Source organism: Humulus lupulus, chromosome 9 (genome assembly GCF_963169125.1).
Source record: "Humulus lupulus chromosome 9, drHumLupu1.1, whole genome shotgun sequence".
NCBI lineage: Eukaryota > Viridiplantae > Streptophyta > Magnoliopsida > Rosales > Cannabaceae > Humulus > Humulus lupulus.
The window spans coordinates 29,420,483-29,492,571 of NC_084801.1; the positions used below are offsets into that span (position 1 = coordinate 29,420,483).

The 72,089-nt window shown below is 36.2% G+C and overlaps 1 protein-coding gene across 1 annotated transcript; it reads right to left on the reverse strand.

The window, feature by feature from the left end:
* Window positions 1-19,037: 19,037 nt before the first annotated feature.
* On the reverse strand, window positions 19,038-31,328 carry LOC133799563 (berberine bridge enzyme-like 16). The gene is made up of 4 exons (XM_062237566.1): window positions 30,840-31,328; window positions 19,510-19,634; window positions 19,239-19,308; window positions 19,038-19,157 (listed from the first exon to the last, which is right to left on the reverse strand). The coding sequence occupies exons 1-4, from the start codon at window positions 31,326-31,328 to the stop codon at window positions 19,038-19,040; spliced, it is 804 nt and encodes a 267-aa protein (XP_062093550.1).
* Window positions 31,329-72,089: the final 40,761 nt, after the last annotated feature.

The window sequence follows — 72,089 nt, forward strand, 5'->3', positions numbered from 1 at the left end:
TTCATTTAAACTATCGTTCATGATTTTATTTGGATGATTTCTAACTTATTAATTTAAATATTTTCTAATTAGTTTACGAATATGAGTCCATATTCGGTTGACGAAATCAACGAGATACGAGATGAGTGGACTGAATCAATTAGGGCATATCTCAGTTAGCAAATGAGCAAGTTGGTGAGGAAATTTTAGTTTAAGTAGGTTTAATACTTAGAAATTTAGAACACAAGAGTACATATATTAACTTTGATATCTTAATTACTTTTATAGTTTTGATCACAAATGTTAACTCTAGATAAATGTTTAAAAAAATTTATACTGTTTTTTTTTTCTGTTCATACTGCTGTTTTTCTGTTTCTGGTGCTGATTTTTTTTTATGAAAATAGGCCAGGGAAATTGGCATAAACATTTACAATTTCCCTGGTTAATATTTTATGTGACAGTGCCCAACTGACGCAAAAAATACTCATTTTTAACATTTGTGGCAGTGTCCCACTGACACAAACCAGAGAGGTATTTGCGCCAGTGGGGCACTGTCGCAAACTCAAGATTTGTAGTGCCCCACTGACGTAAATGCCACTCTGGTTTGCGTCATGGGCAATTGCGTCACAAATAAAACTAACGCAAAAACTCAATTGGGGCAGTTATAAACTGACGCAAATGACCTTTTTTGTTGTAGTGGGTTTTCAGTATGTTCTTGACTTGATGGTTTAGATCTTCTATTCATCTTCTTTTCTTTAGAAACTTATGGCTTCTTTATGTTTGGTTTTAGGAGTTTCAATTTAGCTCTTGTCTCCAATATTCCAATTTTTGGTAAGGAAAATTAGATAGTTTAGTTTATGATTTAGGCTATGTTTTTGTATGACCTAACATTTCAGGTACAATAAAAAGGGTAAGTGTGTCTGGACCTAAGGTGTCCAGTGATGTACGACGGACTTATGTCCGGTAGGCTCGGTTGCCAAAATTTTATGACGGACCTAAGTTGACGTCCGGTGTATGACGGACTTATGTCCGGGGCTTAATTGCCACCCTTGTATAAACACTTATCTTTTTATTATATCTTACTTGTCATTATGACCTATATTTATGATAATGACTTATGACTTATGACCTATGATTTATGATCTATGATTTATGATTTATGGCTACGACTTAGATTATGATTTATTATATGATTTAGGTTATGATATGACCTAGGTTTTATTGTGGTATGATTAGTACAAATAAGTTTTGGTATGACTAGTGAAATTTATGATATGTTTGATTATATGACTAACTTTGGTTTGTATTTTCCTTACTGGGCTTAGAAGCTCACTCCTTATGATGTTATTATTTCAGGAAATTAAGGATAGAAAGGCCGGTGACTAGTGGGGATCTAAGAGATTCGTGATGTACTCGTGGTGACCATATAGTTGAGGAAGATCAAGCGGGCCTATTTATTTATTTTTATAAAAAAAATGTATTCTTTTAAAGTTTTATTTAAATGTTGCTCATTTTAATATGTTAAAGACAATTATTTTATTTTTGTAAAATCATGGATCCATATATTTATTTTCATGTTTTTATTCAATAAAAGAGCAATATTTATGATTATGATCCAAGACTATGTTCTCGATAACTTATGAGAAATTAGGGTGTTAAATAAGAATATGCCAGAACAAAAACTTATTTTGTAATTAAGTAACACAAAAGAAAAACTACTTAATTGACTAGAAAAAAGTAGAAATAAGTGAACAAAAGTTATTTCATTATAACACAACTACACAAGTGAAAAATCAATAGGTATTTTCTATAGAATGATGGGGAACAATTAACCATCAAAACAAGAACTTGTAGCTCTATACAAGTCAAGCCTTATCATCAAAACTATATACAGAGAAATAGCAGAGAACATTATAGCTATAACTATTATAAAACAGATGTTCAATAAGAAATTGCAAATTAGATTCACCAGACCATTGTTGATCTCATCCTATCAAATCCTATTCAGAGCTATAAATTTTAATCAAAGACATTCAGAATATGAAACAACCATAAATATCAAGGAGTTACTCAATCTGGGGCAGCAAAGAAGATTTCTCAATCAATACCCCCCAATCAAATTCGAAACCACAAAACAACCAGTAAAATTCTAACCTAAATACTATTATTATCAATTATAAATCTTTAAAATAAATTATATTAATCCGTTACCATTTAATATAATTTTAACAAATCAATAATTAATATATTTGCATTATTGTCTATAAAAACCAATCAAATATATTGTTATATACTCGTGTCCATAAATTTTCTATAAATCCAGCAACATAACTATTGTAAACTTTATATACCCTTCGCCTGAGATGATGTCAGACAAGGCTGGAATTTGGCCTTGAATCCACAATGGCGGTGTACGGACTTATAGGCTTCTGCTCGCGGCGGAGAACGACAACGAAAGGCTTGTTGGCTGGAGTTTCAGTGGTGTCTGTTCAGCCTGGTCTGGTGCTTGCACGGCAGTGACCATTAAAGGGTAGCCATTCGGGGCTAGCAGAGAGCATACGAGAGAGAGAGAAAGGCAAGGATAGATCAGGTAGGGTGTGAGAGGGAAAGGGATTTTGGCCTTATATGTTTTTTATTTACTTATTTTTTAATAAAATGTGATTATATTCAGATAAAAAAATTTGATTATAAAACTCCCAATTTTATACAACTAATACTACAAAAAATAATTTTATAGATCACAACTTTACAAATTCTCTTAAAATTTATAATAATTTTTATTTGAAAACTTAAACTCCTTTTTAATTTAAATACTAGGTAAAAGTAATGCATGTTTAGTTAATTTTATTTAGTAAACGTATTAATTTATTTTTATTACATTTTTTTAATTATCATATAAATTTTTAATAAATAAACAATATCATATATTATAAAAGAATGACATAAACATATTAAAAAAAATTAAACCAACAAATTATCTATAATTTAAAATAAATAAGAAAATAAGATAATTTAAAAAAAAAAAAAAGTTAAAACCGTTAATCCAAGAATCATTTAGGTACACACTTTTTATATATAAATATATAGTGCATTCTAGTTTTAAAATTAAGTATTTTTTTCTAATTTTCTTTAAAAAAAATACCTATAAATTTCAATATATTAAAATATTAAAAAGTTTAAAATTGACACTAGGAATTTAAAAATTTTATTTGATCAAATTTTCATCATTTAATTTAAAAAAAATTCAAAGCCAACAAAAAATTATATATTAATATATATTATTTAATTAATGGCTAGAACAATTAAAATAAGTAATTTCCCATTTTTTTAAAAAGATAAAAAAGATATTCATATGTATGTCTAATTTCACTATTATACATATGTTTGGATAAACAAAATAGGTTAAATGACAAAATCATTAATTTATAAAAGAAATGAATAAATTGAGCACATAATAATACTCCTAGGTTATAGTTTAGAAAACATAGATGATAGAGTAATTTACATACTTTAATATGAAAATTAAAAATATTTTATGAGAAATTATTATAGCTCACTTATTATTATTATTATTATTATTATTTATTTATTTATCTTATTTAGATGACTTTATTACTTTAATTTATTTAATATTATTTACCTTATTTATATGACTTTAAAACTAATGTTGTTAAAAAATAATAAAAAAAAGTGTTTAATCTAACTAAAAATAACAATTTTGTTAAACTAACATTTATAATATATAAAGATTTTTATCCTTAAATTTTTCAAAGATATTTAAGCATATTTATTAAATTATATTAAAACTTACAAATTTATAATACTAAAAAATAATTATGTGGCATTATACAAAATATAGGTAGAAATTGCATCCCATGTTAAAAGAAGACACGTAACAAAAGTCTCACTCGAACTGTCTTCTCATATAAGTTTTAATTCGCATGGTACGACAGCTTGAGAGCTACTGTCATGTAATATCTATTTTTAACACTAGACAACAGTTCTACGAAAACTGTGGTCTCATGTGTATCGTCCAAGTACAATTTTGTAGTAGCGAAATTTACAATCATTAAGTATGAATAATAAAAGCTAGATACTTATTTGATACCCTATGTTTTGTCAAAATACAAACTTGGTACCATAGATTTTAAATAATGCTTTTCTGGTACCCTGTAATTTAAAATCGTACATATTTGGTACCTTGAACCCTAATTTGATGGATGTAATTTTTTCAATATAACCAAACTGTCTTTAGTTATATGTAATTAAGTAATTAAATTTTAATTTTAAACCCATATAATTGATGGCAGTTTGATCATATTGACAAAATTTTATCAATCAAATATTTGTCTAGGGTACCAAATATGTATGATTTCAAATTACAGGGTAATAGATGAGCATTATTGAAAATATAGGGTACCAAGTCTTTATCTTGATAAAATACAAGGTACCAAATAAGTATTTATCCAATAATAAACAAATTATTATATTACACACATTAGTACAACTATCTATACTCAAGTGACCTTAGAGCACTCCCAATGGATGCTCTACTCCATCCTTTAAAATACCTCTCCAAAACACACTTTTTTTCTAATTTACTTTTAAGTTTTACATTATACCGCCATCAACTTCTCTATATATTTCTCTACATCATTTAAAAATTATATCTTTAAACATATTTTATTAAATAATTGAAAAATAAATAATAAATATATATACTAAACGGGAGAGAGAAAGCTTATAAAGAAAAATAATAATATTAAAATATTTGTACACCCTGAATATCAGCACATATTTTGTCTAGCTGGCAAAGAGCCATAACCGATGTGCCACGTGTTCACCATTCATCCGGAGAAATCTGGTACGATCCCCTAAACAAATAGCTCGAGCTGATGGATCGTTTAGCTGCTTATCACTTGGAACCATTGTGTAAACATGGCACCAAAAGGCACGAGCTAGCACTACATTAAGCTCGTGGTGCATCAGAGGCGTGACATACCCCAGGATCAATATAAAGTCAACCAGGCAATATAAATGTGCATATAACAGACGTCACGTGTCTGTTTTATTCCCGAATTCCCGGATACGCAATATAAACGTGCATGATCAGACATCCCACACCTGGTTTAGGCCATGCGGCCCATTATCCATTTTTACCTATTGATTAGACCACACTTCAATGTAAGGTTTAGATATTAATCATCAGTGTAAGGATGAAGAGATCATGGGATAACCCGAATACCTACTCAGAGATCATTCTCCTATAAATACCAAAACCCTGGGCAGTGCAAAGGGTTGGATTCTTCTTGTAAGGAAATTACTCTGTAGAAATAGCAAGCGAGAAGAACAGTAATAATATTGACTCGTGGACTAGGGGATTTTAACCTCTGAACCACGTAAAAAGGAGTGATCATTTTTCTTCTCTTGATAGTTGATTGCCAACATCATTGAGTATTATCATTTTCTTATTACAGTTGGCGAAAAAACACGTAAACAGTTTGGTGCTTTCATTGAGAGGATTTAGATTAGTGCTATCACAAAAACTTGATCATGGTGGTCACTCGTTTGAGACATGGTAACGAGGCGGATCAACATGGTGGGCAGGAGGATCACCCTACAGCTGTATCCAACAAATAGGACCCGGAGATCCAGTAACGATCGGGGAAAAAGCCGATGGGCCATGACGACACTGGGAGTTCAGCACCCCTACCTCCAAATCCGAACCCAGGTTACCTGACGGTGGTGGAAATGGAAAACATGCAGTTGAGGAGCCATCTAGCCAAAGAAAATAAGCAAATTGAGGAAGTCTTGGCCCGGCTACCCCCTCTTGCAACCGACGTTAACGTCGAAAAGAGGCAAAGCAGGACTCACAAGTCCGGCTGGGATAGTCGGCCCAGGCCCAGTCGATCGGTTAGAATCTTAACCCCGAGTTCTGCGCCCATATCGCACCATCACCAGGAAACTATGTTTGATGATTTTCCCAGGGCCCATCAGCGAGTCAACCGGTCAGTTAGAACTTCAACTCCAAGTTCAGCTCCACCATTGAATGCGCCCAAGAGAGCTCATGATGGTTCCAGGAGGAGATCCGGGGGGAACTTGCACCGCCAACCTGCTCCGATTAGCCCCCCCACGCAGCGATTGGATCGCCAGACGCAGAGGGCTGGAGGTGCTGGAGCTGAGAGACCGCGGGCTAGTTTTGTCCGATCTGACGGAACTAAAATTGCATCACCGATCAGGCATCCTCCTTCGCTGATAAGATATCCATCTCCTCCTCATCTTGCTCGAGATATTCCTGCATACAGGAATAGCAGGAGAAATCCTCCTCCCACCGTTCCTGCTCATCACCCGCGAGCGCACGGAAATGTCCCAAATCCTCACCCTCGAAAGTAGGCCCCGAGCTATTCCAATGGGAGCTATTGGACCGAATGCCACCGAAGCGGCAGATCTGGTGGAGACCTGAAAAATCATCTATGTTCGGTACAAAGCCCTCGGGCCGCCTCACGGACTGACCTTCGAGATCGCCTCAACTCGCATAAGGGAGAGCCGACCAGAAAAGAAAGTCGTGCTCGCCGAGAGGATGGTCCTTCCGAAATACGTGACAACAGGAATGTCCCACTAAACCAAGCTCAAGCTTGGAGGGACAATAACCCACCTAATGCGTACAACAGGACGGGAGTTGTTGAACAACCCCAGAACAACCCAGGGATCAAAGACCAAACCCTCGAAAGGTTAGCTCAGATGGAGGAACTGATGAAGAGGCTCCTGTTAGAGAAGGGAAAAGACAAATACGACTCGTGGGACGAGCTCAAGCTTTTCGCCCCCAACATCGCAACAACGGCATACCCACCAGGTTTCAGGATGCCTCACCTATTCAAATTCGATGGAGACGGAGATCCGTCAGATCACTTGGGGATGTTCAACACCCTGATGATGGCCCATAATATCGGGCCCAAGCTGAGATGCCTAATATTCCCTTCAACTCTGATCAGGCCAGCTAGGCAGTGGTTCAAGCAATGTAAGAAACAATCGATTAACTCGTGGAAGAATTTCTCTGCCGATTTCAAGAGGGCATTCCGAGCCTCTCAAGCGGTTCGTGTCAAAGCGGATACCCTGGAGAATGTGAAGCAACAACCCGTGGAACCCTTAAAATCTTATTTAAGCAGGTTCGCAAACGTTGCGGCCTAAGCTAGGGACACGGACGAAAGTTCCAGACTCATGGCTATGAGAATTGGAATCCTTGTTCGGGGCGAGCTATGGAAAGAAATCCAGAGGAAAGGTGTCCGCACTGTGGATGAATTCTTGAACAAGGCACAGAAATGGATAAACTTGGAAGAAGCGTGAGCATCGGTTGCGGGAACCGGCCAAGTCTCTGACCAACCCGTTGGAGCGGAAACAGACGTCGTAACAATGACTCAGACCGTTCCTCAGAATAACAAGGGGGGGGGGGGGGGGGAAGAAAGAGAAAGGGAAGTGGTGAGGGCGGCCAGCACGGTCCAAAGAAGAACAAGCCCATGGAGAAGTTAAAACCGGTCTACACAGTTTATACCGACCTCACAGACACTAGGGAGCACATTTTCCTAGCGAATTCTGCCTGCCTTCCCTGGAAAAAGCCAGAGCCCTTGAAAAATCAGAAGGCTAAAGAGAGACCCTTCCAAATTCTATCGATTCCACAACGACATCGGTCACAACACCGATGATTGCAGGCATCTGAAGGATGAGATCGAGACACTCATCCGGGTCGGGCCCCTGCCTCAGTATGCCCGGAATCAGGTCACTCCTAATCAACCCGCCAGGAAAAACATTCAATCAGTTCCGGAAGTCCCCGCAAATCCGACCGGAGCCCAAGTGAGTTAGGACATCCCTCCTCCAATAATAGGAGGATAGATAACCACCATTTCTGGAGGCCCCATTTGGTAGGATCGAGCAGAGGTGCTCAGAAAAGAGACATCAACGAATTGAAGTCTCGTAATGGAATCAAATTTGTCCCAGAGCAGCCCATACCCAAACAACAGCAATTGGAGAGACAACCAATCAGTTTAACTGAAGAAGATGCTAGTCATGTCCAGTTCCCACATAACGATCCTCTAGTCATAACCGCCCAGCTCGCCAATCGGAGAGTTAGGAGGATACTAGTTGATAATGGGAGTTTCGTGAACTTGCTGTTTCGGTCCACGCTAGAAAAAATGGGGTTGTCGGTGACTGAACTGAAGGCCACCTCCATCATGCTGTATGGGTTCTCTAGCGAAGGGTCGGCAGCGATAGGTACAATTGAGTTAGTAATAACCTTGGGAGAGGGACCCCAAACTGTCTCCAAGCTCCTCGAGTTTGTGGTCATCGACTGTCCCACCGCATACAACGCAATTTTGGGTCGGCCTACGTTGATGGCATTTGAAGCCATAACTTCTATCCGCCACCTCACAGTCAAATTCCCCTCCTCTACGGGGATATGTACGGTCCGAGGCGATCAGCTAGCTGCCAGGGAATGCTATTGCATTTCCATCAAGGGAAAATCACAACCCAGGCAGCACACAATGCCCATTGAGGGCCGAAGCGAGGAACCCCAAGAAGTGAGAGCTAGCCCTGGAATAAAGGAATCTCGGCCAACCGACAGCGTAGGTACCACCCTAAGTGACGATATCGACCCTAGAATTGGCGAAGATAGGTCCGATATCCAGGCTATCAAAGAGCTCGAAGAGGTAAGTATCGATCCTAAAGACCCTTCGAGGGTGGTTAGGCTCGGGAAAAACCTTGGTGATGAGAGAAAGGCGGAGCTGCTAAAATTCCTGCAAGGAAATCTAGACGTTTTCACCTGGTCTCATGAAGACATGGTGGGGATCAGCCCGAGCATCATCATGCATACCCTCAACTTGGACAAAAGCATGCGTGCGAAGTCGTAGAAACAGAGGCGTCTAAGCACGACCCGAGCTGTGACCTTGGAAGAGGAAGTTGCTCGATTTTTAAAATGCGGTTTTATCCGCGAGGAAAAATACCCGATCTGGGTCACCAATCCTGTTTTGGTCCCAAAACCTAACGGAAAATGGTGGATCTGCATCGACTTTTTTGACCTATATAAAGCATCTCTCAAGGATTGCTTCCCCTTACAAAGAATTGACCTGTTGGTGGACGCCACAGAAGGGCATGAGCTCATGTCCTTCATTGATGCGTACTCTGGTTACAACCAGATCGCTATGAATCCTGCAGATCAGGAGCATACCAGCTTCATGACTCCAACCAATGTTTCTTGTTACAAAGTCATGCCCTTCGGGCTGAAGAACGCCGGACCTACATATCAGAGATTGGTCAACAGAATGTTCGTTGATCAGATCGGGAAAAACATGGAAGTGTATGTTGAGGACATGTTGGTCAAGTCAAATACTACCGATGACCATTTTCCCGATCTAAGGGAATGTTTTGAGATCCTAAGGAAGTATGGTATGAGATTGAATCCCCAAAAATGTACCTTCGGGGTGGCGTCAGGAAAATTTCTGGGTTTCATAGTCAACACTAGGGGGATAGAAGTGAACCCAGACAAAATCAGATCGCTACTCGAAATGCCATCGCCCCAGTCGTGAAAAGACGTCCAGAGTCTGACAGGAAGGGTGGCAGCCCTTAATCGGTTCATTTCCAAATCTACCGACAAGTGTTTGCCATTCTATAACCTTCTCCAGGGGAATAAAAAGTTTGAGTGGACTGAAGAGTTTGAGCGGGCCTTCCTCGACCTAAAAGCACATTTAGCCGAGTCGCCCGTGTTGTCTAAGCCAGTGGTAGGAGAACCTCTTTTTCTTTATTTAGCTATTATGGAAGATGCGGCTAGTGTCGTGCTGGTCCAGGAAGAGGACCACACTCAAAAGCCAGTCTATTACATTAGCAAAAGCTCCTCGGAGCAGAATCCCGATATCCGTTGATGGAATAAATGGCTTTCTGCCTTATCACGGCCTCCAGAAAGCTTAGGCCGTATTTCCACTCTCATTCAATCCATGTCATAACCGATCAACCTTTAAGGCCAGTACTACAAAAACCTGAGGCATCGGGACATCTTTTGAAATGGGCCATCGAGCTCAGCCAATTCAAAATTCTGTACGTACCACGGACTGCAATCAAAATCCAAGCCCTAGCTGATTTCATGGCAGAATGCATTGGACTCCAAGAGAAACCGGGGGAAAAGCCAGTGCATCCGTTGTGGAGGATCTTTGTGGATGGTTCGTCTAACGAGAACGGGTCCGGAGCTTGAATCATTTTTATATCCTCGGAGGGACATCGTTTCCACTCCGCGTTATGATTTGGATTCGAGGCGTCCAACAACGAGGCTGAGTACGAAGCTCTATTGGCTGGGCTTAGAGTGGCCAAGGAACTGAAGGCCAGGGCCATCCAGTGCTACAGCGATTCCCATCTTGTGGTAAACCAAGTATTAGGGGAATACCAAGCGTGGGGAGCCAAGATGGCGGCCTACCTGGCCAAGGTAAAGGAGCTATCTTAATTTGAGTACAGCCTAATCGGGCAGATCCCACGTGGGCAGAATGCCAATGCTGATGCTCTGGCAAAACTTGTCACCTCAAGGGAAGTCGAGACCTTGAGCCTGATACCGATGGAATTCTTGGAAAGACCAAAAGTGGTAGAGGATATAAGGGAGATCGAGATGATCGATGCCAAGCCAACCTGGATGACACCCATAGTCGAGTTGCTTTCGACAAGGAAGTTACCCGACAAGCGAAATAATGCAAGGAAGATACTCTATCAAGCTCCAAGGTATACAATCATAGACTAAACGTTGTATCGGCGTGGCCTGTCTCTGCCTCTTCTTTGATGTGTTCTGTCGGAGGAGGCTAAAACTATTTTGCAGGAGGTGCATGAAGGCTTTTGTGGAGATCACGCTGGGGGGCAAAGCCTGGCCTTCAAGATATTGAGGCAAGGATATTATTGGCCCACTCTATCGAAGGACTCAATTTCCTATGTCTGAAAATGTGACAAGTGCCAACGGTTTGCCGCAATCGCCCGGGCTCCACCAGTCGAGCTAAAGATGATCTCGTCCCCATGGCCATTCGCAGTCTGGGGAATCAACTTAATTAGAGCCCTGCCCACGGGAAAAGGAGGAGTTCGCTATGATGTAGTGGCCATTAACTATTTCACGAAGTAGGCAGAAGCAAAGCCCTTGGCAACTATAACATCAAAGAGAGTCCTCGATTTTGTGGTTAAAAATATCATCTGCCGATTCAGACTACCAAGGAAGATTGTGTCAGACAATGGAACCCAGTTCGATAGGGACTTCTTCACCGAATTTTGTGGAAGACACGGCATAATTAAGAGTTTCTCTTCAGTAGCCTACCCCCAGGCTAATGGACATGTCGAGGTTGTGAACAAGACGCTCAAAGCAAGCCTTAAGAAGAGGCTAGACGAGGCCAAGGGAGTTTGGCCTGAGTAGCTCCCGCAGGTGCTATGGGCGTACCAGACCTCACACCGAACTTTGACGGGGCACACCCCTTTCTCCCTGACTTTCAGAAGTGAGGTCGTCCTTCTTGTCGAAACAAAGATAGCCTCGCACAGGGTCCAAGCCTTCAGCCAGGAGCAAAATGACAAATTGCTCAGCGCGTCCCTCGACCTGATTGATGAAAAGTGAGAAGATTCACAGCTACGGCTTGTGCATTATCAGCAAAAAATCACTCGTTATTTTAATTCAAAGGTTAAGAGGCGTGTCTTTGGATTAGGAGTCCTGGTACTCTGAAGGGTGTTTCTGGCAGGCAAGGACCCCAAAGATGCTACCGTAGGCCCCAGCTGGGAAGGGCCCTATCAGATCATCGAAATTGTACAGGAAGGTACTTTCAAATTGGCCCGGCTTATTGGAGAAATGGTACCACAGACCTGGAATGTTGTGCATTTGATAAAGTATTATCAGTGATCAAATGACGAGTGTATGTAAGGCTTGCATATAAAAGACAATTAACTATAAAAAAATTGGTTTATGGTTTCATTCGTGTCTATGTACGATTTTGTTTGTTTGATTAGTTCAAAGTAACCAAGCAAGTCCACTTCCTGAATACTTGGAGGTTAGATCACCCGACCAGGTTCCAAAACTAAGAAGTTGGTTAAATTGATTAACCAGTGTTTTTTCTAAAAACACGAGGTGTAAATAAAACTAACACGAACTAAGTTTTTAAAATTAAGTATCCTAGACACGACCAGGTTCCAAAACTTAGAAGTTGGTAAAATTGATTAACCAGTGTTTTTTCTAAAAAAGACGGGGTTTCAATAAAACTAACACGGACTAAGATTTTAAAATTAAGTATCCTGGACATGACCAAGTTCCAAAACTTAGAAGTTGGTTAAATTGATTGAACAATGTTTTTTCTAAGGAAAAAGCGGAGTATTCGATAAAACTAACACGAACTAAGTTTTTAAAATTAAGTATCCTGAACACGACCAGGTTCCAAAACTTAGAAGTTGGTTAAATTGATTAACCAATGTTTTTTATAAAAAAAACACGAGATGCCAATAAAACTAACACGAACTAAGTTTTTAAAATTAAGTATCCTGGACACGATCAGGTTCCAAAACTTAGAAGTTGGTTATATTGATGGAACAATGTTTTTTCTAAGGAAAAAGCGGAGTATTCGATAAAACACACGAACTATGTTTTTAAAATTAAGTATCCTGGACACAACCAGGTTTCAAAACTTAAAAGTTGGTTAAATAGATTAATCATTGTTTTTTCTAAAAGACACGAGGTGTCAATAAAACTAACACTAACTAAGTTTTTAAAATTAAGTATCCTGGACACGACCAGGTTCCAAAACTTAGAAGTTGGTTAAATTGATTGAACAATGTTTTTTCTAAGGAAAAAGCAGAGTATTCGATAAAACTAACACGAACTAAGTGTTTAAAATTAAGTATCCTGCTTACGACCAGGTTCCAAAACTTAGAAGTTGATTAAATAGATTAACCATTGTTTTTTCTAAAAAACACGAGGTGTCAATAAAACTAACACGAACTAAGTTTTTAAAATTAAGTATCTTGGACACGACTAGGTTCCAAAACTTAGAAGTTGGTTAAATTGATTGAACAATGTTTTTTCTAAGGAAAAATCAGAGTATTCGATAAAACTAACACGAACTAAGTTTTTAAAATTAAGTATCATGCACACGACCAGGTTCCAAAACTTAGAAGTTGGTTAAATTGATTAACCAGTGTTTTTTCTAAAAACACGAGGTGTCAATAAAACTAACACAAACTAAGTTTTTAAAATTAAGTATCCTGGACACGACCAGGTTCCAAAACTTAGAAGTTGGTTAAATTGATTGAACAATGTTTTTTCTAAGGAAAAAGCGGAGTATTCGATAAAACTAACACGAACTAAGTTTTTAAAATTAAGTATCCTAGACACGACCAAGTTCCAAAACTTAGAAGTTGATTAAATTGATTGAACATTGTTTTTTCTAAGAAAAAAGCAGAGTATTCGATAAAACTAACACGAACTAAGTTTTAAAATTAAGTATCCTAGACACGACCAGGTTCCAAAACTTAGAAGTTAGTTAAATCGATTAACGATGTTTTTTCTCTTAAGGAAAAAGCGAATGATTCGATAAAGCTAATGCGAACTAAGATTCTGTCTAGCACATAATAAAGAACGAGGGATTGGAAACCAACAAGTAAAACTTAAATCAGTTGAAGGTACAAATTGTCTCGAGGAGAATAACCTCAAGTAAAAATACAAAAAATTCTAAGCTCCCCTAGCCCGCTCTGAGGATGTCACCTCCTCAATCTCCTACTCGCAAGCAGCAGAGGTCTCCCTGGTCTTAGTCGGCGCCAGCAGCTCCTGTTGCAGACGAACTTTGAACTTCTCGAGGTAGTGCCCCCACGCGACGGAGACCATGAATGAGAAGTTTCCGTCTTGGTTGAAGGCCTAGCAGTGGTAAAGAATACTCTCCATGGAGGAGTTCGATGCCTTTTCCTCCTCCAGAAGGGCCGCCTCGACCTCAAGCCATTTGGCCTTAGCCCCCTCGATCTCGGCCTGAAGGGCTACCGAGACCGCCTTCGCTGCCTACTCGCCTTCTTGAGCAGTGGTTAAGGTAGCCTTCGCCGCCTATTCACTCACATAGGCCGCCACCAAGGCAGCTTTGGCATTCTGCTCGCTCTGTTGAGAAGTGGCGAGGGCAGCTTGGGCCGCAGTCAGCTTGGCCTGAGGTTTAGCATTCCTAGCCCTCGCCCGAGATATGCTATGATGCTGAGCCAAGACCGCCTGAAAGGAAGCAAAGAAACAGTGAGGCGCATACTAAGAAGAATAATAAAAGTCAAGTTAGGAAAAGTGCTTACAGTGAGGTTCATTCCCATGGCCGACTCCATGACGTTCTCCGAGCTCCTCTCCTCGATCGCCCTTAGGTCGGTGGGCTTGGCCTTGTAAAAATGGTCCACCGCGTAGTTCTCTGTCCCATAGACCGTCCCCCGAAAAGTGTCTAGGATTAGCTCCAAGTCCTAGGGGGTTGACGGGAATGCAGACGGAGGTAGAAAGGACCAATGGAGCCGATGGACCAGGTGGTGCTACCTGGTCCCGAGCAGGAACTAGGGGAAGGCGAGGAGGGGGTGCGACCGGACCCCTCTTCTTTGCAGTGGCGACAGGCCCAGCTTCGGAGGTCGTGCCCGTCCCTTTGGTTGGGGATTTGGAGGTGGCCGCAGCCAGAGGGTTCTTCTTCGACGTGGGTCGAAGTTTCTTGACCAGAGGGCCACCACTGGATCTCCCCTCCTAGTACATCAACCGGATGTTAGGTTTCCCTCTTTGTGCCATCTCCTCAACTGAAAAAGAAAGGAAAAATTTGATAGATTTACGTGCATACTCACCAGTTTGCACAGAAAATACATAAAGTATCAAAAAAAAAATCCTACCCTCTGAGCTAGAGGAGTCTAATTCCACGACCTCCAGTCTCGGAGCTAATATGGGGGAATGAGAGTCTAAGTCAAACACTTCTTGGATTAAGGGAGGCTCCGAGTCAGACTCTACCTCGGGGCTGGACTCCTCTACATATTGCCTAAGTCCTAGGGCTACAACACCTTAGAGAAGGGATGGCCACGACCTAAGTTTGGTTCCATACTCTTCAAAGAAAGTCGACCTAAAGGACAAGGTATTGTCCACCACTACAGTCCCCCTAGGATGACCCATATCATGCCGAAGAACCAAGTGGTCCACACACTGGAGCTGGGTGATGCTGCGATCTGGGTCATCAGGGTTACGGTGTATGAGCTGGTTGGGGTAGAACCTAACTAGTCTAAGGTTGGCCACAGCCCTATCTAAATCCCTAAATGGATATGGGTTACCTTGGCTGAAGGGGCTGAATGCTGCCCCCGACTCAGCTCACTCAGCAATGGGGCCCTCGGCAGCCTCAGGATCTCGCCTCTTTCGCACGAGGGGAACCTCGTCCTCCTTCGATGCCTCGTCGTCAGCCTCAGCATTCCTCTCAAGGCCAAGGTCTGACCTTCGACGATCAGTTTACACGCCAGCATCATGTCATTAGACACGAGTTGGCGGTAGTCCTTCTCATTGGGCGGAAGCCCCGCCAAAGTCTCGTACTGACCCCCAAGGGTCACTGACTTGGCCATCCTCGCGAAAATGACTGCACGAACATATTCCAATAAATATACGCACAAAACAAAGTATGAAAGGAATTCTACGCGAGCTGAGCAAAGAAAACTTACGGGGGCGGTTGAAGTACCGGTGTTCGCAGTTGCGGAATCCGTTTGACATGAAGAACTGGTCCTTGAAGTCATTGGGGTGGCTGGGTAGATCAATGACTGTAGGTGAATTAGGGAACCGGGTCAAGTAATAGAACCCATCCCCTCATCCCTTCTGGTCCGGGCTGACTTTGAGGTAGAAAAAGTAAAGGATGTCTGCCGGAGTGGGGACCTCCCACTCATGATTTAGGAACATGTATTTCAACCCCGCCAGCAGGCAGTACGAGTTGGGGGGGAGCTGGAATGGCGCCAACCTCACATAGTTGAGGAAGTCCGCAAAGTATTGGTCGAGGGGGAGAAAGGCCCCAGCCTTCAAATGTTCATCACTCTAGGCCGCGAAGTCGTCCTGGAGTGGTGAGTAGCTCCGCTCCCCCTCGTAGGGAGGTCGAGCGATTAAGGACCCTTTCCCAGCCTCAATGTTGTGGGATAAGAGGATTTTGTTGACCCTTCCTTAGGTCGTAATCCTAGAGATGATCCTCTCGGCCTCGAAGAAGGCGTCAGGAGCAACCGCGACCTCCGCCTCCACCACGGGACCAAACTCTAGAAGGGGGGGGTCGGGGATGACCTCTTTCCTCTTGCGAGGCTGCTGGGACGACGAGCCAGTCGCGTTCTTCATAGGTGCTCCTTTCTTTGGTGCCATCAGCTCGCCCATCGAATAAAAACGACGGAGTTTTTTAGTAGGCGATGTGGAATTTTTGAACAAAAGATATAGCAAAGACAAGTGTACTAACACGCGAGTTGATGCGATATCAACCTGCGTGATGCCACGTGTTGCCTGTGCCACGCGCCTAAGTTTTCCAACAGACCCCTGATATTCAGGGATCCGCGTGTCAGGCGAGTCAGGAAAGTCAGGCCACTACTCGCCTTGGGAGGAGGGTTTTAAAGAAAAACCACCCAGGAAATGTGACACTTAAGCTACCCGGTTTTATACCCTAAAAACCTCTCGCCTTCCACACCCTGAGTGGGTATTTCCTAAATTTACCCAAAAATTTACCCAGAAATTGCCTAGTTATGAACTTCTCAATCCTAGACATGCTTTAGGACCTACTCAATACGCCTAAAATCAAAACCTATGCACCAAAGTTATTCAGAAACAACCTATGGTTCATGACTATGAAATATAGATTTGCATGTCAAAGAAAAAGGAAATCGAAACACACGAAAAGCAGAAAACTTACAGTATATTTTCCAGACGAAAGGTGCGAGCAGTGTAGAGGTGTAAGCCTTGGATAAATCCTCAAGACTGGGGCATCCAAAGGGTTTTTGTGGCAAGAATATGGGGACTTCTGGGGTGTTAAGGAGAAGAAGAGTTCTTGAGACTCGAAAGAGAGAAAATGAAGAAATTTTTCGAATAAAAGGTAAAGAGTACTGAAATGGCCAGCCCTATTTATACGTAAAATACATTAGGGAACGAGGACCATCCGATCAAACAAATGCAAGATACAAGAGCCATAATTCGGAAGATGAGATGGCAGCAAAAAGGTGGCCAGACCATTTAATGCAATCCTCGAAGCCCGAGCAGGCGCCAATCACAGCGTTCCACGTGTCTAGTACGCAAGTGGTGGGCAGGACATGGATAGTTGAAAAGGAAGTTTAAAACCCCCCACCGTGAAGGTCAAAAATGACGTCATAGATCACGAGCAGGGGCTTGGGGGGAAAATGTACTCCCTGAATATCAGCACGTATTTTGTCGAGCTGGCAAAGAGCCATAACCGATGTGCCACGTGTTCACCGTTCATTCGGAGAAATCTGGTACGATCCCCTAAGCAAATAGCTCGAGCTGATGGATCGTTTAGCTGCTTCTCACTTGGAACCATTGTGTAAACATGGCACCAAAAGGCACGAGCTAGCACTACATTAAGCTCGTGGTGCATCAGAGGCGTGACATACCCCAGGATCTTTATAAAGTCAACCACGCAATATAAACGTGCATATAACAGACATCACGTGTGTGTTTTATTCCTGAATTCCCGGATACGCAATATAAATGTGCGTGATCAGACATCCCACACCTGATTTAGGCCATGCGGCCCATTATCCATTTTTACCTATTGATTAGACCACACTTCAATGTAAGGTTTAGATATTAATCATCAGTGTCACAGAGATGACGTGACGGATGAAGAGATCACAGGATGACCCCAATACCTACTCAGAGATCATTCTCTTATAAATACCAAAACCCTGGGCAATGCAAAGGGTTGGATTCTTCTTGTAAGGCAAATACTCTGTAAAAATAGCAAGCGAAAGAAACAGTAATAATATTGGCTCGTGGACTAGGGGGATTTTAACCTCCGAACCACGTAAAAAGGAGTGATCATTTTTCTTCTCTTGATAGTTGATCGCCAACATCCTTGAGTATTATCATTTTCTTATTACGGTTTACCATTAAGCACTAATCCATCCTAGTTATTCATATAATTCACTGTTGGCGAAAAACCGCATCAACAATATTATATAAAGGATATGTAAATGTTATGTAAATGTATATATGAATTAATTGGTGTTTATGCATAGCTATTATAAATATATGTATAAATGAGCTGGTGGAAGATGTTTTTGTGAGTTTGAGCTAAATATTATAGAGAAAGTGTATTACAAAATACACCACCAAAACATATTTTTTTTATAATTTACTTTAAACTTTTACATTATACCATACATCAGCTTCTCTACTTTTTCTCTACATCATTTAAATAATATATTTTAAAAATATATAATTTATTTTAAGAAATAAAATAATTAAATATAATAGTATCACACTCATATATATATACAAAAGTTTATAAAAAAATAATAAAATATTTATAGCTTGATGAATAGTGTTTCACTACATATAGAGAAATACTATTCATTTAGGTAAAAAAATATAACTTTAAATCACCCATTGGAAGACTATTTAACAATTTTTTCTTTATTTTATAAAAAATTTGACATTTTACCTCCTCCATTGGGAGTGCTCTTAGTACATTAATTAAATGGTGCATAATACTAATTCAAATTGGCTTCGTTATCATTTTTTCTTTCTCATCTTCCCTTTCAAATAAAAAAATATATCATAAGACTTATTATCATATCGATCATGATCATTAGCTATTTAAACACAAATAAGTATTAAAGTTTGATTACATATCAGTTAATGTTGAACAAGTATATATATAATCAAATAACCAAATAAATACCTATTGGAATAACCTATTGAGAAAGTCATGCAACTGTTGAACCAACAACTTCTCATACAGTAAGAATCGCATAGTTAGGATGAAATAAATAAGCACCAGGCACAATATCAACATCAACCATACATGCATAAATTCTAGTCCAAGGGGAATTTTGTGCACCTATAAGTCAAGATCACTAGAAGCCCAACGACCTTCAGTAACAATTGCATCTGACCAATCAAGCAAGTAGCAAGCATTCCTTGCTTCTGTAAAATTATAGCTCTTTTTAACTCCAACACTCTGTAAAATTAATTTTGAAGGTAGTATATTATTTTTTGTATTTGTTTCTTTAAAAAGAAAGAAATCAATTTGAATATTTACCTTAGGAAAAGGAATATTGTTGGATTGTGGAATATTGTGGATGCCCCTCACTTGGTGTTTCTCTACCACCCTAAATATAAACAACAAGATAATCTTCATTTCAAAATTACCAATTTTTAGTTGTACAAGTGCAAGAAAGAATTATTACCAAGTGTTCTTTAAGCAGATTCAACATTTTAGCCATTTGAATCTTCATATTATGCTTCTCTTCTTTCAACAATGTCATGTTATCTTTACACATATTAACAACATTTAATTTTGACCTTATTACCCCCTTCCTTTTCCGATTAAGCGCCAAGAATTTGGATTACCAAATAATTTTGTTAATACATCCTCATCCTTATTGTTTGTAATTCCAGATTTTGGGTCTTTGCATATAATTTCATCCAATTCTTCCTACATATAAATTAGTATAGGTAATGTACAATAATAGAAAACAAGTATAAACATCCAAGATTAAATAATAAATTCTCAAAAAACTTCAGAGGATATTAGGTTGATTGGTTCACCATTCTTCTTGGCATGGGTTCTCCAAAAAGCATTGATCCTTGTTACTTTTCCCCCTTAAGTTTGTTTTGTCTACACAATAGAACAATGTAGAATATAAAATAAAGACTAATAATAATAACCAAAATACATTCAGTAAAAATATTAATTGTAACCATATCATTGATTGTTCGAGCGTATCCTCTTCGACTTAAGGTGTGTGCAACACTTTCTTTCTCCTCTCTTGAAATTTTTCCCTTATAGCCTATTTAATAAGAAACAACCATTAGGAAAAAAAATAACTTGATCTCTACTTAAATATTCAATCACTTATTTTAAATCTTACCATATGTTCTTTTTTACATCACTTTTTTATGCAATCTAGCTTTAATGCTAGTCATTCACCCTCAGTTTCAGCATCAATAATATCCTTGACTAGTCTAGATTTTGCAAATCTCCATAGGTGTAGCACACCAATTAATTTGTGTTCTTTATTTTAATATTAAAATTGTTCAATGTTAGGAATTTATTTTTATTTGTTTGAATTGTTTGGTAGAAGTTATGTGAATTAAAAATTGTTAATTATTTAATTATTTTAATTTGTGAATCCTTGAGTTTTGGTTGTGTGCACCAATGTGCATGGTTAGTAGAGATGTACCCTAGCACTTGTGTGTGTGCATGTGCATGGTATGCATGGTGAGCATGCAATAGACTTGTAAAGCGCCCTAATCTATTACTTTATAAAAACATCACTCAACTCATAGACACATATATAGATATGAAGATATTACCTTACAAAAAGAACAATAAGACTCATTATGAAGACAACGTCGAGTTCTACTTTCGAACATTGAAGATGATGACTCCAAACTTTTCGTAGGAGATCTATACCGACAAGCGCGAACTAAAAACAATTTGGACATGATTCGATTAGGAGACAATGAGTTCTCATAAAAAATGTGTCTCTTCTTTCCAACCCTTCCTCCTAAATCCTTAGATCTACTTCTTTTGTTCTTCATCTCCTTCCCCTCTACTCCCATGTGTTTTCTCTCTCCCCCTCTATTTTTTTCCCACACAATTTTTTTTTCTTCTTCTTTCTCTCCTTCACATGCTCACAAAATCAAGGGTGCAATTCTGATTTTTTATGTTTATTTTTTTTGCTTTGAATGAAGAAGAAGAAGAAGAAGAAGAAGAATAGAGAGTTTAAAAAATTAATGTGCATTTATTATGAAACGCTTATTTTAAATTTTTTAAATTAATTCAAAACTTGAAAAAAGAGCTTACATCTTATTGGTTGGAATCACCATTTCTAATGACAAAAGAAAAAAAAGCAATTTCGAAATTAATGCCAAAAAAAAAAGAATCTATGCAAAAAAAAAAAAAAAATCTTTACTTGATGTACCAAGTCACCTACATGCCATATCAGCATATTTGCACATTTACCTAGGTACCCATTTGTGGGTAATACCCATTGAGAACTTTTCCATATATATATATATATTATATTTGTGGAGTTCCAGAATATTTACTTAACTAGCTAGAAAGTAGTAGTAGTAGTAGTTAGTATTAGTTTGTAGTATGTTAGATTCCGTGGATTTTGGTTTAAGTCGGGACTTAGTTGGAAACTCATAGCAATAGTTATGAATTTTATAAGTTTAACCTATAGTTTAAGAATATTAATTATAACATAAGGTTTGATTAATATTGCTGGTCCTATGTGTATTATTTATTATAACCTAAGATTTAGATAGAGCCAATAAGAATATGACACTTGTCATAAGCATGATTATTAGGGAATTAGAGTTTGTTATTTTATGGTTAGTTAAAAAATTTGTGGATTAGGTTGTTATTTAGATAATTAAATAGATTTTCCCGTAACTTTAGGATACTGTAACTTCCGACCTATTTTTGACCCAGTTATATTATGAATTTCGAAAAATAGTATTTCTAGAAAGTTGTAGATAATTGAATTAGCTTTCTAAAAATATAAAGATGGTGTAAATTGGAGTCGTATAGCTCCAGTTATAATTATTTTACTACAGGTGAGTTTAGAGTTACGAGATTTAGGAAGTTAGAAGTTAGGATTCTTTTTTTTTTCTTTTTAAAACAAGCTTTGACTCCTTAGACTTACCTTTGAAGGATTTGACTGAGTCCTAAGCCTTTCAATGAAGAATATTCAAATATTTTCAATTGAATTAATTATTTTTATTCAAAGCCAAAAAGAAGATTTTTACTCCTAAAACTCTATAAGTAGGACTTAGAACCCAGCCCTTCTCCGCACTCTTCAGTTGTGATCAGACTCCAAGGTGCTAGTACTACCATAGAGTGTTAAACACTTGGGTTGGGAAAAAGCTTTGCCATTCTTAAGCTTTATAAAATACTTGGGAAGTGAGGTTTAGTGTATTTCGGTATTGGAGTTAGACCAATCCATAAAGTCAACTTAGGTACTCCTATTCTTTAAGTCCAATTCTTTAAAACTCTTTATTTTTCTTTAGTTCCTTTTATTCAGATCCTAACTTTCGTTATTGGTTCTTGATTAGGTTCTTGAAACTTAAGTTCTTTCTTGGTAAGTTTCTTCTTGATGGTTTAGTATCCACATTCATTCTTTATTCTTTAGAAATACTCACCATCTGTATTGTTGTTTTTAGGAGTGTTCCAAATCCCGTCCTTGTTCTCATATCTCGGTGTTGGTAAGGAAAATAGGATAGTTTCTATATGCTTATACGTTATGTTATGTATAATATGTTATGATAAGTTTATGTTATCTAGGGCTCATAGTTGCTTAGCTACCAAGCCCTAGTGTTTATCATTTTCATGGTTAAGAGTTATTGTTTACCCTACCTCAGATATTAGACAGGGGACCTAGATGGGTTATCATATACTACCATGTGATCTAACCTACCTCGGATATTAGACAAGGGACCTAGATGGTTTATCGCATGCCATGTTAATGAGTTAATGGCCATTAATATTGTAGTTCTATATGATATACATTTTTATAGTCATATATTTTGTAGTATATGTTTATGATATAGTCTCATGCTTATGATTTATGTTGTATGCTGTTAGTAGATTTTCCTTGCTGTGCATTAGGCTCATTCCTTCATTTTTAGTGTGATGCAGTAAACTAGATACAGAGGCGGAAGGATTCTTGGAAGCTTGGCATGTGTGTTGAGGTTGAATGGAATGGATGGGCTGCGTGTCGATTCGAGGACGACGTTATTTTTAGTCTTTTAAATTATGTTTTTATGTATTTTCCGCATTTAATTTAGTAAAAAATTCATTTAATTTAAAGTTATGTTTTATTTTCAAACAATGGGGTCCCATACCCCGATTTATGTATTTCAACATTTACTTAGAGTTTTTAATAAAATTATGACTGTTTCGTATGTATGTTTTCTTAAGAATATTGTCTATGTATAGTAGTTTTAACAGTCCAAAGTCTTAGAATTAGTTGGGTCATTAGAGTTGGTATCAGAGCCAGGTTCATTTACATGAAGTTCTCCTTGATACACACGTTCAAGCTCCGAATCTAACTGCCAATGTAAGTGTTTATGTTATAGTTGTTATGATTATGTGTATTAGCCCTTATGTTTTCAGTTAATTAGTTTATTTTTATTTTCTTTATTTATTTTATTTATTATCTTTCCATTTATGATTGTATATAGTGAAAACCTTTTTCCAAATTAATACCATTGTTATTTTTGAATGAAATGTATGAGTTTGATTTTCTTTTACAATCATAATAAATAATAAATTTAATAAATAATGACCAAGTTTGGTGAGGGTGGATACAAATCAATGGATCGGGTTCCATATTGAGAGTTTAGGGGGCCATAGTAGTGTGAACGATTTTACTGATCCCAGCCCTCCCTCAATATTGTTAACTTTGGAACAACAACGAGTTTCGAGCCTCAGAATTAAGTCATATAGGATGATTAGAAACAGACTTAGTAAATAATAAAGATGGCTTATTTTTCTATGTTTAGAAACACACCCTAATCATAAAGAAGGATTACATATTTTTTTATAAAAAATCATAATTAATAGGTCCGAGTTATGTTTGCTTAGATTAAGTTTTGTCTTAGATCCTATTAGGGTAAGCTCTAACATGTTCTCGACTGTTAGAACTTTTCCTAAAGATGTCACTCAGAAGGTCTGCACCACGAATGTCAATGCCTCCAATGTCGCTCCTGAGACTAATGAAGCCCCTCTAGTTCGAAGAAGGGGAAGGCGTGCAACCACTGTTGGTGCTAACTGAAGTGCACCATCGCGCCGGTCGACAACATCGCAGAAATTGCAAGACTACGACAACAAGTGGAGGAATTACTACAGCAACAGCGACAACAGACTCAGCCTTCGCCTCTGCCGCAACCACAGCCTCAGCAAATGGCTCAAGTACCCCATCAAGTAGGTCCTTATGGGTGATGACCAATGGCGAACCATGTGCCATACCCAGCTCAGCACATGGAGCCAATCTATGAGCAGTTTCCTAAGCAACACGCTCCAAACTTTTAAGGGACAACAGACCCCTTTGAGGCAGAAGAATGACTCAGAAATGTAGAGCCGATCCTAACGCATATGAATCTCGGCAACGCGAACCGCATATCCTGCGTTTCGTCTTTGCTTAAGAAGGATGCTAGAATATGGTGGGACTTAGGTTAGTAGACTAACGATATTGCCACCATGACATGGAAAAAATTTGTGGAGCTGTTCCACAAGAAGTATTACAACTCGGCAGTCATTGCTACAAGAGTCGAGGAGTTCGCTAGTTTGAAGCAGGGCAACTTGACGATAGTAGAATATGCTCGGCAGTCCGACAGATTAGCCAAGCTTGCACTAGAGATGGTTCCAACTAACTTTTTGAGGGTGACCAAGTTCGTTAGAGGACTTATACCAAAGATTGAGCTAGGAGTTAAGCTAGCAAACCTGGGAAATACTACCTATGTCGATGTTCTAGAAACGGCAATAGAAGTAGAAAGGCTTCAGGCGAATGTTAGTAAGGAGAAGGCTAGTAAGCCTGAGCCTAAACAGCAGGGTCAACCTCAGAATGGTCGGAACAACCACAACAACAGCCGTCAGCATAGCAATAGTAATAGTAATGGTCAAAAGAGAAGGCATCTAGATGATAAGCAGGCCAATGGTGATAAAAGAGCACGGACAAACAATGGAGGCAGTAAGTCGGGTTATGTAGAATACCCGCAATGCTCTAAGTGCCAAAAGAAAAATCTTGGGGAATGTCATGCAAACATCAAGGGATACTTCAACTGTGGTCAGAAGGGTCACCGAATGAGGCAGTGTCCCCAGCTCAAGCAAGAGGAGAAATTAGACAAACCTTGTAGAACTAAGTTTGTGACATAGTTGCCTTCGGATAAAATAGTCCTATCATTACAGATAGTACGAGGCGTACCAATCAAAATTGAGGACGTAGAACTAGAAGGAGACCCGATAGAGCTAGAAATCAAAGACTTCGACATGATATTGGGCATGGACGGACTAGCAAGGCATGGCACAACCATCGATAGCAGACATAAGCAAGTGATGTTCGAGACTCCTGACAGTCAGAAATGATGCTATATGGGAAAAGTTTTAGGACTACATATGCTGCTTATTTCATCTCTCAAAGCTCAGAGGATGATAGAAAAAGGATGTCACACATTCTTAGCCAATGTTATGGATGTTGTAAAGGAAACACCACTAAAAGTTGGAGACATCCACATTGTAAAGGAATTCCCAGAGGTATTTCCTAGCAACTAGTAGGATTGCCGTCGACACGGGAGATAGACTTCACAATCGAACTAGTACCGGGAACCGAGTCATTCGCTATGGGGAGCACCGGTTCTATTTGTGAAGAAGAAGGACGGAAGTATGCATATGAGTATAGATTATCGCGAGCTGAATAAGGTGACAATTAAAAATAGGTACTCGCTACCCCGACTTGACAACTTGTTTGATCAACTCCGAGGGGCAACCATGTTTTCAAAGATTGATCTACGGACCGGGTATCACAGCTCAAAGTACGGGAAGAGGATAATCCCAAGACAGCATTTAGAACTCGTTATGGACATTACGAGTTTCTAGTTATTTCTTTTGGTCTTACCAACACTCCAGCCGCGTTTATGGAATTAATGAATAGGGTCTTTATGGATTATTTGGACAAATTCGTCGTAGTGTTCATCGACAATATCTTGGTGTACTCAAAGGATGAAGTCGAATATGAGGAACATTTAAGGTTGATCTTGTTACGACTAAAGGAGCATCAACTTTACGCCAAGTTCAAAAAGTACGAAATTTGGCTTTCGCAAGTGATGTTCCTTGGGCACATAGTATCCAAGGAAGGAGTTGCAGTAGACCCATCTAAGGTAGAGGTTGTAAAGATTGGCCAATACCAAAGAATGCGTCTAAGGTAAGAAGTTTTCTGGGACTACCAGGTTATTATTGGAGGTTCGTAGAAGGCTTTTCTAAGATAGCCACTCCGTTTACCAACCTAACCCGGAAACAACAAAGGTTCAATTGGACTGATAAGTGTGAAGAAAGTTTCCAGTTGCTTAAGGATATGCTCAACACCAGTACTTTATGTACCGACACCCAATGATAAGTTTGTAGTCTATTGTGATGCATCGAAGCAAGGATTGGGTTGTGTGTTGATGTAGAATGATAAGGCGATAGCCTACGCCTCAAGGCAAACGTAGTTGCTGATGCGCTAAGGAGGAATAATTACGGAAGTCTACCATCATTAGCTGGAATAGAAAAGCCGCTACAGTAGGAGCTGATCAATGCTGGAATAGAAGTAGTCATTGGTAACTTGACTAACTTGTCCATCCAGTCAAGCCAGTTAGAAGATATACGAATTGGGCAAGGACATGATGACACATTAGTAGCACATATGGATGCAGTTAGAGAAAGGAAGGCCACATATTTCCCAATATCTAGTTAGGGTTTATTAAGATACAAGGATCGGGTATGCGTTCCAAATGATCAAGGGATTAAGATGAAGACTTTAGAAGAAGCGCACAATACCCCATACTTAGTTCACCCAGGGTCGCCAAGATGACTCACGACCTTAAAGTGTTATATTGGTGGCCAGGAATGAAGAAAGATATAGCGGAGTATATGTCTAAATGCTTGGTATGCGAGCAAGTGAAAGAAAAACATCAACGACCTGCAGGCTGATTGCAACCACTTAGCATTCCAAAATGGAAATGGGGTGATATATCCATAGATTTCGTGACGGGTTTGCCACAAACAAGTAAGCATCATGATTCGGCTTGGATAGTAATAGATAGATTAACCAAGTCAGTTCATTTATTGTCTATTAAGACTTCGTACACAGCAGATCAATATGCAGATGTTTATGTTTATGTCCAAGAAATAGTACGACTGCATAGAATCTCTATGACAATAGTATTCGATAGAGGATCGGTGTTTACATCGAGATCTTGGAGTAAGTATTTGCCGCTGATAGAATTCTCCTACAACAATAGCTACCAGTCAACAATCGGGATGGCACCCTACAAGCTACTTTATGGAAGAAGGGTCGATCACCATTGCATTAGGACGAGGTAGGAGAAATGCAACTACTTGGACCTGAAGCTGTTAGAAAAGCTCAGGATGTAGTAGCGCTGATTAGAAAGCGTATGCTCGCTGCTCAAAGCCGTTAGAAAAGTTATGTGGATGCCAAGCGACGTGATGTGGAATTCAAAGTCGGAGATCAAGTCTTCTTAAGGATATCTCCTATGAAAGGTGTGAAGTGGTTTGGGAAGAAATGCAATCTTTGTTCCAGGTTTATAGGTCCTTTTGAGATATTGGACAAAGTGGGAGTAGTTGCATATAAATTAGCCCTACCGCCAGCTCTAGCAGATAGTCACAATGTGTTCCACATCTTGATGCTGCGTAGATATGTGTTAGACCCATCTCATGTCCTCAAATATGATATGATAGCACTCCAAAAAGACTTCAGTTACGAGGAACGACCAGCTAGCATCCTAGATAGAATGATGAAAGAATTACGGTCTAAGAGTTTTCTAATAGTCAAGATCCTATGTGGTAATAGTTCTGAATGGGAGGCAACGTGGGAGTTGGAGGAAGACATGTTAACCCGGTATTCAGAATTGTTTGATAAGTAAATTTCGGGGACGAAATTCTTTTTAGTGGGGGAGAATTGTAGAGTCCCAGAATATTTACTTAACTAGCTAGATAGTAGTAGTAGTAGTAGTAGTAGTAGTAGTAGTAGTTAGTATTAGTTTGTAGTATGTTAGATTCCGTGGTTTTTGGTTCAAGTCGGGACTTAGTTGGAAACTCATATCAATAGTTATGAATTTTATAAGTTTAACCTATTGTTTAAGAATATTAATTATAACATAAGATTTGATTAATATTGTTGGTCCTAGGTGTATTATTTATTATAACCTAAGATTTAGATAGAGCCAATAAGAATATGACACTTGTCATAAGTATGATTATTAGGGAATTAGAGTTTGTTATTTTATCGTTAGTTAAGAAATTTGTGGATTAGGTTGTTATTTAAATAATTAAATAGATTTTCCCGTAACTTTAGCGTACTGTAACTTCCGACCTAGTTATATTGTGAATTTCGAAAAATAGTATTTCCAGAAAGTTGTAGATAATTGAATTAGCTTTCTAACGGTATAAATATGGTGTAAATCAGAGTCCTACAGCTCCAGTTAAGTTGATTTTACTACAGGTGAGTTTTGAGTTATGAGATTTAGGAAGTTAAAAGTTAGGATTCTATTTTTTTTTTATTTATAATTTTTAAAACAAGTTTTGACTCCTTAGACCTACCTCTGAATGATTTGACCGAGTCCTAAGCCTTTGACTGAAGAATATTCAAATATTTTAAATTAAATTCATTATTTTTACTCAAAGCCAAAAAGAAGATTTTTATTCCTAGAACTCTATAAATTAGACTTAGAACCCAGCCCTTCTCCTCACTCTTCAGCTGTGATCAGACTCCTAGGTGCTAGTACTACCATAGAGTGTTAAACACTTGGGTTGGGAAAAAGCTTTGCCATTCTTAAGCTTTATAAAATACTTGGGAAGTGAGGTTTAGTGTATTTCGGTATTGGAGTTAGACCAATCCATAAAGTCAACTTAGGTACTCCTATTCTTTAAGTCCAATTCTTTAAAACTCTTTAGTTCCTTTTATTCAGATCCTAACTTTCGTTATTTGTTCTTGATTAGGTTCTTGAAACTTAAGTTCTTTCTTGGTAAGTTTCTTCTTGATGGTTTAGTTTCCACATTCATTCTTTACTCTTTAGAAATACTCACCATTTGTATTGTCGGTTTTAGGAGTGTTCCAAATCCCGTCCTTGTTCTCATATCCCGATGTTGGTAAGGAAAATAGGATAGTTTTTATATGCTTATACGTTATGTTATGATAAGTTTATGTTATAATATGTTATGTTTTTTTATGTTATCTAGGGCTCATAGTTGCTTAGCTACCAAGCCCTAGTGTTTATCATTTTCATGGTTTAGAGTTATGGTTTATCCTACCTCAGATATTAGACAGGGGACCTAGATGGGTTATCATATACTACCATGTGATCTAACCTATCTCAGATATTAGACAGGGGACCTAGATGGTTTATCGCATGCCATGTTAATGAGTTAATGGCCATTATTATTGTAGTTCTATATGATATACGTTTTTATAGTCATACTTTTTGTAATATATGTTTATGATATAGTCTCATGTTTATGATTTATGTTGTATGTTGTTAGTAGATTTTCCTTGCTGGACATTAGGCTCATTCTTTTATTTTTAGTGTGATGTAGGAAACTAGATACGGGGGCGGAATGATTCTTGGAAGCTTGGCATGTGTGTTGAGGCTAAATGGAATGGATGGGCTGCGTGTCGATTCGAGGACGACGTTATTTTTAGTCTTTTAAAATATGTTTTTATGTATTTTCCGCATTTAATTTTGTAAACTATCCAAAGTCTTAGAATTAGTTGGGTCATTACAGTATTTCTTATGTTTTATTCATGTGGAACTTTTTGTTTCTAATAATACTCAAGAATCATTTACAAAATCTCACTTAGAACATATCTTAGAAAAATCGGTCAATTTTATTTATTATATGTCATTGCTACTAATAATATACTTTTTAGTTAAATATATCAAATCCCAAAATATTTATTATGTTATCCCCAAGATAACTAGGAAAACTTAAGCATACTTTAAAATTGAAAATATCATTATTAATTTTTTGTAAAAAAAATACCATCATTAATTTCTTCTTACAACTTTGTATTCCATCAAGTGGTCTACAATATTGTTTTCTAAGAAGAATTGTATACAATATTATTCAAAGCAAAACTTAACTAAACAAAACATATATATTTAGTTTCTTCACTCAATTCGTTCTCTGAAAATGTGGAATACTTTGCTCATTTCTAAAGAAATTCTGAAGATTTATGAATGTTTTCGCTTTCACCAACCTATCAAAATTAAACTTAAAATATTTTTTTCCATAAACAAGGGCAGTCTTTAAGGAAGTCTGATTATCTAGATTTTCTCAAATGTCAAGATCCCTATAATTGAAGAAAGTTTCTCTAGGATTCTTTGAAACAAAAGAAGCCATCTTCTGGTACAACTCTCTTAAAAGATTCATGAAATGATTTGTTACATTAATCCCACTCTCATTCCAAAATACACAATACTGCAGCAAAGCCAAGTTTCCAGCCCTATGAGGGAAAGGTGTTTCCTATTCTGAAACCTCACTCTTTCTACCTCAATAAGGATTCCACTTCATCCAAACTCTATCAATCTTGTTCATTGTTTTCCATAATGTCTTCAATGCTTACTTTGTAAAAGGTTTTTTCATGAAATCAGACTTTAACTTGTAAAAGTAAACAGACACATTTTTCCTTACAAGCCACTCATCTAAGGATGTTATTTTTTCAACTAGGTGATTGTCGATAAAAAATACAGTAGATTCCACCTAATTCATTTCAAAGCACTCTGTTTTCTTTAAACCCAATTCAGGAAATCTTTGTTCTAGAAGAGAAACAAGCTCTTGGGCATGTCCTAATTAATGTCTAATGAAAGACATCATAATTGTTTTGTGACCATCTTCCCCATTTGACTGGTTTACCACATCCAATTGTGCTCTTACGAAAACCTCCTTAGGGAGGTTAGGAGCCACATATTGCCAACGATAAAAAGCCTCGAAGGAGCCTTGTTCTGCACTCCTATTAACTCTGAAAACCGTTACTTTGGGTGGGACACGACTCAATTTGACCTTCCACGAATGGATAACTCCAAAACTTGCTCCACCTCCTCCTATAATGGCCCAAAACACATCCTCTCCCAACGTCTTCCTGTCTAGTATTTTACCATTCACGTCCATTATCCGAGCTTCTATGATATTATCAATCATGAGTTCATACATTCTCATCATCGGTCCATACCCTCCACCACTGAAGTATCCTCCAGTGCAAACCCCAGGACACACAAAAGCTGAGAACACGTGGACTGGACTAGTCTTCCCTATCTTATAGTAAAGCTCGTCGAGGCTAGCACTGACTTGAACCCAAATAGTTTCATCACCAATGTCAATATCGATGGATTGAAAGTTAAGCATGTCAAGAATAATGAATGGGATGCTAAAGACCGATGAGAGGCTCTAGAAATCATGCCCACAGCTTCGAATCCTGAGCTGTAGATTGTGTTGTTTGGTGCATAATATTGTCGTTTTGATGTCGAACTTGTCGTTAACTTGTACGATTGCAAGAGGTTTTTGGGTTTGAAGTGTGGAGTATCTTTTGTTGTGGATGCGGGAGAATAGAATGGATTGGAATGTGGAGTTCTTGGCAGTGATAATGTTTCGGACGGATTCAGAGTTGCCTTAGAGGCATTCAATGAACTCATTTAAAGATGTTGATGAAGAAAGTTTTGAGAGGAAAAAGATTAAGCCAACGAAAAGCATAAAGCCTCCAAGTGTATCCATCATTGGAGTGTACTTCTGCTGTTGCTAAAATGTGAATTCTCTATTGTTCAATGTTTTGATATTAATATAAGCAAATGAACTTTAAGCGTTCATCACCAATAATTGTGTGCTGTAAATGTTCTTGAGTTTTTTTTCTTTTACAATTTCGAATTAGGATATATTGTCATTAAATAAGGATATATTCACAGTATAGTCAAGATATATGTGTAGAAGGTTGTATAGATTTGATGCCCTTTTTGGTTACAAGATTAATTCTTCTTTCTGGGTCATTGTATTTTGTGTGTGCGAAATTCTTATTCTAAGGTCAAAGAACATTTTTTTTTATCCAAAAAAAAAAAGGTATGTACGTTGTCCATGTAGAATTGAAAAATAATTTAGAAAAATATTTTTTTACAAAGAAATATAACGGAAAACAAAATATATTAATCCAGGATGTTATTTTTCTAGATAAATTTCCAAATAAAAACAAAACATATGTAGAAGATAATCTTGTGTATATGATTACATTACCAAAATAATCTGGATATTGACAAAAAGATTTAAAGGAATATATTTTTATGATTTTATTGATAACTCTAATAGAAATATATACAGCTATTACAATTGATCACATGAGATTTTGTCATAAATTGGGGAGATGGAAAAATACTAGGAAAGATAACCATCTCTTATAATAAATGCATATCCAACAGTAAATGATATGTAAGTCAAGTGGCACGTGCTATAGCAATTATAAATTTAGACTAATATAATGATGTGGAGTGCATCTAAAATCACACGTAAAATTAATTGGTCCCACCTTAAAATAAATTGAATTATTTAACATGCATGCTATATTATGTGTATTTTGTGTATCTACTGCAAATAAATGTCTTCTTTATTGACAATATTTTAGTCATTACATATATTGTGTGACTAAATTTCACTTTTAGTCACAACAAAAAATTTTATGTGGCTAAAAAATCATATTTAATCACAAGTTGTCATTAATATAATTTTAGTCACGACTTATTACTTTTAGTGATAAAATTTGTAGTGACTAAAAATACATTCATTGACAACAAATTATTATTTTTATGACTAATACTTTTAGCCACAGACTTTTTAGTTATGACACTGGTAAGATGATTTGTCTTTAGTCACAAATTGTTTACTTGTAATCACAAATTTTATTGTGACTAAAACTAAGATTTTTTTGTAATCTAGAATGAATATGTCCTTATCATTATTAATATATTTATCATATTTTTAAATAAATAATTAATTATATTTTTTCTGATAAATGAGCACATACTCATTCTCATTGATTAGAATCATTATTACACAGGTCAAAATATATAGTGAAATCTCTTCTAATCTCTCCCTCTCTTTTTCTTTTTTTATATTTGTCAATAGCAAAATTATTAGACCATATTTAATGGAGTGTCAAATTAGTGATGCATTGCTAAAATTTAGCTCACATTACAAAAATATTGCTTCAATAGTGTGCCAAAATTGACACATGCTAAAAGTAGTGTCAAATTCAGCACACAATAGATGATGATGTATTATTTTGCATCACTATAAATATTACACTTTTTTATTTACTTTTATATTATTTTTAAGTAGGTACCACATCACTTTTAATTGTGTAGTCGAGATTAAATACTCAACGTTGTGCGTAAAAATTGTGTACAATTTGAGTGTGTTCCAATCATTACTCTTTTGAATTTACGTAGGAGTGAAAAATTGTCATGTGTTTGAGTGGATAGGTATTATATATTTTCATATTTTTTGTGAAAAGTATAGTCATCCATTTTTATGTAAGAAAATGATCAATAGTTTTGGAAAGAAAACTCTTCGTATATATTTATAGGGTGTAAATATATTTATATTTAGAGGTTTATTTATTTTTTTTTTCATTAAAAAATAAAAAAAGAACGAAAAAGAGATGCATGTCATTTGACTTATTACGACTTCTTCCGGGGGAAAATAAAAGTATTAGTAACTATTATTTTTGTATACAAAGTTCACGCAAAATTTGTAAGGATGTTGCAATTGGCACCCATTATTAATATTTTTCTCTCCAAAACCCTTTTCATTAATTAGTTATTACTAAATACATAATTTTGGTAAATTGACATAAATGTCTTCCACAAATATTAAGAAATAATACAAATTTTCTTTTATCACAATTCCAAAACTACTAATATATCACTTTCTATGTTAATTATTATATTATTTTATATAATATAATATAATATGTTTAGATTAAAGAATGTGATCAATGTGTTTGTCATATATTGCAACATTATAATATTGAGAGGTATAAATTGGATAATGTTCATATCCAATTGTGTAACATATTTTTTGAGAAACAAAATCAGCTATAAATTTGTAACTTCCAAATATCACTAAATAATGTGTAGATTGAGAGTTACACATTTTATTGAAAATATATTTTTAACTACCATTATGTGTATGGAGCCAAATTCCATTTTACCTTTTTCCAATTTGAACGATTTTAACACTCTAAGTAACTTCCAAATCTCCATTTTAATTCCATAAAACATCTTATTAAATATTGGTAATAGCCAAGGGGATTGGTGGAATTTAAAATTCAAAGGGTGTCTCAAAACTCTATAAATAGGAGTCCAATGCTCACTTACAAGACACACCATTTCTATCTACTGACAACTTGGCTAGAAATACACAAAAAGGCTTGATGATTCCTGTAATGTCCTACTAATCAGGACCGATACATTGTGTACTTTAAGTGGTGCTTAACTCGCTACACGAGTAATTTGGACTGAAATCGGGTAACTGAAACTAACCCAAGGATTATGTATTAAATATTTTTTTCAACAACAATCATTTCATTAAAAGGTTTAGATTCATACACGGGATCCCTGAAGGGTTTAAAAACGGTCACATGAACAACATAAACACCAAAAGTTGGCCTAAGCGGCCAAATTCCGGATTCAATCCGAGTTCTAGCAAGTAGTCTCGACTATGGCAGTCGAGCAGGCCGCATATGTACACTCCCCCCCCCCCCCCCCGAAGCTCTCCAACTCAGAGCTAGTCCAACTATTCCACGCCCTTACCTGCACCTCAGAGCACCCGTGAGCCGAGGCCCAGCAAGAAAATCTCACAAGGCATAACAATATTCAAATACTCAAAAGAACTAACCGCATGCTTCACAATTATCCAACACATTAAATTTTTTAAACATTTTCCACAATTTACATAGATCTTCATTGTTGACGCGGTTTTTCGCCAATAGTAGATTAAGAAATCTAATAAGGATATTCGTACTTATTTGTAAATCGTAATGAGATAATAAGAACCCGTTCGTACACACACAACTTTTACGTAGTTCAGTGGTTAAAATCCACCTAGTCTACGAGACAGTATTTTTTCTTTTCTCTCACAATTTCAGCAGAGTTTTAGTAATACAAAATGACAGTCCCCTTCCCTCTCCATTATCCCTCATATTTATACGGGAATTTCCTGGACATGTTTGGGTAACCGTGTGAATAAATATGGTATACATTTAATACAGATTATTCTCATTTATATTGGGATATGATTTGATAACATAATTGTTATATTATTTTAAATAATATAATGTTAGATTAAATAATGTGACATAATGTGATTTGTCACACAAATTTGATTTGTCACACCTTGTAACATATTATTGAGAGTCACAAAAATCGGACACATGTGTGTGGAAAATGTGACATATATTTTGGAGTTACAAAAAAACAAACTTGCAACTCCCAAATATTACCCAATAATGTGTAGATTTGATATTACACATTTTGATTTGAATTTCTCAAAAGCCATAAGAGATATGGCTGTTAGAGATGTGATTTTAACTCCCATAATGTGTATGGAAGTTACAAAATCAAGTGGGAATGAATTTGGAACGTTTTAGCAAATTTGGAAAATTGGTTGCTAAAAAAATGACTTGGGCCGCTGCCTATGTTTTTCAGGCCGCGGCCCAAGAGGCAGAAAACATCGTGGGTCGCGGCTCATGTTTTTCAGGCCGGGGCCTGAGCGGCTGACAACATTTTCCAAACTTCGGTTTTATCCAATTTTTAACGTTTCCAACAGCCAAGTAACTCCCAAATCTCTGTTTTAATTCCATAAACATCCAATTAATCATTGGTAACAACCATGGGGGTTGGTGGAATTTGAAATTCAAAGGGTGTCTCAAAATTCTATAAATAGGAGCCTAATGCTCACTTGTAAGACACACCATTTTCCATCCACAAAGCACTTGGCTGGAAAATACACCATAGAGGCTTGATAATTCCAGAGAGCTATTTCCTAGAGAGATCCTTTAGTGCTTAGAGAATAGGGGGAAATAAGCTTTTGGACAAAGGTTTTGAACCTTGTTCAAGTTGGTGATCCCCACTACTCTACACTTTGGTTGTGTAAGAGTTTGTTCTTTTTATTGATTTTATTTTCATTATTTTGATCTTGTTGATCTTATTTACTTGTATTATTATTGTTTTGAGTTTGTAATCTTCTTCTTCTACCTCTTTATATTTACTTGTATTTTGAGAATGTTTATTTAATCAATTACCTTGTCTATTGTATTTTTTGCATAGAGTTGTATTTTAGTTTTTCCATGTTTCCATTGAGTATAAATATATATTCTCTAACAATCAAAACCTTATTGTCCTTTTCAATGGAAGGAGAAACCATAGAGATCTTGTGAGGATCCAACTTTGAAAAGATGGTAAGATAAGGTAATGTTCTTCTTTTGTTTTCTTAGAAGATCTAATGGTTTTCTAATAGTGATAGAAATGAGAAGAAGAAAATTTTACGAAAGACGTTCATTGTTTTCTAATCACCTTTTTTTTCAAATATAGTGGTTAGATTAGAAGATAATTTAATATCTTGAGTTTTTGTTATATGTGATTAATGTGTAAATAATCTAGTAGATTATTGGGTAATATGCTAGCATGTTATATAATCGTCTTATTTTGTGATGATGGGAAATTATTAGAATGACAATTTTATGAGTTTTATATGACATGCATAACTATATTGATTTTGTGAATCAATAAAAAAATATGAAATCATATGTGTATGATATTTGTAATTTATGTTTACATATTAACAAAGAGTTATGTTAGCATGATATAAGTCATATATGTTGACAACTATGTGAAATTATATTGAAATATAATCATGCAAATATTTGTGAGATGTTAATAGGTTTTATCCTATATTTTTGTTAGTATATGATTTGTGAATAAAATAATTATTTGGGAAATTAAAATTCTCATTTAAAGTGTTGAGCATCTCCATTATGAGATAAGAAAAGATGAACCTAAGGGGGTTACATCTTTTGATAAGTGTCTTGCCATTGCAAGAAAAATGGATCAAGGTGGATTAAAAAATTGTGGGATGATATATTGACTCAATAGACTTATAGTCTAGAGTGTGGTCAAATTAAATATATTTGAGAATTATTTAGTGACAATAATTCTTAAATATTCAATGAGGAGACATTTCAAAATTAAAGAAGCAATTTTGAATCTTTAGACCAATGATGAATTATAGAGAACTTTATTCATTTTGGTAAAAGATGGTGATATGTTTAAATTAATCTCAATGAGGAGATAATTTTAAACAACCGAAATCAAAGTGTTTAGATAAATCAATGAGGGTTTATTTTCTTTGATATAGAGTATTTTAAAATTGACATCTTCATTTTGATTTTGATGAGAAAAACAATGGATGTCAAATTGATATTTTCAAAAGAATCTCAAAGAGACTCTTAAGAAATACACATAAGATGTTTAAGTGATTTTGAGATTATTTAGACAACTAAAATTGAAAAATTTGTGATTATTTCTTTGAGAAATTCTCACATTACATTTGTGTTCACTTTTTTTTTTGTGAAATACATAAAATAAAGAAACTAATTGAAAGTTGCTTTGAAAGAAATGTGCATTGCTGTAGAAGGCAAATAAATCAAGATAAAACATTGAGGATTTTATCTTGATCTATTGAGAGTTTATCATGTGTCTTAGAGGACTCATGATGAACTTTGAGAATTATAAGTCTAGATTTATCTTGGAGGATAAGGGACTTAATAGAAATGAAGAGATTTCTATTTTTTTTTAAAAATGATATTTTATTATCACTATGGGAGAAATGTGGGGTCGATGCTCCGAAGTTAATCAATTTATTTTGTTGATAATAATTGATTAATTTGGTCATCCTATCAAATAGGTGATTTTGAATTCCACATTCTAAATCATATTGGCTATATGTGTATAGAATGAACAAATCTAGACATGCTTGGTGTCTAAAGTTATCTTTTTGTAATATTTTGATTCAAGAAGGAATCAATTTAAAACATAAAGGATAATTCTAGAAATAAATAGGTTTCTAGAATTAATATTCAAATGTTTATCTTAGATATTAATCTATAAATAGTGGGGGTGTTGACTATGGTCAAAATCACTATTTTAAAGAGATAACTATTTTAATCAAACTATGGCTAGCAAAAAAAGTTTGAATAAAATAATGAGAGTGTCTAAGTATGCATACATGAGAAAAGAAATGATTCAAATGGAATCATTTCTACATCTCAAGGGATGGGACTTAGACTCCCTAAAGAGATTCACAGTTGATGGTAACCTATCTTATTACTAGTAACCAAACTAGTATTAGGTTCAATAGGTAATAACAAGTCAATCAAGTGAATAGTAGTAGTACTCAAAATTTTGTCCCATCTGAGATATGAGTATTAGAGTGTTACCAAAATGAGGGTTAAAACTAAAATGATTTTTTAATAGAACTCAATCTTGAAAAGACAAGTATTGTAGGGTAACAAAATACTGTAAAAATTCTACATATATAGACCTAGGGGCGGTGCCGCCCCTCATGAGAATTGGGAGTCATTCTCAAGAAAAGTCTATGAATGGAATGTGCATATGGGCATTAACGGTGTAAAAGCAAAACAATGAGGTCTCAAGTGAACATAGATAAGGTGTGTGTGTGTGTTATCACTGGTTTGTTATTAATGGATAGTGGTTCAATACTTCGGCAACTAAAATTTCAACAAAATTTGTGATAATTACACTAAGGTAAAATTCAAGTCGAAAGACATTTTACTTTATGCACCAATGCAAATGTTTCTATAGAGAGTCATTATTTAATCAAGTAGGGGAATATTATATTTTAATATAATGTTTTGATTGATTAAATAAGTGTTACAAAAAGTGATTATTTAATCTAAGTGGAGGAAAATGTTATATTATTTTAAATAATATAATGTTAGATTAAATAATGTGACATAATGTGATTTTTCACACAAATTTGATTTGTCACACATTGTAACATATTATTGAGAGTCACAAAAATTGGACACATTTGTGTGGCAATTATGACATATTTTGGAGTTACAAAAAAACAAACTCGTAACTCCCAAATATTACCCAATAATGTGTAGATTTGATATTACACATTTTGATTTGAATTTCTCAAAAGCCATAAGAGATATGGATGTTAGAGATGTGATTTTAACTCCCATAATGTGTATGGAAGTTACAAATTCAAGTGGGAATGAATTTAGAACGTTTTGGCAAATTTGGAAAATTGGTTGCTGAAAAAACGACTGGGGCCGCTGCCTATGTTTTCGGGCCGCGGCCCAAGAGGCAGAAACATCGTGGGTCGCGACTCATGTTTTTCCAAACTTCGGTTTTATCCAATTTTGAACGTTGCCAACAGCCAAGTAACTCCCAAATCTCTATTTTAATTCCATAAACATCCAATTAATCATTGGTAACAGCCATGGGGGTTGGTGGAATTTGAAATTCAAAGGGTGTCTCAAAACTCTATAAATAGGAGCCTAATGATCACTTGTAAGACACACCATTTTCCATCCACAAAGCACTTGGCTTGAAAATACACCATAGAGGCTTGATAATTTCAGAGAGCTATTTCCTAGAGAGATCCCTTAGTCGTGCTTAGAGAATAGGGGGAAATAAGCTTTGGGACAAAGGTTTTGAACCATGTTCAAGTTGGTGATCCCCACTACTCTACACTTTGGTTGTGTGAGAGTTTGTTCTTTTTATTGATTTTATTTTCATTATTTTGATCTTGTTGATCTTATTTACTTGTATTATTATTGTTTTGAGTTTGTAATCTTCTTCTTCTACCTCTTTATATTTACTTGTATTTTGAGCAATTGAATTGTAATGTTTATTTAATCAATTACCTTGTCTATTGTATTTTTTTCATAGAGTTGTATTTTGGTTTTTCCATGTTTATATATATTCTCTATCACGGTGGAAAGACTTGTGTTGGTTTGTAGGTCCAGTCGTCATTCCAGGAAGCATCCATATCGACGTGGGGCGTTACACATGGTATCAAAGCCTTGACCCAGCCGGAAGTGTGGTCGACGGGGACGTCTGACTCGTAAGGGGGGGTAATTGTGACAGTCAGAATCCCGTGATCCATAAGGGGAAAGACTGGGTAAAAGTTGTGCAATCCCACACCACCTGGGGAAGGTCAAGTGTGATGATTCTAAGATTGTGTAGGTATGGGACTATGCTGTTGAAGAGGGCTTAAATGGATTGATGGGTACTACCTATGCCAACAAGATGCACCTTCTTTTTTGTAGCCCATCACTTGAGAACTCGAAAGTTAAGCATGCTTAACCTGGAACAATCTGGTGATGGGTGACCTCCTGGGAAGTTTTCCCAGGAAGCGGGCAAGTGAGGACAAAGCACGCTGGAAAGACTCGTGTTGGTTTGTAGGGTCAGTCGTCGTTCCAGGATGTAGCCAAAGTGACGTGGGGCGTTACAAAAACGTAGTGAGATCCTCTACTCAGAACAAGAATAAAGGCAAGCAGGTTGACTCTGACTCTCAAATTCCTCATTTCGGCCCCATGGTGGAGAGGGAGCTCGTTGTCGACCCCAACGCATTCTTCGATGCCGAGTACATAGTGTCCTAGAAAATGACATAGGGGTAAGTTAACAAGATCCTGCTGAGCCATGGATCGAGATGGGAGATGATGGCCTCTAAGCCCGACCTCTGTTTGTAGGAGAGCGGAGTTGCGCCCCTCTCCAAGATGATAATGGGGCTTGGAGTGATAAGCATCAGAAGGCAAGTGCCTTCCTTCCACTAGACCAATACTTCGTAGATTTTCTGAACTACGTCAGACTGGCACCGTTCTAGCTCCTGCCAAAGTTATACAAACTTTTGACAGGGTTACAATATATATTTCTGAGGCACGAGTGGGAGATCCCCACTCTGGCAGATCTTATGTATTTTTTCTGCCTCAAGGCCAGTACCGATCATAAGGGACGAGGGGACAATTTTTACTACCTCACTCGTTTTCCAAACTCAGCCTCTATCATCGACCTCCCCAGCCACCCAAATGACTATAAAGACTTGTTCTTTTTATGTCAAATGTGTTGGGGTTTTATGCCCTAATTAAAACCCAATTTCTTTGTAATCTCATTTATTATCAATAAAAGAATAGAAATCATTTTTTGACTTGGACAATCACTTTGCTCACATGTTTTATTTTCATGATTATTTGTTTAATATAAGCTTCTATTAAATCTCGAGCATATAGCTACTCATATTTATAGTGACGTAATCACAGTGGAATAAAAATATGAATATATGTTAAAATATAAGTTAGTCCTAAGATTAGTCAGTGCACAAGATTTACACTAACTTGCCAATCTACGATATGATCTACTTACACATTGCAGTGTTATATTATTTCCAGAACATTAGCAAAGTAGATAAGATCAGATGTACTTGTTACATCGGACTGGATCGATATTGACATTTGATAGGAGAGGTAAACATACCGTTATTATCTATTCTAGTCATGTCATATAGTTGACCACAGGTCAATTCAATCTCAATTCTGAGTGGTTAGTATTATAATTAATAACGTATCTATATTGCTTATAGAGAACTCTATGAATTCAAGAGTGTAATTTCGAGTCTTTAGTGGAGTCACGAGTAATTAACAAGTTAGCAAATTTATTTGTTAGATTTATGATAACTTTTTCGTGCTTGATTTCATAGGCCCATGGTCCCCACTGTACCTTCAATAAAATCATCTAGATAGTCTTAATTAATTGATTTAATTATCAATTAGATTTATCAAAGTTAACCAGGTCAATTTTGGATAGTTTTACAGAGTTATATAATTTAGAGAAAAAAGAGAAATTATGGCAGATTTATTAATTAAGATAAATTTGTATCTAAATTAATGAATAAGTTTAAATCAAGGTTCAAATTATAAATAATTAATTTAATAAAGGATTTGAATAATTATTTAATTAATTAAATCAATAGGCCTTGATTTTAAGTTTAATAGGCTTATAATCAATTGAGAAATTTCACGACCCTAGAGCCCATGATAATTTCGACCTAGGGCTGTTAATTGGATACTATATTATTGATTTTTTTAATTAAATAAATGATCTAATTGAGTATATAAAAGGAATGCTAAGAGAGAGTTGAAGAAGAAGTTGAATCACAAAGATCAGAAGATCTGTTAGGTTTTAGATTCTCTCTACTGCATAGTCCTTTTCTAAGCCTCAATTTTCTCTTATATACTTCTTCTCTTTGTATCTATCTATTGTGTTGAGAATTGTCCACCCTAGTCTAGGTGATTCTAAGGATACTTTGGAAGGCTGTGAAGAAAATTGAAGAACGGTTCAGAGAAGCTGGGAATGACTCAATCATTCCGCTGTGTATAATGTAAGTGTTCTTATCATTATTTCTCTTTGAATTCAATTTTAGAAACATTTAAATAAATAAAGATCATGTATAAGTTTCCCAACAACTAGCCTCAGAGCCTTTGGTAATCATTATTTTCATGCATGAACATGGTAAAATTGAAGTATTTGATGTGTTGAGTAATTGAGTGGATTTCATGTTTTTTATGATGCATATTGAATTTTATGTGATTATTAGCATATTTGAGTTATTTTGTTGTGTTTTCTTTGCAAATAATTTCTATATAAATGCTTTATTTGATGTAAATCATGGTTAAAATTATTCAGAAAATGTTTTTGGCTTTAAAAATTGCACAAATTTTATCAAAAAAATGTTTTTCTTGGGCCGTGGCCACTAGTTTTCACTGGTCGTGGCTTGGGTAAAAGCAGCTAGTGGCCGCAGCCACCATAGACCTCTGGCTGCGGCTAGTGCACGAAAAAAGCTAAGAATCGTCTTGTGGCCACAGCCACCCACTTTCACTGGCCGCGCCCTGCGTCAATTTTTTTTCTTAAAATTTGATTTTTTAATGTTTTTTAATAGGTTAATACAAAAATATCATATATTTTCTATTATTTAAAAATATCCTTTTTGAAATATGATATTTTTGTTGTTTGATCTTTTAAATATTTTAATATATTAAAATATTAGAATTAAGTTATCAAATATTTAAGATATTTTTTAATACTTGATATTTTTTAAATCTAATATTTTAAAATAATAATATCTGATTATTCTATAGATTTTAATATTTAAATTATTTGAAATTTGAAAATTTGTTAACTAGATATTTTTATAGATATTTGAATTTGTTTAACTATTTAAGATATTTTTTCAAAAACAGCAAATGATATTTGTTTTAAAAATTTATAACTGGTTAGATTTTTAAATATATCACGTTTTTCAAACAAATTAATAAAATATTTTTTAATAAATGGGATTTAAATTTACTCTGGTTGATTGTTGATAAACCATATTTAAATTACACTAATATTTTTCAAATTAACCTAAACCAAGTCGATTGTTGATAAATGAAATTTAAATTAACTTTTATTAATTGTTGATAAATTTCATTTAAATTGACTTATTTTTTGTAAAAATTTAATTAATTCGAATATTTGTTAAATTCTGGATAATTAATTGTGGTATTTTTGCAAATAAAATCAATTATGGTATTTTTGAATAAAGTCATAGACTTGCTCATATAGTAACATGATTAGGCTCATCCAATTATATCATGTTTGTTTGCACTATATGTGGTATTTTTGCAATTGGTCTTAGATGCTTATAGTGACCTATATGTTTGCTAGATATATTGATTTTGCCAAATAAAATATTCATAAAATGATAGGTTTTATTTGGGCCCATTAGAAAATATAAATTTTAAAATTCCTCTCTTGTGGGTGATTCCACTTGTGAAGACTCGTTTGCTTTACATGACTATAGTAGGCCTAATCAATTAATAGCAATTAATAAAACGACGGTTTAAATTCCAGTATTTTGGACCTTGTATGGAAGTAAGGGGGCCTTAGTAGTGGGAACGACATACTAGACCCAACCCTCTTCCATACAAGCCCAATTGTTATGGCCCATTTACTTGAGTTGGACTTAATTTTATAGGTTCATTATATTAGTTAAACCTAAATATTGACTAGCAACAAATTAGTTCTAAATTAATTGAATTTGTTTCAATGTGACACTTTAGAATTAATTGGAAATTAAATGACTTTGGTTTTAAAAATTTAATATTTTCAATTTTTTGGAGAACCATAGTCATTAATTTTTTAAATTAATAATAAAAATACTATTTTATAACGAGCTTATTTTATAAGTATAATATTTGATCTCCACCGTTGGTTTAACAAGGTTAATAGCTTAATGGGCCTCGAGGTGCTTTGATTTGTCCCCCAACGGAAGGTGTTCATTAGTTATTTTGACAAGGTTAGATTTCGAAATATAGATAATTATAGGTCAAATTCTACTAGTATCACCTCTATGGTGACTACTAGGACTAAATCTATGATTATCGAAACCGTGGGTCTAGCTCATAAAATAAGAGATTTTATTTTCTTATTTTGATTGAATAGTAAGTTGTTAACAATGATGTGCAATATTAAATAAGATTACAACTTTATTTAACTAATGGTATTTTTGACTCTCGCCAACCGGGACAAGGATATCATAGATTAGTTAAAAACCTAAAGAAATAAATATATGATTATTTTTGTATTTTTTTCTCATATCTTACATATTTTTGGCATATGTTGTGCTATTTCTTGAAATTTGTGTGAGTAGAAGTTTCATTGAGCTAAAGTGATTGATTTTTACTTCATTGATAATTGGTAGTTTTAAGTATGGTTGTGTCTACTCCCATCCTTTCTCAACTTTTGATGGAGAAACTCACTGGAGAAAACTTCCTTAAATGGAAGCAAAACATCAACATTGTGCTGATTGGTGACAACTCCAAGTCCGTCATGACTTAGGAATCCCCGGAAGTTCCAGCTGAAGGAGCTACCAAGTCTGTGAGGGATAAGTATGAGCGTTGGCAGGCGGCTAACAACAAGGGGCGGTATTGTTGGGAATTGTGCCCTGAAAGCATATGTAGTAGACATTGTTTTATGAAATAAATAATTAAATTGAATTTGTTATGCATATATTTTATGGACTACAATATATGTAAATATCAGAAAAATTCATAAGTTCATATATGTGATCTCAAACACGTATTGGTACGGGAGGATTGTGTTTGAGATAAATGAACTTGAATAGTGCACAACCAAATGCACATATGCCTAAGGGGAAGAACAAGAAAAACAAGAAAGGTAAAGGTATGTGTTTTCATTGCAAAGAGAAGGGGCATTGGAAACAGGATTGCCCCAAGTTTCTAGTAGCTAAAAACAAAGCTTCTTGAATCGTGGGAGGAAGTGGACGAAGGCAGATTTAAGCTTAGAGTTGAGAATGGAGCGTTTGTTGCGGTCCAAGCTAGAGGAAGAGCTCGCGTGAAGTTCGAAAATAAATACTTAATTTGAATTGATGTATTTTTTATTTTGGGTTTTAGTAGAAATTTAATTTCAGTTTCTATGTTGCAATTAGAATAATTTGTTATGACTTTCACAAGTTCTAATATATCTATTTCATTCAATGGATCACAATTATGTATTGCTTGTTTGGAAAACGGGCTTTATATTCTGCGACCTAACGAACCCATCGCTCTTAACAATGATTTATTCAAAGTAGCTAAACCTAGGACCGATAAACGTCAAAAGATGGAAAACGAAAACATAAATTATTTATGGCATTTGAGACTAGGTCACATTGGCTATGATAGAATTCAAAGACTTACAAAGGATGGGCCTTTGAGGGAACTAACCTTAGGTGAATTAACTGTCTCTGAATCTCGTCTAGAAGGCAAACTGACCAAGTGTCCATTCTCTACAAAGGATGATAGGGCCAAAGAACCACTTGGACTTGTGCATTAAGATGTTTGTGACCTTTGAATGTACAAGCCAGGGGTGGTTTTGAGTATTTTGTCACTTTTATTGATGATTACTCTAGATACTTATGTCTTTACCTAATGCATAGGAAATAAGAAACATTTTCAAAGTTTTAGGAATTTTTAGCTATGACTCAGAACCAATTAGGTAAAACTTTAAAGATCTTGCAATCTAATAGGGGTGGAGAATATTTGGATATGCAGTTCCAAGATTATTTAACTGAACTTGGGAATTTATCACAACTTACTGCCCTAGGTACTCTGCAACAAAATGGTGTAGCGAAATGTCAGAACTGAACTTTATTGGAAATGGTTAGATGCATGCTTAGTTACTCAACTCTACCAACTTCATTCTGGGGACATGCAATTGAAACCGCAAACAACATTCTCAATGTCATGTCGTCTAAATCAATCCCCAAAATACCTTTAGAACACTGGAATGGTCGTGAACCTAGTTTATGCCATTATAGAATCTGGGGTGTCCTGCCCACGTCCTGAGGAAAAAGGAAGGAAAGCTAGAACCGCGAACTGAAGTTTGCATGTTTGTTGGCTATCCTAAAGGTACTCGGAGTGGATTTTTCTATAGTCATTCAGAAAAGAAAGTGTTTACTTCTACAAGTTCTATTTTTCTGGAAAATGACTATGTCCAAAACTTCAAACGGCGCAGCAAAGTAGCTTTAGAGAAGATTGTTAAAGAATTGACTCCAACCAATGTTCCATTGTCATCAACGTGAGTTGATGATGAAATTCCTACTCTTCATGTCCAAACGATGCAAGTCAATCTAAATGTAGAGTCCAAGAACTTTACTTAGTTAGTTTGATAGTAGTAGTAGTAGAGCAGTAGTAGTAGAGCAGGAGTAGTGGTAGTGGTAGTGGTAGTGGTGGCAGCAGCAGCAGCAGCAGCAGCAGCAGTGGTAGTAGTAGTGGTAGTGGTAGTGGTAGTGGTAGTGGTAGTGGTAGTGGCAGTAGTAGCATTAGTAGCAGTAGTAGCAGTAGTAGCAGTAGTAGCAGTAGGAGCAGTAGCAGCAGTAGCAGCAGTAGCAGCAGTAGCAGTAGTAGCAGTAGTAGTAGGAGTAGTAGTAGTAGTAGAGCAGTAGTAGTAGTAGTAGTAGTAGTAGTAGTAGTAGTAGTAGTAGTTGTAGTATGTTTATTACTGTGGATTTTGGTTCAATCCGGGACTTAGTTGAACACTCGTAGCAACACTTATAGATTTTATAAGTTTAACCTATAGTTTAAGAATATTAATTAAAACATAAGGTTTGATTAATATAGCTGATTATGAAGATGATATTTATTATACAATAAGGTTTAGATAGAACCAATAAGATCATGACACTTGTCATGTGCATGTTTTTTGAGAAATTAAGTATTTTTGAGGAATACTTTATTAAGAGTAATATTTGAAAACCCCAGAGTCTGCCAGCAGCTTTGAAATCGTTATAGGACTCAGTCAAAGCTGTTTACTCAATTCAAATTAGGCTGAAAAAGTGGAATTACGTGTATAATATTTCAGCGTATGCCGATATATCGCAGCTCTATGGGGCGATATATCGCCACTCGGGGAATACGAAAAACACGTAACTTTGCACGAACACTTCAACGAGCCTCGGGAATATAAGCCCAGGCGATATATCGCCTACTATGGCCGATATATCGGCTCTAGGGAAAGGTTTTTGAATAATTTTGAAACCGAGCTCATTTTATTCCATAACCTCTTGATAAGCCTCAGAATCTTTTTGACTGTGTCTTAAGCCTCTGCTAAACGATTATTCAAATGTTTTCAATTAAATAGTCATTATTTTTATTCAAGCTAAAAGAAGATCTTTTCATTCTTGAACTCTATAAATAGGACCTAGTACCCAGCCATTTCTTTCATTCTTCAAGCTGAGTTCAGAGCCTTCAAGCTGCTAGGTTTACTTTAGAGTGTTAAACACTTGGGTTGGGGTTATAAGCTTTATCATCTTAAGCTTATTAAACACTTGGGAAGTAAGGTTAATAGTGTGTATTTCGATATCGAGGTGTAGTTCGATTATAGTGCATTCAAAGGTATTCCTATTCCTAGTTCATTTCTGTATGTTTCATTAGTTTTTATAGTTTTTCTCTACTCAAATCCTAACTCAATATTTTCCATTCTTGGTTAGGAATCTAAGTTCTTTGAACTTGATATTTCTTGTGTGGTAAGTATCTTCTCGGTGATTTAGACTCATTTCTTTTCATCTCTTTCTTTTAGAAATACTCACATTCTTCTTGTTGGTATTATTAGTGTTCCAAAATCTCGTCCTTTTTCTCACATCCCGGTATTTGGTAAGGAAAATAGGATAGTTATTATATGCTTATATGATTATGCTATAATATGTTTTTATATGTTATGATATTTATATGTTTTGGGGCTTATAGTTGCTTAAATAGCAAACCCCAACACTTTTATGTTCTTGGGGCTTATAAGTGCTTAGCTAGCAAACCTCATTGTATGTTGAGGCTTATAGTTGCTTAGTTAGCAAACCCCAATGTTTACTATGTACATGGGTTAGAATTGTGATATATGTTATAGTATATGCTATATGTTTTTGTTTATGTTTTATGCTTTTAGTAGATTTTCCTTGTGTGCATTAGGCTCATTCCTTTATTTTATATGTGCAGGAAAATAGTTATGGCGGCGGAAAGATTCTTGGCGGCCTGGCATTGTGTATCGAGGGAGAATGGATTCGGTGGACTGCGTGAACGATTTGAGGACGAAGTTGTTTTTAGTCATTTCATTTATTTTTTCTATGTATTTTCCGCACCTGATCTTGTAACGAATTTATTTATAATTTAAGATATGTTTTATTAAAACAATTGGATCCCATATCATACCGCAAATTTTATGTATGTTAACCTTTGCTTTACAGTTTTTAATAAAGTTATGACTATTTCATATGTATGTTTTCTTAAGAGTAGTGTCTATGTATAGTAGTTTTTAATGGTCCAAAGTCTAGAATTAGTTGGGTCATTACATTAAATGAAGAAAGTACCACTGTTTCTGAGGAAACAGTCACACAGCCTCGTCGTAGTGGGAGGGTTTCAAGGATCCCAGTTCGCTATGGTTCGGATGGTGAAACCAATATGGTTGTTGGTGACTCTAGTGATGATGATCCATTATCTTTCAAATAGTCAATGGATAGCCCTGAAAACGAACAATGGCTCGAAGCCATGAAACAGGAAAATGGAGTCCATGTACTCAAATTCCCTATGGGATCTTGTGGAAGCACCTAATGACTTTAGGGCAATTGGGTGCAAGTGCATCTACAAGAAGAAACGAGGTTTTGATGGAAATGTCAAAACTTATAAAGCTCAATTAGTGGCAAAGGGTTATACCAAAGAGAAGGCGTAAACTATGAGGAAACTTCTAGTCTGGTAGCCATGCTCAAGTCCATTCGCATCCTCCTATCCATAGCAGGCACTCTCGACTATGAGATTTGGAAAATGGACGTCATGACAACTTTTCTTAATGGAAAGCTTGATGAAGTCATTTATATGGATCAGACAGAAGGTTTTAAAGTAACTGGACAAGAAGGAATTTTGCAAGTTGAATAGGTCCATTTATGGACTTAAGCAAGCTTCTCGTTCCTGGAACCTTAGGTTTGATGAAATAATCAAAACTTACGGCTTTGAACAAAATATTGATGAGCCTTGTGTTTACCAACTGAAGGCAAATCAAATAGTGATATTCCTGGTTCTTTATGTAGATTATATCTTACTCATTGGAAACACAGTTAAGAAATTGCCAGATGTGAAGAATTGGCTGAACACTCAATTTCAGATGAAGGATTTGGGTGAAGCAAGTTATGTTCTAGGTATCTAGATATCTCATGCAACTTTCATAGGTATAGTGCTTGAATGTTTCTCAATGACAAATTTCAAGAAAGGACGTTTACCGTCCCGCCATGGAATTCATATTTCAAAGAAGCAGTCTCCCCAGACTCCTGAAGAGGAAGATGCAATGAGAAAAGTTCCTTACGCATCTGCAATTGGAAGTCTGATGTATGCTATGTTGTGTACTAGACCAGATATCTGCTATGCAGTGGGAGTAGTGAGAAGGTATCAGTCAAACCCAGGACTGAAACATTGGATAGGAGTTAAGCATATCGTGAAGTATTTAAGGCGGACTAGGGATTATATGTTAGTCTACAAGGGTGGTGTTCTGAACCCTGTAGGCTACATTGATTCAGATTTTCAGAACGATGTCGATGACAAGAAGTCTACTTATAGAATGGTGTTTGCTCTTGGCCGTGGAGCTGTGATATGGAGAAGCATAAAGTAGTTTGCGATCTCAGATTCCAACATGGACGATGAATACATAGCTACGTCAGAAGCAACTAAGGAAATAGTCTGGCTAAAGAAGTTGTATTCAGATCTTTGTGTTATTCCAGAAATTGATAAAGCGCTTGTGTGGTTTTGTGACAACACAGGAGCGATTTCCAAATCGAAAGAACCTCGTAGTCACAAGAGGAGTAATAATATAGAGAGGAAGTATCACATTATTCGAGAATATGTGGCCAGGGGAGATGTGAAGGTTATGAAGATTGCATATGAAGAAAATCTTGTGGATCCGTTTAAAAAGACAATACCAGAAGCTACATTTGATAAGCACATCAAAGAAAATGAATTAGTAGAATTAGGGCATTAGTTTCAATTAGTGCAAGTGGGGGTTTGTTGGGGTTTTATGCCCTAATTAAAACCCAATTTCTTTATAATCTCATTTATTATCTATAAAAGAATAGAAAACATTTTTTGACTTGGTCAATCACTTTTCTCACATGTTTTATTTTCATGATTATTTGTTTAATATAAACTTCTATTAAATCCCAAGAATATAGCTAATCGTATTTATAGTGACGTAATCAAAGTGGAATATTTATATGTTCAATTATAAGTTAATCCTAAGATTAGCCAGTGCACAGGATTTACACTATGTTGCCAATCCACGATATGATCTACTTACACATTATAGTGTTATGTTCTTTCCAGAACATTAGCAAAGTAGATAAGATCGTATCAGATGTATTTGTTACATCGCACTGGACCGATATTGACAGTTGATAGGATAAGTAAACATACCATTATTATCTATTATAGTCATATCATATAGTTGACCATATGTCAATTCAATCTCAATTCTGAGTGGTTAGTATTCTAACTGATTGTATTATTTGAGTTCTTTGACTTGTTTGTTACCAGCTTACACTACGAACTAGCCCATACATACATCATGGGAACTCGGTAGTATAATTGAGTGGGAGTGTTAATCATAGATATGAACATCTATAGCTTCTGATGAAGAAGTGAAACGATGGTTTCTTTTAGTTTGGTTTAAGGTGCTAAATGATAGAGATCTCATTTCAGTAATTAATATTAGTTTACTGAAATATCATTTACAAGGAACTAAGTGTTTTAAGGATAAAATACAATGAGTGGTAAAACGATATTTTAGTCCCATCTCATTGTATAACGTCTATAGAGGATTGAGTGACAATTATGGTTGTAACAATGGATAATTAATAACGTATCTATATTTGTTATAGAGTGTTCTATGAATTCAAGAGTGCAATTCTGAGTCCTTAGTGGAGTCACGAGGAATTAATAAGTTAGTAAATTAATTTCTTAGATTTATGATAACTTATTGGAACTTGATTTCATAGGCCTATGGTCCCCATTGTACCTTGGATAAAATCATCTATATAGTCTCAATTAATTGATTTAATTATCAACTAGAATTATCAAAATTGACCAATAGTTTCACAAAGTTATACAATTTAGAGAAGAAAAGAGAAATTGTGACAGATTTATTAATAAAGATAAATTGGTATCTAAATTAATAAATAAATTTAAATCAAGGTTCAAATTATAAATAATTAATTTGATAAAGGATTTGAATAATTATTTAATTAATTCAATCAATAGAAAATAATACAAGCCTTGATTTTAAGTCCAACGGGTTTATAATCAAATGGGAAATTTCACAGGCTAGAGCCCGTGATAATTTCGACCTAAGGTTGTTAATTGGCTATTATTTTATTGATTTTTTAATTAAATAAATGAACTATTTGAGTCTATATAAGGAGTGCTAAGAGAGAGAGTTGAAATAGTAGTTTAATCACAATTTTCTAAGAAGATCAGAAGATCTATTTGGTTTTAGATTCCCTCTACTGCATAAGTCTTTTTCTAAGCCTCAATTTTTCTATTCTATTCTTCTTCTCTTTGTATCTATCTCTTGTGTTGAAAATTTCCCACCCTAGTCTAGGTGAGTCAAAGGATACTTTGGAAGGTTGTGAAGAAAATTGAAGAACGCTTAAGTTTCTTTGTAATACTTTGTGACAGAAAGGATACAAGGGTTAGAGAAATTGAAGAAAGTACTCAATCATTTCACTGCGTATAATGTAAGTGTTCTTATCATTATTTCTCTTTGAATTAAATTTTAGAAACATGTTCTAGGTTTTCTCATATTAACTTGTGTAATATTAGATCTACATGAAAATAAATAAAGATCATGTATAAGTTTCCCAACAAATTGGGTTCAAGAAATGCGAACACCGATACTTCAACCACCCTCGTAAGTCTTCTATCTTTTTTAATTCAGCATGTGAACTTTCTTATTACTTTCACACCCTTTTTTTTTATTTAGTATTCTAACTGAGTTCATTCTTTTTGCAACTATATTCGCGAGGATATGGTGATCTGAGACCCTTGGGGGTCAATATGAGACTTTGTCTAGTTTTCCTCCGAAGGAGAAAGATTGTCGTGAGGTTGTGAATGATGGCACCATGGTGGCCTGCAACCTGATTAGCAACGGTGAAACACTGGCTCTCAGGACCTGAGCTCCTCTTATTGTTATTCCCGAGCTTCCCCCTCCTCAAGAGGGCTTGCTAGACAATGAAGACATCGAGGAGGAGGAAGACGTGGCACCGCTGGTGTGTAAAAGGCGAGCTCTTGTAGACAATCAGGGGCTTGATCTAGAGCAAGTTGCGTTCGAGGTAACAGTCGGCCCCTCCGGCCAAGGTAACCCATATAGAGAGTTAGATTGGGTTGCTGCCAGTTTTAGGCTAATTCGCTTCAAACCTAACCAGCTCGTTAATCACCATCCTATTGACCCGGACCTAAACACAATCCTCCTTCAGTGTGTGGACCATTTGGTGGTACGATATGACCACAACTACCACAAAGGTACCATTTTGGTTTACAATAATCTCAATTTTAGGTCCTCCATTTTTGAGGAGTATGGGACAAATTGTAGGACGTGGCATTCCTTGTGTCAGGGTGTATATGCCCCTGGTTTTAGGTAGTACATAGATGAGTCCAGCCCCGAAGAAGGACCTGAACCCCCTAGGACCCAGGATATAATAATTTTAGATTCTCCCCCTGTAAAGACCCAAATTCGCTAATAAGGCTTAAGGGCCTTGATTAGTGTGCCGGGAGGGCATAACTGGGATTAGAATGAATGCTATTGATTTAAATGCGTAAATATATGATTAATTGTGTGTTTATAATAATTGATGATATTATATGATGATGTGATATAAAAGTTTGATATATATGCGAGAACCACATTATGATGTGGATAATTCTGCAGCCGGCGACTCGAGGCGATCCTAGGGCTAGATAGCGGGAAAAGTCACAACGGGGTATTATAATTGACTTTGGACAAGTCAGGGGTATTTTAGGTATCAAGTAGTGATTTTGACTATCGGGTGATGAAAATAAATAATTGGAGATATATTTGAGGTTAGGGTGTCTAGGCGGGATTATTGGGGGATTTTATCGTTTTGGCCTCGGGGACGTTTCCAGCACCCCGAGCTTTGGGATTAGTCTAATAATCTAAGGATATACTTGGAAGACTTAGAAAATACTAGACAGAAAAGTATAAACCGACCCTATCTCTCCTTCTCTCTCTTTCCTCTCTTAGCAAAGGAAAAACTACTGAAATTTGAGAGGGAACTGCCGGAATTGAGCTGTGTCTTTGGGAATTGAAGGGAATAATTTGGAGGATTAGCTCAGGAACTGATCAAGGTCTGAGCTAGTGCTAAGGTAAGTTTTGAATTTTCGTTTTTGGGGTTAGGAACTTAAAGAAATGGCTGAGTTTTAAGTGGTTATGGTTTTGACATTCAAGGTGGAAATTGAGGTTTGGGACTTTGAAGATAGGTCAGGGGACTCTTGGAGAAACGATTCTACAGCTGAGGTAAGGTTTAATTTAAATTTTGATGGTTGAATTTGAGAGTTTTCATGGCTGGTTTTGAGTTCTGTGGGTTTGAAATTTCAGAAATTAGAATTGGGATTTTAGTGAGTCTTAGGCTGGATTTCTGATTGGATTGCGTTGTTTTAATCATTATAATGTTGTTATTATTAATTGGTTTTGAGTTGGGGGTTTTGGGATAGCTTAAGGTGAGGTTTAGAGATTGAAAATGGTGGTTTTTTCTGGGTTTGAAGGGTCGAGCCGCGGCCCTTCGAGGTTGTTGCATGCTGAGGAAGGAGGGCGGGCCGCGGCATGGTCCAAGCAATGTCGCATCCCTTACCTGTTTTTGTGCCTTGGATGGCTCTGTTTGGGGGCCATGCCGCGACATGGGTGGCCTATGCGGCGGCACTTAAGGGATTTGGGATTTTAAGATTTTGGGCTTGGGAATTTAACCTAGGGTGCTCGGGGTTGAGTCTTTTACCATATTTGGTGAAGTTCAATGTTCCGAGTACTAGAACTTGGCTTGGAAACTCATTTAAGGTTGTTAATGGTGTCTTTCCTCATGGTTGTGACTAGGTGTTTAGCTAGGGCTCGAGGATCGGATCGCGCTCAAGGAGTATCGCCCGTAACTAATTCATTTGAAAGCTAAAGGTAAGAAAACTGCACCTGGTTGAATATATGTTACGGGACTAAGGGCTCCCTATTGTAAAAGCTTGAAAAGATGGTATTATGCCATGCGAGCCATTTAGTGAACCAACAGCCTAAGGGTGCAAAGGGTCTCACTAGCGCACAGGGCGCGGCTCGGCCACTGGTAGCCGAGGACATCTTATTATGCACTGAGCTTGGTTTAAGCGGGCCAGAGTCAGTGGGTTAAACAGAGGGTGCAGCCTAAGTCGTCAGCCCTGGATATTATGTGATATGAACAGTATGTGTGATTGAATATATCTTGCATTGGATTGTACATGCTGATTATCTGTTGTGGATTGTCTGATGGGTATACATGCTTACTGAGCTATTCGTCTGTTATTATTGTTTGAGTTATCTGTGATGTTTTCTTGCTGGGCCTTGGCTCACGGGTGCTACGTGGTGCAGGTAAAGGCAAGGGCAAGTTAGATCAGCCCTGACTGGAGAGCTCGGCGAGCGGAATGTACATAGCCAGGTGCTCGGCCACCACGGTTGAGATCTAGGCAAGGACATGGAACCTAAAGACTGTCTGTTTTGCCTTAGTATGGCTAGTGGATACTCATGTACTTTTGGGAGTCTGTAAACTTATTTTAACTTTGTTTTGTATGGGATCCCTTGTTTACTACAGTTTAAATATATGAAATGAGTCTTTTGAGACCAAAACCTTTTTAACCATAGATCTTACATGTTTAGTGACACGTTTTCAAATTAATGACTTGATTAGCGAGTCCTGCACCTCTATAAGTACACAGTGTAACGGTCTTGGCTATCCAGGGTGTTACACCCCCACTTCCGTTAATCCAAGAGTTAGAGGTCATGTCTATCCCAGTCCGTAACCCCGAGCTGATCATAGTATATTCCTCCCCTAGCTTAGAGGGTAGGCTTCTTGCTCTTCTTCTTGTCTTTACATCACTTTGAATAATTATTTCTTATATCTAAACCTTCTGCTCATTCTTTTTCAAGCCAAGAGATGGAGTTGCTTGATGCCCCAGGTTTGAGGGGTGCTTTTAAGGCAGGCAGGACTGGAGCTGGTCCTACGGTGAAGAGGGCTAGACTAACAAAGAAACACACTCCCAAGATTAGGGCTACCACTGAGTCTTCAGTTAAAGATTAAGGTGCCAGCTCCACCTGGGAACAGCCACAAAAAATCCTCCCCTTAGCTCCAGTGACAACAGTCACGGTTCCTCAAGCTCTGCCTCCTCTTCCTCGGCTTGTACCTCCCTTGATTCCTCAAGTCATCAAAGGCGAGGCTCTCACAGTCCAGATCCCAGTTAAACCACTCAACCAGGAAAGGATCCCCGAGGCGTTTCGGGGTACTATGTATGAGATGGTGAGCCATATGGTTTGCCATGCCTACAGAGCCAACGCAAAGGACCTGAGGGTCATGGAAGAGCATACTCTTGAGGACGTGCTCGAATCTGCTATGGGGATGAACCTCACTATGAGTCCTTCTCATTCTTCTAGCTTATCCCTTCTTTTCTCCTTAGTTTTTTTAAACTATTCTTGACTTGCCTTATATTTTTCCAATCTGTCCTGGCTCAACTCCGAAGAATTGCTCGGGTTAAAGCTAGGAATGAGGAGCTCTGAGCCATTCTGAGCGCCGTGAAGAGAGCGAATAGTCTTCCAAAGTCACCCTTGTTTCCTCCCAGGAGGGCGAGCGGTCTGCAAAGGCTCCCTGACTGCTTCCTAGGAAGGCAAGCGGTTTGCCAAGAATCAGGTAGTAGAAGTGAGTCGTTGTCTAGACCAACTGTTGGCTGAGAATGAGGGCCTCGGAAAGAAACTTGATGAGGTCGAGGAGAAATCCAAAGAGGAAGTTGTGGAGTCATCGACTCAAATGGAGGAGATGCTTTACAGTTGCTGGGCTTTCAACCAGGTCGAAAACTTCTCCTTTATGCAATCAAGGTTGTGGGAACTATATCTTGCCACGTTCAAGATTCGGTTATCACAAAACCGCTGAAGCTTCTGACGTTGCTGAGGGAGATAGCGAGGAGGTGACCTCTTCTGAGCGAGTCGACGAACCCCAGTGATTTATTATTTTTTTTATCTTTATGCTTCTATAATTAAGTCCCGTGGGACAAAAACAATTGCCTTCGAGCTCAAGTCGAGGTTTTTTCTCCTTGAGATAACAATATATATTTGAATATATATCTAACTTCTGATCTATTTATGTTCCCTTCAGTTTATTTTTTTCTCATGTTTTTGAATCCTTAGATTCTTGTACATTCGAAATCTTAGGGGTTGTCTTTAAACCGGGATAGATTTTATCGATATCTTAGTTATATCCAAGATTTTTCTTGCTTAATTGCATCATACATGTTAAGAATCAGGTCGTGGACCTTGTTGCATCCTGGTTTTTTTTAATAAGCTTAATAGCATTGTACCTGTTAGGAATCAGGTCTCGGACCCGGTCATATCCAGGGATTTTAGTAGGTTTAATAACATTGTACATGTTAGGAATCAGGCCTCGGACCTGGTTATATCCAGGATTTTTTTTAATAAGCTTAATAGCATTGTATCTGTTAGGAATTAGGCCTTGGACCTGGTCATATCCAGGGATTTTAGTATGCTTAATAGCATTGTACCTTTTAGGAATTAGGCCTCAGACCTGATTATATCCATGGGTTTTGGTAGGCTTAATAGCATTGTACATGTTAGGAATCAGGCCTCGGTCTTGGTAATATCTAGGGGTTTTTATTATTTTTAGAAATTTCTCAAACTTAGTTGGTGTTTGGAATTTTGAAAACCCGAGCTTTAAAAAGTTGTTGAATAATCAATTTTTCCAAACTCTAAGTATAAAAAATCTTTTCGGTTGTGTGCCCCTCCAAGCAACCAGAGCTAATAAATGTTCAAGGTTTCTTTTCCAATGTGAGTCAGCGATAAATAAACGATAAAATTGATTACGTAATAATCCGATTACTTCTATAAATAAGCCTTACATAAATGATATCTCTGAAAACATTATTAAAGTCAACAAAATTATTGATAATACTTTTTTAGGTGTAGGGCATTCTAGGTCCGCAGGACTACTTCTCCACTAAACCAGGTTAGCTTAAAAGTCCTCTTACATAGGATCTCCATGATCTGATATGGTCCTTCCCAATTCGGCCCTAACACACCGTCCTTGGGATCTTTACTTGCTAAAAATACCCTTCGGAGAACCAAATCGCCCAATTCGAGTCTACGTCCTTTCACCTTCGAATTAAAATAACGGGTGATTTTCTGTTGTTAATTGGCAAGCTGTAATTGTGATGCCTCTCGTCTTTCTTTGATTAGATCGAGGGATGCACTAAGTAACTCGTGGTTAAGATCATGATCAAAGGTCTTTTGTCTGTTGGTCGTCACCAACGCCTCAATTGGGAGCATAGCCTCACTTCCAAAGGTCATTGAAAAAAGGATATGTCCTGTGGAGGTTTGATGTGAGGTCTGGTAGGCTTAGAGTACTTGTGGGAGCTACTCGGGCCATAATCCCTTGGCTCCATCTAACCTTTTTTTCAAGCTTGCCAAAAGTCTGTGAAGAGATCGCTATTGAAATGAGTTCCATAGTCTGACATAATCCTTTTCGGGAGTCCAAATCGACATATGATATTCTTCACAGCAAAGTCCAGGACTCTCTTCGAGGTAATGGTTGCTAAAGGTTCAGACTCCACCCTCTTCGTGTAGTAGTCGATGGTGACAACAGCATAACAAACTCCCTCTTTTCCTATCGACAAAGAACCAATTAAGTAAATTCCCCATGTTCTAAACGACCAAGGGGATGAGATCATGGTTAGCTCGACGGGAGCAGCTCAGACAACTATGGTAAAGCGGTTGCATTTGTCACACTTCAGCACATACGAGATCGAGACCTTTGTCAACGTAGGCCAAAAATAGCCCTGTCTCAATACCATTAGAGCTAGGTTTTCCCCCCAGCATGGTCTCCCCAGAAGCCTTTGTGTATTTCTTGGAAAATAGTCTGCACTTTTTCAGGCAGAACACATCGCAGGAGGGGCAGTGAATGCCCTCATGGATATAGGATCCCTTCAACCATAACATATTGCGAAGCTTGATACAGTAGCTTTCTCGTGTCCTTTCGATTCTCAAGTAGCTTTTGGTTGTGAGATACTCCACTATGGGGGTCATCCAGGTCAATTTTATGTCAATCATTCCGACCTTAACCGTTTCTGCTGTTACACAAAGGCTTTCCTAGAACTCCACCAGAACTACATTTATTGTATCTACCTCTTTGGTGGTAGCAAGTTGAGCCAGAGCATCAGCGTTGGAATTCTGCTTGCGGGGTACTTACTCAACAAATCCAAACTCAAAATCAGACAACTCGCCCTTTATCTTAGCTAAGTAGGCCGCCATCTTGATACCTCTAGCTTGGTATTCCCCCAATATCTGATTGACTATGAGCTGAGAATCACTATAACATTGGATGGGTTTTGCCTTTAGCTCCTTCGCCACCCTTAGCTGTGCCGATAAGGCCTCATATGCGGCTTCATTGTTGGATGCTTCAAATCAGAACCTGAGAGTTGTATGGAATTGATGCCCTTCAGGTGAAATTAAGATCATCCCAGTTCCCGGTCCATTTTCATTAGATGATCCATTAACAAAGATTTTCCATAACTCCTGCACCAGCTCCCTTATCAGTACGTCCGGAAAACCTGTGCACTCGGCCACACAAATCATATAGGGCTTGGCTCTTGATTGATGTACATGGCATATATAATATCTTGAACTGGCTGAGTTCGATGGCCCATTTTAATAGACATTCTGCATTTCAGGTTTTTGCAAAACCTGCCTTAAAGGTTGGTCGGTTAAGACGTGAATAGAATGGGACTGAAAGTATGCTTAAGCTTCCTTGAAGACAAAATGAGACAGAATGCAAGATTTTGTACCAATGGGTACCGTGATTCACATCTGAGAAGTCTCTTACTTACAGAATATACGGTTTTCTGTGCCCAATTTTCTTCTCGAACTAACACTGCACTGACTGCATTTTCTGTCACGACCAGATATAGAAACAGACATCGTATGTCAGATTTTGATGGTATGGGGGTTCAGCAAGAAGCGTTTTTAGGTCGTGAAATGCCTGTTCACATTCTTTGGTCCATTCAAACTTCCTGTTTTCTCTGAGCAAGTTGTAAAATGGTAGACACTTGTCAGTGGAATTTTAAACGAAGTCGTTTACGGCTGCCACCTTTCCAATTAAGCTTTGTACCTCCTTATGTGACCTAGGCGAAGGCATATCTAACAATGGCCTGATTTTATCTGGATTCGCCTCTATCCCTCTTGTGTTGACTATAAACCCCAAATACTTTCCCGACGCAACTCCGAAAATGCACTTCTGGGGATTCAAATTCATGTTGTATTTTCTAAATATGCCAAAACATTCTTCTAGGTCAGATACATGGTTACTAGAAGTCTTTGATTTAACGAGCATATCATCGACATACACCTCCATGTTTCTCCCGATCTGGTTAGCGAACATTTTGTTGACTAACCGTTGGTATGTAGTACCGTCATTTTTCAGCCAAAATGGCATAACTTTGTAGCAATATACATTATGCTCAGTCATGAAGTTGGTATGCTCTTGGTCTGCAAGGTTCATCGCGATCTGGTTATATCCAAAACACGCGTCCATGAAAGACATGAGCTCATGACCGGCTGTGGCATCTACCAATTGATCAATTCTTGGTAGTGGGAAACAGTACTTGGGACAAGCCTTGTTGAGATCGGAGAAATCAATACAAGTTCTACACTTCCCATTTGGCTTCGGGACCAGCACGAGGTTAGCAACCCAGATAGGTTATTTTTCTTCCCTGATAAATCTGCATTTAAGTAGTCGAGATACTTCTTCTTCTAATGCTTCAGATCGTACTATTCCCAAAAGCCTTCATTTTTGGGACTTTGCAGGCACATTCTTGTCCAAGTTCAAAGTAAACATTATTATACTCAGACTAATTCCCACCATATCCTCATGCAACCAGGCGAAGACATCCAGGTTCTTACTCAGGAATTCGACCAACTCCTTCTTCCTTTCAGCTTCAAGATTTTTTCCAACTTTTACAACTCTTGAAGGGACTGCTGGGTCGATAGATATTTCCTTGAGCTCCTTCACTGCTTTGAGCTTGGATCTATCTTCGCCTACTCGCAGATCAATGTTGTCCTGTTGGGCGACCTCATTGTCTTCTTCTTGAGGTTCTTCTGTCTCATGGGTAACTTCTATTACCCGAGACTCCTCACGTCCTACACCTATGACCATCGTCTGCCGCCGATGTTGTGATTTTCCCTTCATATATCAATGCTATAGCCTTCTCTGGCAATGATCTGGTCTCCTCTTATGGTGCATATCCTTGAGGCTGAGGGGCACTTCATTTCCAAGTGTCTTATCGAGGTGATGGCTTCAAAAGCCATCAGCGCGGGTCGTCCCAAAATTGGGTTCTACGCAGCCAGACAATCAATTACCACAAACTCAAGTATTTTATAAACAACTTGTGCCTCATCTCCCAATGTAACCACCAGTCATATCGTCCCTATGGTTGTCATCCCTTCACCTGAAAATTCATACAGAGTCATTGAGGTCTCCTTTAGATCGGTTACAAACAATCCCGTCTTAACCAAGGTGGACTTGAAGAGCACATTTACTGAGCTTCCATTGTCTACTAGTATCCTTCGTACCCTTCGATTGGTGAGCTACACGGTTACAACCTGTGGGTCATTATGAAAGAATTGAACGTGGCTAGCATCCTCTTCCGTGAAATTGATTGAATGTGTTTTCCAACTGCTGTTGTTTAGATAACTACTGCTCCAAGACAAATTCCACACTGTTATGAGTTTTCAGCTCATTTCTATACCTCTTTTGGGCCCCGATGCTTGTGCCCGCCAAATGAGATCCTTGGACAATAGTAGTTATATCTCCTCCTACTATTGGGGGAGGGTACACTTGGTTCTGATGTATCTGAGCTCCAGGCTGACCTAGCTACATGAGAATTTTGCCCGGGAGGTTGATTGGGAACAACTCGATTTCAGGCGAACTGGGATAATGGTCCAGCCCGAATGAGAGTCTTAATCTCGTCTTTCAACTGTCGAAAATCATTGATGTTATGACCGATATTATTGTGGAATTGGAAAAACTTTGAGGGATCTCTCTTCGCCCTCTGATGCCTTAAAGGTTCTGGCTTCTTCCTTGGGAGGCGATTAGAATTTTCTAGGAAGATATTTTCCCTGGTGTTCGTTAGGTCAGTGTAGGTGGCATAAACAGGCTTGAATTTCTCCATAGACTTGTTATTCTTTGTGCCATTCTAGTCAACCTCACCATTCCCCTTCCACTTACTGTTTCCTGGTTGGTTATTCTGGGTAACAGGTTGAGCCAAAGCTGCAACACCTATCATCGCTCCAGCTAGTTGGATAGGGGCCCGCTAGTTCCTGCGATAGTAAATCGTGCCTTTTCTAGGTTTATCCACTCCTAAGGTCGGGCCAAGAACTCATCTACACTTTTAACTCCTTTTCGTTGGAGTTCTTGCGATAAGTCACCTCCCACTAGGATTGTTGTCCTCATCTCCATGAGTTAGAGCTATCATCAACGTCCCTAGCTCATGCTGCAACATTCGCGAATCTACTCAGATATGCTTTCAGGGATTCACCAGGTTGTTGTCTTACATTGGCCAATGAAACAACCTCTACATGAGCTGCCTATGAAGCACGGAATGCTCTCTTAAACTCAGAAGACAACTTTTTCCACGAGGATATGATACATCTAATATCGAACCCAATGTTGTGGGCCATCATCATTATGTTGAACTATTAGGAACAAGTTTCCTAATACACAGCGGAATTGTGTGATGGGTTGGCCCAGTGTACAACAAAAATTTTGTATCATATTTAAACTACTTTTAAATATGCGGATCCATTAATATACATACATTAATCATAAACAAGAAAAGAATAAAGAACATACCTCTCGATGCCTATCAAGTGTCCTTGCTATCTTTTCGTAAAATAAACGATCTTCCTATCCAAGCTGCTCCCAGATACTCACACCAAGTTCTTCCACAACGTTCTCTACACCTCAAGAAGTATGTGGGCACTTAGAGAATAAAGGATGGTATATTTCTTATTCAACTTGATGTACTCAACACATGAGATCAAGAGAATAGGCCTGAGATTGGTTCTGTAACTTTTTCAGGGAGAGATGGAAAGTATCATTCTTTTCTTTTAGAGCGAATAATTGAGTATATGATTATTTTTTTGATAAGTCTAACATATATAGAAAATATTTAAATTTAAAATATAAATATGTAACCAATTAGAAGTATCTTTTAATTAATTAATTATCTTATTAGTAAAAATATCAAAACTATCTTTTTAAAATTTTCATTAATTAATTAAATAAATAAATAAAAGTGAAAAAATCAAATCCATGATTTCTATAGCCGCAGGCCACACACAGTCCAGGGACTGTGTATGTCGTGTAGTACCCTATAAAATAGGGGGATTTACTTTCTCAACCATTATTTAATTATTTTAATAGTGTAAACATAAAAACTAATTTTTGACTTATCCACTAATTAATTAACTAAATAAATAGAAGTGAAAAATCTAATCTTGATATTTACTGTGCTACACCCCCAAGTGAGTCTGTAGGACTCCTTGGTGCGTGTAGCTCCCTACAAAATAGGGTCCAAGATTTTTTTCCACAATTATTTAATTATTTATTCAAACTACCTTATCAGATGAAATCCAACAACTGGATAATTAATTCAAATTTGAATCTATTATATTTTTAATTAATTATCACATATAATTAATTATTTGAATAAATATTAATCTTTTAGATTCAAATCATATTTGAACTTGTCAGATTATTATCTCCCACTGAGATAAAGATATTTAATTAATTCTACTAATTAAATAAAACCAATTTTAATTAAATATCAAATTCAAAATTTTAATATTTATTTTATTATAATTTTGAAAAATATAATTAAGTAAATCACACAATAATTAATTATTATTTAATTTTGATAATTATAATTAATTAATTAATCACTATTATCACATAATTACATATTTGGCCCGAAGAACCAATTTCTTCTTAAATATGTCTTTTTACCATTTTACCATTTATATCAACTCTTGCCTTGAATAGTGTTAATAGAGCCGTTGTGGGGACCTATGGACCTATAATTTCAAGCTCCAATAAATTTGTGATTATTAATTAAACTCTTTAATTAAATAAACTTAATTTATTAATCACATGACTACTCCACTATAAATATGAGACTGCACTCTTGTAATTATAGACATTTCATTTACTGAGTACTTTATAACAATAAAGTGTCCATTGATATAATCATTACATAAAAATTAACCCTCTAATAATGATTAATAATTAACCGGGTATAAAATTACCATTTTACCCTCTTAATTATATCTTGTTTCCTTAACTATCATCGACTTTACTAGTGAAGGATAATTCATAACAAAATTATGAATTTTGAGCTCAATAACCTTTCAGTCCTAAAAGTCAACCCTTAAGAGAACAATTATTCAATATCTTGCGAGAAGATATAGATTCCTTATCTGTATACTATGTCCCCAGCCATTTACATTAATGAGTTCCCAAAACAAAAGTTTCTAGCCTGATCATTATGACAAACCCTAACGAGTGAATAAAAGAACTCATATAACATAAACATGAGTTCATAGTAACTTTAGGATTAAGATATATTGGTATATGATCATCAGTATATATATTTAATTAATACCTCGAAACGATATTTAACTAAAGATTAATAAACATATCTAGTCCAGTTCTATATATTCTCTAATATAGAAAGTACCTCTACTAAAGTGTCCTACTACACTTGCAATCCGAATCTAGATCACATGTATTTGCAATAATAGTGGACCATACTTGCAGTAATTAATCTAAACATTTCATAACTTTATTTTACTGCGAGCTATTTAAGTTCATTTATCTCAAACACAATCCTCTCGTACCAATACGTGGTTGAGATCACATATATGAACTTAGGATTTTTTCTGATATTTACTTAATATTATCACAGAATAATATAGTCCATAAAATATATGCATAACAAATTCAATTTATTTATTTATTTCTTAAAACAATGTCTACTACATATGCTTTCAGTGCACAATTCACAACAATCTCCCACTTGCCCTAAAGAAATGAGACATCTCTCTCATTCCTATGTTTCTTACGTGCTCCTTAAAAGATTTCACAAATAAAGTCTTTGTAAACGGATCTGTAAGATTATGCTCTAAAGCTATCTTCATAACTGCAACATCTCCTCGGTGAACAATCTATCTGATCAAGTAATACTTCCTCTCGATGTGCTTTCCCCTCTTATGACTCAGTGGTTCCTTTGAGTTAGCCCCACTGTTGTCACAGTATAGGACTGGCACTACTTCTAGATCGGAATAGAACTTCTTGAGCCATACAACCTCTTTAGCTGCTTCACAAGCTACTATATACTTGGCTTCCATGGTGAAGTCTGCAATGCTGGTTTGTTTAATACTTCGCCAGACTACTGCTCCTCCTCCAAGAGTAAAAACGGATCCAGAAGTCAATTTTCGACTATCTCTGTCTGATTGAAAATCAGAATTAGTGTAACCAGTGGGGTTCAGGTCTCCACCTGAATATACAATCATATAATCTCTAGTATTTCTAAGACACTTGAGAATATTCTTCACTGCAATCCAATGATTCAGGCCAGGATTGGATTGATAACGACGGACTATCCCTACTTCATAACAAATGCCAGGTCTTGTACATAGCATAGCGTTCAAAAGACTACCTACTGCCGAGGCATAGGGATACTGTCTCATATCTTCCTCTTCTTTAGGTGTTTTGGGACACTGCTCCTTGGAAAGGACTACTCCAGAACAGGTTGGCATATCACAATTTTTGGAGTTTTGCATATTAAAGCGTTCTAGCACCTTATCAATATAAGTTGCTTGAGACAATGCCAAAGTCTTGTTCTATCTATCTCTAAGAATTTGAATGCCCAGAACATACTTGGCTTCTCCCAAATTTTTCATTTGGAATTGTTCAACTAACCAGTTCTTTACCTTTGATAATGATGTTACGTCATTGCCGATCAGTAATATAACATCAACGTAAAGAACGAGGAATACTACTACACCATCTTTGATTTGTTTATAGACAAAAGGTTTGCCAATGTTTTGTTAAAAACCAAACATTTGAATTGTGTCATTAAATCTACGATTCCAAGATCTAGAAGCTTGTTTGAGTCCATAGATGGACCTAAGAAGCTTGCAAAATTTTCGCTCTTGACCTTTTTCTTCGAACCCTTGTGGTTGAGACATGTAAATGGTTTCATCAAAGTAGCCATTCAAGAAAGCTGTTTTGATATCCATTTGCCAAATCTCATAATCCATGCACGCAACAATGGATAAGAGTATACGAATGGATTTTAGCAAGGCTATAGGAGAAAAAGTTTCTTCATAATCAACCATTTTTTTCTGTGTGTAGCCTTTGGCTAAAAGCCTTGCTTTGAAAGTCTCTACCTTCCCATCTACTCCTCTTTTCTTCTTGAATATCCACTTGCAACCAATGGGCTTGATATTATCAGGTGGACCTTCAAGAACCCAGACATAATTGGAATACATCGATTCCATTTCTTGGTTCATGGCGTCTTGCCATTTGTCCTTGTCAGAATCATTCATTGCATCTTTAAATGTCAATGGATCATCTTTGTTTGTGTCAGAGACAAGTATTTGAACTTTGTGTTCATAGCATATGGGTTGCTTACTAACCCTCCCACTACGACGAGGCTCTCTACTATTCTGACTAGAACTAGCAGTTTCCTCTTGTCATTTTTCATTGGTTGTTGTTAGGGACTTTGCAACTTCATTCGGGACCATTGATGGATCCAAAATGGGTATGTTTTAAATATTTATATCGCAAGCGCACAAACCGTTCATATAGAATAGTGATCGTGTAAGCAAGGATGAGGAACCCAAAGAAGTTGTCTAAAATAAGAAAGAAAACTATTTTAAACCAAAATTAATAAATTCTAACCTAGCTCCAAAGATTGATGGGATTTGATGTCATGAACATAAAATAAAAGATTTAAAGTAAAACTATTTAAGAGGATAAAAATAAACCAATTATGATTTGAAAATAGTTATAAAAGAAAGATTATTAAGATATTAGAACCCACAAAATGTAAGTTTCATAATACTTATTAGTATATTGATTCCTAAGTTTTAGTGATAGTTAAAATAAGTTAAACTATAATTTTCTAAATAGATTTATAATTTTAAGCACAAATTATTTCTAAAAAGATAAGATTTTTCTTCACTTTTCAAAAAAATATAATTTTAAAGTATTTAATGTGAATTAGCCTAATGAAACAACAAAGAATCAAATACCATTATTTATAAGGCAAAACATAATATTTTTGTTCTAAGCATTGGATGTGTACAATTTAATGACACATCTTACACAAAGAATATTATGTTTTGCAAAATGAAGAAAAAAGTGCAATATTATCTAACAATCCAAGATATAAGATATTAAAGATGAAAGACATATATGAAGAAGAAAAATCCATAAACTTTGTTGCATTACAAGGGGAATCAACATACAACATAAATATTATCTAGTTACAAGTTGCTTCATCATGATCTTAATAATCGTATGAAAAAGATTAGAAGCACATAACTAGAATAGAAATTACAAAATAAATAAAATACATACTTGAAAATTCTCTTGAAAAACACTAAAATAGAAGAGAGAATGGTAGAGAAAAATGGTAGAAAAGATGATGGTTACCCAAAAATTAAGCACCCTAAAATGGTATTGAAATTGCATATTTATAGCCAAAATGAGAGTATTAAAATAATCAACTTAAATTAATTAAATTAATTAGATTAATTAAATAAAGTAAATATGACATATAGAGGTAAATTATAGGGTATAATGATAATTTTTGTGGTGAAATATTTGGAAAAATTGGGTAAAAAAGTGGAATTTTTGGGCATTGTCAGACAAGGGAACAAGGGGACAAATTGGGCTAAAAAAGTGTGAGAAAGTGGCTGGTTGGCTGCTGATGGCAGGTGGGCTGAAGGCTGGAAATAGGCCCAGGCGTGGGGAGAAGGGAGCTGGTTTGTGGGGCTTGTTGACAGCTGGGAGGCGTGGGCCCAGGTGCGTGGGCTTGTTGAAGGCTAGAGTGGCAGGAGGTGCGCGCCTGGGCAGGAGCTTCAGGCTGGGCCTATTTGATAAATGCCATTTTTTTTCTTTCATTTCCTTAAAAATGCCACATTTTCCTTCATTTTTCTTTTTTTTCAAGAGCAAAAATGCAACAAATTCTCTACAAAATAAACATAAATTAAATCATAATTAAATATTTTCAATTATAAAATAAGTCATATTAATTCTTTGAAAAATATTAATTACAACTTAATTTACTTAAACAATTAAGCTCAAAAGTGCATATTTTTACTTCTAACTTAACAACAATAATACAAATAATTAAACTACAACATATTGTAATAAAATATCTATAAAATTACACAAAAACCTATAAAATTACAATAAGACTAATAAATTCAAAATTACTTAAAAACTTAATAAGTTACTTAAAAACTCAAATACTAAGCAACAATTAGCATAAAAAATGTGATAAAATAACTCTATATTATAGAGTTATCACACACCCAAACTTAAAGTTTTGCTAGTCCTCAAGCGAAAGAAAAATTAAAACACACATTTTTTTTATTGGTGATATAAAAAGGATTTTCTCAAAAATTGCACAATGAAAATAATTCTAAAAAATTATTATGGATAAAAGTTAAGCTTATGTAATTAATTAAATTGTTAATTTTGCTTTTAAAAAGAGGTTTTCATTAAAATTAATTTTCACTTAAATTTATAGGAAATAAAAGTGTTCATGTTATGAAAAATGTAATTTTTGTTACAAGCAAAATTGATCTAATAATTAAAGACAAAGCCTAAAAATTATTCATATTTTTAAGAGAATTAAATTCAAACTCAATTAAGATTTTTATCATTGAAAATGAAAAATATCACCAATTTTTTTTTTTTTTTTTTATGAAAATGAAATATTTTGATTTTGATTTTTTTTTAACAAGACAACAATATATATATATTTTCAAGACAACACAAAAACTAATAAAGTTTTTTTTTAAAACAAACCACACAAAAAAAGAAAAAAACAAAAATTAACACAAAACATAAACACAATAAAACATACTCTCCTAATGATAATAACCATCTAAACTCGATACCCCCAAACTTAATTTAAACATTGTCCTCAATGTGTTAAAACGCAATTATAATTTGAAAAGTAAGAGAGGTTAGAATTTAGAACACTCATACCTCGATACAGTGCATTGCCAAGAGAGTAAAAGATGCAACAAACAAAAATTAAATCACACAAAAAACAAACAAAACAAATAAAACACAAGTTATCAAGATCAATAGGAATCAAAGAGCTTGATACACAGGGTCCTCAAGGAGGATCTCATCCACTTCTTCGGTTTTTAATTCTAAAAATAATTTTCATTTTTGTCCATTAACTTTAAAAATATCACCATTGTTAGAATTTTCAATTTCGATAGCCCCATGTGGAAAAATGACTCAAACAATATAGGGACCGGTCCACTTAGAAGGTAATTTCCTAGAAATAAATGCAACCGAGAGTTGTATAAAATGACTTTCTGACCTAGAGAAAAATCTTTTCTCAAAATATTTTTATCATGGTAAAATTTCATCCAATCCTTATACTTTTTTGAATAGTCATATGCATCATTCCTAATTTCGTCTAGCTCATTCAATTGAAGTTTTCTTTTCTCACCTGCCTTGTCTAGAGAAAAATTTAACTGCTTAATAGCCCAAAAGGCTCTATGTTCTAACTCAACAGGTAAGTCGCATGCCTTCCCATACACAAGTCTGTAGGGTGACATGGAATTGGGTGTTTTGTACGCAGTACGATACACCCATAATATATCAGTGAGTCTTAAGGACCAATCTTTCCTAGTTGGATTCACAATTTTTTCTAAAATGTGCTTAACTTCCCTATTAGACACTTCAACTTGACCACTAGTTTGTGGGTGATATGGTGTTGAGACTTTATGCGTAATGTCATATTGTTTCATCAAATGTTCAAATGGCTTATTACAAAAGTGTGTACCGTTATCACTAATGATAGCACGTGGTGAACCAAAACGGGAAAATATATTTTCTTTCAAAAACCGAAGCACAACTTTGTGGTTATTAGTGTGGCATGCAATAGCTTCAACCCATTTAGACATATAATCAACTCCAACAAGAATATAAAGATTACCAAAAGATTTAGGAAATGGTCCCTTAAAATCAATGCCCCAAACATCAAATATGGCAATAATAAGAATGGGATTTAAAGGCATCATGTTTCTTTTAGTTAAACTTCCTAACTTTTGGCAACATTCACAAGCTTTACAATAAACATATGTATCATGAAAGATAGTAGGCCAATATAAACCATATTGTAAAACTTTAGCAGTTGTTTTCTTACCACTAAAATGTCCTCCACATGCATGATCATGACAAAAAGATATAATTTTAGATTGGACAAAATTTGGAATGCATTTTCTAATTATTTGATTAGGGCAGTATTTAAATAAGTAAGGATCATCCCATATAAAAAATTTCACCTCAGAATAAAATTTAGATTTGTCATGCTTAGACCAATGAGATGGTATTTATTTAGTGACTAGATAATTAACAATATCAGCATACCAAGGCAAGGAAGAAACATGCATCAATTGTTCATCAGGAAAAGTTTCAGTGATAGGAGTAGAGTCATGTATAGTTTCAACAACTAGTCTAGATAAATGATCAGCAACAACATTTTCACATCCCTTTTTATCACGTATTTCTAAGTCGAATTCTTGTAAGAGTAGGATCCAACGGATTAAACGAGACTTAGCATCTTTTTTCGACAAGAGATATCTTAATGCAGCATGATCAGAATAGACAATAATTTTAGACCCTAACAAATAAGATCTAAATTTCTCCAATGCAAAAACAACAGCAAGCAATTCTTTCTCGGTTGTGGAATAATTTAATTGAGCATCATTTAAAGTTTTGCTAGCATAGTAAATTACATGAGGTATTTTTTCAAGTATTTGTCCTAAGACAACACCTATAGCATAATCAGAAGCATCGCACATTTTTTCAAAAGGTATTTTCCAATTAGGGGGTCGAATAATGGGTGTAGTAGTCAATAAATTTTTCAATTTTTTAAAGGTAACATGGAAATTATTATCAAAGAAAAAAGCATTTTATTTTCCAAGTAAATGGCATAAAGGCCAAGAAATTTCGCTAAAGTCTTTTATAAATCTTCTATAGAAATTGACATGGCCTAGGAATGATGTAATTTCTTTCACAATTTTATGTGGGGAAGTTTTGAAATAAGATCAACTTTAGCTTTATCAACTTCTATTCCCTCAGATGAGATTACATGACCTAAAACAATTCCTTTTTTAACCATAAAATGACATTTTTCCCAGTTAAGCACAAGGTTTTTCTCTTTGCAACGAATTAAAACAAGTGAAAGATGGTGCAAACATTCATCAAAGGAAGAACCAAACACAGAAAAATCATCCATAAACACTTCAATGAATCTTTCAACCATGTTAGAAAAAATTGAAATCATGCACCTTTGAAAAGTCGCAGGTGCATGTAGAGTCCAAGAACTTTACTTAGCTAGTTAGATAATAGTAGTAATAGTAATAGCTAGTAGTAGTTATAGTATGTTTAGTACTGTGGATTTTGGTTCAAGCCGGGATTTAGTTGGAAACTCCTAGCAATAGTTATGGATTTTATAAGTTTAACCTATAGTTTAAGAATATTAATTATAACATAAGGTTTGATTAATATTGTTGGTTATTAATATGATGATTATTATAACCTAAGGTTTAGATAGAGCCAATAGGATTATGACACTTGTCATATGCATGATTATTAAGGAATCATTATTTTAATAAGGAAATATAAGACTTAGACTTCACCAGAATCTGTTAGGAGCATGATATTTATTTAGATATTTAGATATTTAGACTCACAATTTTATTTATTTGTGATTTAGATATTTTATTTATTTGTGATTTAGATAATTAAATAGATTTTTCGTAACTTTAGGGTACTGTAATTTCCGACCTATTTTTAACCCAGTTATTTTATGAATTTCGAAAAATAGTATTTCTAAAAAGTTGTAGA

Coding starts and splice junctions, on each gene's coding strand:
- LOC133799563 (XM_062237566.1), bottom strand. CDS start 31,328: ATGCTTAACTTTCAATCCATCGATATTGACATTGGTGATGAAACTATT. Junction 19,635..30,839: donor TAAGAGCACAATTGGATGTG/GTAAACCAGTCA, acceptor ATTTATATGTAG/GAAGAATTGGATGAAATTAT. Junction 19,158..19,238: donor ACAATATTCCTTTTCCTAAG/GTAAATATTCAA, acceptor TTAATTTTACAG/AGTGTTGGAGTTAAAAAGAG.